Here is a 71,927-nt window from a genome sequence, read left to right on the forward strand (position 1 = left end):
GCAAATCATAGCCACAATGAGATACCATCTCACACCAGTCAGCATGACTATTATTAACAAGTCAAAAAATAACAGGTGTTAGCAAGGTTACAGAGAAAAAGCAATGCTTATACACTGTTGATGAGAGTGTAAATTAGTTCAACCATTGTGGAAAACAGTGTGGCGATTCCTCAAAGACCTAAAATCGGAACTACCATTCAACCCAGCAATTCCATTATTGGGTTTACAGCCAAACGAATATAAATCTTTCTATCCTAGAGAGACATGCATGTGTATGTTCATTGCAGCACTATTCACAACAGCAAAGACAGGAGATGCCAAAACCAACTGCAGCAAAAGCAAAAATTAACAGATGGGCTCTAATTAAGCGGAAGAGCTTCTGCACAGCAAAAGAAACTATCAACAGCGTAAACAGACAACCTACAGAATGGGAGAAATTTTTATAAACTATGCATCTGACAAAAGTCTAATATCTAGCATCTATAAGGAACTTAAACAAAACTACAAGAAAATAAACAACCCCATTCAAAAGTGGGCAAAGGACATGAACAGATACCTTTCAAAAGAAGAAATACATGTGCCCAACAAGCATGTGAAAAAATATATATATATGGGTATTCTAATCTGAGCATCCAGACTCCTCCAGGGAGCTAGGAAGACAGCTGAGAGATGCTCCTCTCCATTGAGTATCTAGATTATGACCCTGGAAGAACTGCGGCTCAAGGAAGAAGACCAGAGTCAGCCCACTGGACACTCAACTTTCAGAGAGTAGAGGACAAGTGAGAAATGTAACAGTAACTGCCTGTGCAATTGTACATCCTACTGAACTGGAAGCATGGTGCATTGTAAGGGCTCCCCTAATTCCTGTATTATTCATTTCCTGAGTCAGAGATTCCCAAATCCGGTGCCACAAACAAATGAACGTCAGGTATCCATGAACTCCTAAAATTCAGGGAGTGTGTCTACACTTCCTAGGTACAGAGTACATGGCTTTTATCCAATACTGGAAGTCTGAGCTTTAGAGGTTATGTTCTCATCTACCCAGCCATTATGAGCAGAGGCCCAGGTGCAGGATACGGAGCAGTGAATCCACATTCTGCAGTCATGGTCATCCACAGGAGAGCCGAGCATTTGACTGATTGAGGAGAAACAGACAACAATGATAGCAATAAGCTTTCTTAGGCTCCACACATTGTGCAGAATGTCTTAGCTGCTGTATTTCATGCATCCTCCCCATGGCTTCTAAGGCAAGTCCTAATGTCATTACATCGACTTTCCAGATGAGGAAACTGAGGCTTGGGAAGGTTAAGCAACTAGCCTATTATCAGAACGAATGACAGCTCAGATTCAATCCCAGATCTAAATGATTGCAGGGCCGCTTGCTTAACCACTACCCTAGGCTTTCCCCATGGCCAGAAGCACTTGACATCTCTTATGGGAAGCAAAAAGCACTATTATTACAAAGAGCGTCTAGTTACCCCCTTTGCTATCAAAATCAAGTCCAAAGACTGGTACCAGAAGGTCCCAACAGTGTCTCTGGCAAAATCTGATTTTTTTTTAAAAAAAGTAAAGGGAATCCAGACAAGTTCCCAAGATTACAGCTGCTAGCAGCTCTGACGCCTGGTATGTGTATACTTCAAAGAGCCATTGTGCATCTTAATTACAGATAAATAGATAGGTATAATAGTCTCTGTTGACTCTTTTGAAGTCTAACTACCTAATTGTGATCTACTCAAAGGTGAAAATCCCAAGTTCCCCATGCCCTGTCAAGATTACTTTGCCGAAGTTTATAATTCAACTCAATTCAACCCAAACCTACATGGTACCTACTACCTACAAGACAATAGGCCCCAGGCAACTGTGGGAGGGAGGGTGAATCACAAAGATGAATGAAACATTTCATATATCCTTCCTCGCAAGAAATAAGGATGCAGGATGCATTTGGTGTAATTGATACAGTCCTGTTCACTAGGTGCAAATCATTGCTTTAAATGTTTCTAAGGGATCGGATTGAAGAATAAGAACAAGGACCAAGAACAACATTGGGCCTGGCATATTATATGCAGTGTCTCAAAACCCTACAACACCTCTATGAAGGAGGTTTTATTGGCCCATTCTGCAGATGATGTACGGTTGAGAAACTCCCTGGTGGCACACAGCTAGTAAGTGAGAAGTCGAACAAGAGCCTGAGCCCAATTCTCATGGCCTGGAGAGCCCTCATCCTCCCCATGGCCTCCTGCTGAGAACCCTTTGCTGTAAGGAGAATACAGTGCCTAGTTCATCTCTTTTATTTACTTCATCTTCCAAGAAGCAAATTCAAAATAATGATATAAGAAATACATTTTAGGCTGGGCACAGTGGCTCATGCCTATAATCCCAGCATTATGGGAGGCCAAGTTGGGTGGATCGTTTGAGCCCAAGGGTTCCAGAGCAGCCTTGGCAACATGGCAAGACCCCATCTCTACAAAAATATACAAAAAATTAGCTGGGCAAAGGGGTCCGCTCCTGTGGTCCCAGCTACTGGGGAGGCTGAGGTGGGAGGATCACCTGAGCCAGGGAGGTCAAGGCTGCAGTGAGCCATGATTGTGCCACTGCACTCCAGACCAGGTGACAGGAAAAAAACCAAAAAGAAATACATTTGAATTCTAGATTGGAGCACTATGCGATATGGAACCATGATCTCGGGAGGGTTAGGGTTTGCATGCCGCACTTCCTTTTCAATGTCATTTTTAAGGAGTCTTCCATCCACCACTTGCGTTCACTTTTTCATGTGCAACTGACATAGTCAGCAACAAGCAACGGCCTCATGTTCCAGAAGCCCCTCCTCAGGAGCTGTGCGACAATAGCTGATCAAGCTGGCTTCCTCTGTATGAAAATGAGCATGAGAAATCGTAGCTGCCTCCTGTCACCCATGCAGGAATATTATCTAGCGAGCCCATTTTTACACTGCAGTTAATCATTGACAGTATTTCTCACAACTTAGACAATGCCACTAATGTATAGCATAAAAATAATCTACAGAAAGATTAGTTTCCATGACCCTATTATGTTATAAAACATCCAAATTACTGGCATTTAGATTATCAAGCACTTGGTTTGTGGGGAAATGCCTTATCCCAAGAGTTGCTTTATTATTATGGATAACTCTGATTACCGAAAGTTTTCCAGGCAAAGTCCACCATCTTCTGTTATTCAAACATCAAGCTCATTAGAGCCACACACTCTGAACTTACGGTATACCAAGTATTGTGTAAGATCTGAAATGAAGTGTTGAACAGGTGTGATAATACATTTTAATTTACTGCAATTGATATATGCTAGAGATGCCATAAAATGCCCACCATTATTATGCCTGATAATTGTTAATAGAGGACAATCATGAAATACTTTAATTGGACTTTTCTGTACTATATAGAAATTTACAAGGAAAATTAATCACAAGAATCAGGTGGTACAATGTGGGTATACTATGCCCCTCCAAACTTCATGTGAATTAAGTTCCTAAGCTTGCTAAGATTATTAATATTTTGAAAACCTTTTGTCCAATAAAGGGAAAAGTTACCCTGTTCTCAAATCTTAGGTGACATCAGAACCAAGGGGTCTGGAATAGGCATAAGGATCCTAATGTATGCTCAGGTCATTCTAATTCAGGTGATTTGGGGGAATTGCACATTAAAGGGATGTAACCAACCTATCTGAGTACAGGGCAATCTCTCCCCTGGCAAGATGCCCATCAGCAATGCCCTGGGGCTCACCCACACCCTGGTGCTGGGAAGTGATTTAAATCGTTCCAGCCCTTGCTCTCCACTATCCTTTTCAGACGTTGAGAGCTAAGGCGTAATGATAAATGCCACCTTAACCTTGGAGAATATGGCTAATTTGTTTGCTTAGCAGTTCGAAGGCAGGGATAAGAGGTTATAACTCACAGAAGTAGGCATGATTAGAGTTCACCAAGCCCCTCCTCATCCCAGAAACTCCCAGCCCCTTGGCACCTGCAGCGTTCATCTTATCCCTTCCTCCCACGTCTTGCCAACCTCCCCTTTCTTCATCTCTCCTGGGCTCTGGCTGCCTCCCCTTTTCCTTGTTGTTCATCATTTGTTTGTCATCATAGTTATGCATTTAAAAAATCAAGAGTCCCCTACTTCTAGTTCATTTATAAAAGCTTACTAAATGTATTTGTGGTTTTTTTTATATTACCATATGTTTTGTTTTCTTTGTAGTCACTAGCTAATTCCTACTTATCTTTTTTATGCAAGGTTTTGAGCTGGGACCTCTAGCCATGCAAAATCTGAGACACTTGTTTTCTGGAGGGCAGAGGTATGCTTTACTCATGCCTGCATTGCCTCCCACACAGGCAGCATGCTCAGAAATACAGCAAGTGTCCAAAATATTTCTACTGAACTGAATTAAGTGCGTCTGTGCTGCCAGAACTCACCTCCTGGCTGGGAGATGGATACAGATGCAGAGAAAAGAGATCACAACACAGACTGTGTGAGTTTCCTGCAGCTGCTATAACAAATGTCCCCAAACGAAGCAGCTGAAAGCAACACAAATGTACCATCTTACAGCTCTGGAGGGCAGAAGTCCTAAACGAGTCTTACGGGCTAAAGTCAAGGTGTCACAGGACTGACATCTCCTTGCCTTTTCCAGTTTCTAGAGGTCACCCACATTCCTAGGCTCGTGGCTCCTTCCTCCACCTTCAAAGCCCATCATTCCAACCTCTGCTTTGGTCATCCCATCTCCTCTTCTTCCTTCTGATCCTCCTGACATCTTCTTATAAGGACCCCTGTGATTTACACTGTGCCCACCAGAAAATCCAGAATGATCTCCCTGTCTCAAGATTCCTAATTCAATGATGCCTGCAAAGTCCTTTTGCCGTATAAGGTCACATATTCACAGGTTCCAGGAATTAGGAGACAGACATCTGTGGGGAGGGGCATTATTCAGCCAAACTTGCAGGCAAGCATAAATCTAGGAATTCAGAAAACAGGGTTGGGGCAGGGAAAGCCCCCAGGCGGGATGGCAGGGGTTGGCTTTCTGGAGGGAAAGGTCTCCAGCTGAGCCATGAAGGATAGATCAAACTGGGGGATAAGAGCGTAAGTTTTGGAGTCAGGCAAACCTGAAGACTTGATTTCCTTATTTATAGGTTAGTATAATGTCCATTTCATAAGGCAATTTTGAGGATTCAATAAGATAATGTATGTAAAGGGCCTGGCATGTGGTGAGCATGCCATGTGACTAAAATCTAGGACATGAAACAGCAGACAGAGGATTTCGGAAACATCAGAGATGACAACCAGCTTAACTGCTCATTTCAGACTATTGCCCTCAAGGCTAAAAGGACATAGCAAAAGAGAAATTGTTGGGGGGAGAAACGTAGTGTCCTAAGAGTGACCACGAAAACCAACTTCATGCCATTCTCCTTCCCAGAAGTTGTGAACTCCACATCCAGAGGTCCCGGTCTCCTGCCAACCGTACGTGGCTATTTCCGTTTAGAATCAAAGATGCTTGGGGTGTAGTCCAGCCAAAGGAAATGCCCATGACCACAATCAGGAAACCATTTCCACAAAAACCCAGTGCCAAGCAGCAGCCCAGCAGCGGTCATCTTGGGCCACGCCTGGGGAGCTGGCTATTGTCCTCACCTACTGGAGGGAGCGCCCTCCTCAGGTTTCCTCAGATACGGTTTTCTTTTAGAACGTTGGGTTGGGTTCCTGAGAAAAAGAAGCCTGGCAGGGACTGTTGCTTATGATCCCAGTGGTGGCTGGCCGACTGGACCATGACTTCTGGTGACCACCTCCTACATGTGCAAAGCCAATGAGTTTGGGATTTGACGCTGCTGAATGTCTGTTACCCCCAAAGTTCACGTGTTGAAACCTAGTCCCCAAGGTGATGGTTTGGAGGTGAGGCTTTGGGAAAGTGATTAGGTCATGAGGGCAGAGCCTCATAAAAAGGGTTAACTGCCTAACAAAAGGGACCCCAAAAAGAGCCCTCGCCCACATGAGGACATAGCAACAAGACAACAATCTATGAACGTGGAAGAGGACCCCCACCAGACACTGCATCTCCCAGTACCTTGTTTTCGGTCACACTGGACTGCTGGAGGTGGGGCAGGAAGGGGAGTAGACCACCTCCTTAGGTGACATGATTTTTCCAGCAATTAGATGAAACCAATGGAAGCAGGCCCAGACATCAGCATATTTCCTGAAGTCTTGAGTTGGAGAGTTTTCTGGTTGCATAAACTTCAAGATAAGTTACAAGCACAGGTGTTTCCCACTGCGAGCTGATTTCCTTCTCTCTGGACCAGATGAAGTGGTGGAATGGGGTCCTTAACAAAATCCAGATTCACCCTTTTGTGCAGGGCAATGACTTGGCCCTACTTGAACTTCTGGTTCAGTTTCCCCTGTGGCTCCTATGCTGTATTTATGTCAGCACTGAGTCCTGCTGCCTTCCAAGTCAACAGAGATGGCTTAGGATAAAAACACATTACAAAAATGGACATTTAAAGGCAGAAGAATAGAAGCTATGCCTAAGGGTGGGGGGTGGAAGGGGTACGAGGGAGCAGACTTGGCTCTGGAGGGGATCAGAAGATCGTTTTAGCAATAGAGTTTGTGGGACTCCATGTTTGCATGAACCAAGACTCTTGTGGTTGCAAGAAACAGAAACTTAACTGGAACTCCCCAAGCAGAAAGGGTGTTTTTAATGCATATCTAGGGTGTCTCACAGTCCCCAAGGGCTAGGGTGCAGTCAGCCCTCGGGAGTGGATGGGAACTAGGGGCTTGGGCTCCTTCATCATCTCCCAGTCCCTTGTCTCTGCTCCCTCAGCACTCTGAAACTCCCATCTTGCTCACACTGCTTCCTTCCCCCTCTCTCTTACTAGTTTCCTCAGCAAGGAAACCTCAGGCTACCAGCAGCTCTCCAATTTGGATCTGCTCCTTTTAGGAAACCAACAACTGTGAACCGAGAATCTCTTAGTTGCAACCTAAGAAAATCGGTGCTCGACACTGTATTTAAATGACAATTTATGTAAGTTGAGAGTCACTAATTGTCTACATCAAGGAATGGGGCCTCAGAGGGAGATTAGGGGCTTTGGGAAGGAGAAGTGGAGGTTTTAACCCCTTCTCAGAGCGGCCATTATCCTGGTCCAATTAACTGTGCCAGGAGGCAGAGCCACTTTGCCGAAATGGCTGCCTGGGTGTTCACTGTATTTTCCATGCGAACTGAGTAACGGAGAGCTCCAAGGACGATTGTGGATGAGGGAAAGAGAACTAGGCAGAAAAACTAACAGGTACTCAGTACCAAGCTGTCTGTACTTAGGCAAAAAGCTTCCACCAAGGAGGGTACCTCAGACTTATTTCTGACATAATACTGCAGGCCCTAACATTTCATCAGGAATTCAACCCAAGCAGGAATTTATCATCTAGTGCTGGAAACAGGAACACATTCAGAGGATGAACACAACGGGAGGGCATGGGATGCCCACACTCTAGGAAGGCTGCTTTCCTTTTTTATTTTATGTTTTGTTTGCTTTTGTTTCTTGTGGCTGTTGGTTTTCTACAGTTTCAATGGCTAGAAATCATTTTTAAATGGTGGATGTTTCACCTAGAAAATTAACGACAGGAGTCGGGATGGGCATAACTGTGGCCTTTCAGTATGCAACAGGCTTGCTGCCAAAGTGGGATTCGGTGGTTCTGGGTGGCCCCATAGAGACAGCTGGGCCACAGAAACGGAACTTACCAGGACACAGATTTTTCAACCCAATGTAAGACTGAGTTGCCTTTGGGTACAGGAAGTCTCCTTTCTTAGGTGTGTGCGTTCAGAGGCAGACGCCTACAGTAGCACTTTGAGGGATGCCAGGTCCCATTCCTGGAGGTGTTACTCAGGATGCGCAGCTCACAGTGGTAACTTTTTGGCGGAACTGGGTCAGAGGACTCCCCAAATTCCCTCCAGTCTTGGCATGGAGCCCCCAGTGCCAGCCCTATTGGCTGGGTCACAGCCCTCCTTGACGGGTGCAGCCTGAGAGACTGCCATTGCCGGACACGGGGGAAGACATGGGCACACAGGTGTTCTGCAACAGCACTAGTCCTGGAGGCCAAAATCCCCTCTCTGTGGGAAGACCTGAGAAGGTTCTGGGGCCAATCACCTTGGCCAATCCCCTGTGCCCCTCATATAGCCCCAACATATGGGAAAGGTGTAAGGATCCCCAATACAGATAAACACAGTGAACCCCAGGACCATAAAGGCTTATCATCCAGGAAATAGAAAAATGGGTTGTGGCATATGCACGTGATAGAATACTATGCAGAAGTCAAATAGAGCGAACTATAAATATGTATGTATGTATACACATGCACATATACGTACCTATACATATATCTCTCAACAGGATAGATCTCACACAATAAAGCTGAGTGAGAAACAAAGTTGCAGAATAACACACACTACAATATCATTTATGAAATTCTTAAAACCTGCGTAAGACAATGTGTACTGCCCACAGATGCATATGTCATATATAAACGTATGAAAAAAACAACACACTAAAGTAATAGCAATGGTTGCCACTAGGGTGAGGAGGCGGGAAGAATGGGATTGGGTGGGAGTGATCAAAGAGCGTTTCTTTTTCACTTATAAAAAAGCAAATATAACGAAGTGCAAATTGTTAAATCTGGTTAGATGGAGCATGGGTGTTTGCTATGTCAAGAGGCAGAAACAAACTGAAGCCCCAAGAGATTAAATCATTTTCCCAACATTGGCTGGGATGCTGCTTAACACACACTTTCCAGGCTGTGCACAAAGCAGCAGTGGATATTGATCCCAGGCTGCCCAGAGGCCACCTTCACTCCACTCTGGACTAGGACCATCATGCTTGACCACCTCTCCTCCACACATGCCTGCCATCTCTCCCCCATTCATCACCTGGAACCCTAGCACCTTCAACTTTTAATAACAAGGAAGGCTCAAGATGTTGAGGGAAGGTGAACCGCTTGCTCCACGTCCCTGTAAGAAGTGACTCACATCAGAGCCCAGCTGGTAAGAGGGAGGCCTGGGGGCTGGGTGGCGGATAGGAACAGAGGAAGGCAGAGGTGGCTGTAAATTAACACTCTTGCCACCCTGGAGAAGACTAACTTATCACCACCAGTTCCCAGCATTTCTTCCTGGGAGGAAGAGGGCCTAGCATGAGATGGAAACAGATTTGATCTTTGGCATCAGGGGTTCTCGTGTCGAGTACCTCAAGTCACCCCGGGCCATTGAGGCAGGAACCCCTCTGTGCCCTGAGTGGGTCTGGGTAGGTCAGGAATCCATGGTGGAAGGGACCCCAAACCAGGTGTGTCCCTATGAACAGACAAGGAGTGGTTTAAACCAGATCACAGCCCAGTGCCAATAGGGGAGATTAAGCTCTGGTCATCAAAACGAGAAGAAATGCTTAGCAAGCAAAGAAACCATGAGTAGAGAAGATGAATACAGTGGCAGAGAAGCCACCCAAATTAGGGAACATAAAGGTGCTCCTAGCCCTAAGTGATGCTCCCCAGCCCCTTAGGGCCTAAAGTAGCCTCATGTTTCAAATCTCATGAAGCCAGAGGCAGCAGATGCTTCCCATGAAGCAAACAGGAGGCTGTAAATGTCTGTAGGTCCCTGTGGACGTCTCCCCACAGCCCCTCCACTCATTTTTCCTTCATTCCTCAACTGTTCATGTACAGGACTCTGGAGAGTCTGTGCTCAAGGTCCCTGCTCTCATAGGGTTTATATTTTAGTGGGAGAAAAAGCAATGAATAAGCAAGGCAATGAGGCTGGGGTGTACAGAAGGGGCCAGACATGGCTGGGGTATAGAAGGGAACAGACAGGGGCAGGTGGGCTTGGAGCCACCTCCCCTGAGCCTGACAGTGCTGCCCACAGTCCGGCTGGGGGAAGCTGCCCACTCCTGCTAGCAAAGTTGTGTGCCCATCCTCTCTTGATTACTTCCTCCAGATATCCGTCCCTTTCACACCCAGGTCATCTGACACCTCCCTGGAGTTTCACGAGGCCAGCTCACCCCCTGGTGGATACACCTCCACCATCATCACAAAATTTTTAAAAAGTGTTTGCTTTTCATTTAATTTTTATTTTAAATTCATGGGTACATGTGTCTGAACAAGTTTACCTATACAGCCACAAATTTTAGTAGGGCCTTGCCTTCTCTCCTAGCCCAGTAATAAATATTTGAAGTGTTCTGGGTCTCCAATGCAATATACCTACCTCATTGTACTAGTCAGGATTCTCCAGAGAAATAGCACCAATAGGACATATAGAAATCTACAGAAAGAGATTGACTATGGGAATTGGCTCACGTGATTATGGAAGCTGAGGAATCCCACAGTCTGCTGTCTGCAAGCCAGAGTCCCGGGAAGCCGCTCAAACCTAGAGCGCCCGAGGTGCTAACGTCAGAGGGCAGAAGACAGATATCCCAGCTTAAGCAAAGAGAGAAACTTCTGCCCTTACTCGGCCTTTTTGCTCTATCAGCGCTCTCCACGGGTTGGCTGATTGACGTCCACCTGCAGTGGAGAGGGCGAATCTTCTTTACTTGGTCTGCTTAATCAAATGCTAATCTCTTCCAAAAACACCCTCAGAGATACATCCAGAAATAATGTTTTACCAGCCCTCTGGGCATCCCTTAGCCCAGTCAAGTTGACACATAAAATTAACCCTCACATTCATGAATAAAGAGGAGGTAATGTGGTTATAAAATGAACCAGTGGGAGGAGGGGGCCCTGTGCGAGCAAGGACCAGGTTGTACCAGATATAGCAGCCCTGGGCACTGCAGAAAGGGCTTGGCAGATGAACGAAGGAAGCGGGGAGAGCACATTAGCCAGGCAGGCGCACCTGTGGTGGTGGGCAGGGCACGGGGGCAAGAGGCACCCCCAAAGAGCCCAGGAGGGAAGTGATGGTAGCTGCATGGAAGAGAGGCAGCTCAGGTCTTTGTCACAAGGACAGGTCACTGTCCCTCACCCCGCCACAGGAGAGAGGTTTGTGTGCCCAGGGTGTAGGACTGCATGGAGAAGGCGGCCTACCTGGAGCACCTCCCAGAGCCACGCTGACGCAACGCACGGTGCGTGTATCCATCTTGTCACAGCCTCCCAGTCCTCATCAGTCAAGAACAGATTTTCTTCCATGGGAATGTATGTTTCTGTCATGGGGAAAGAGTGGGGTTAGGAAGCACTGGCAGGGCAGGTCGGGAGGAATGCACCTTAGTGCCACGTGGGAGCCACATGACAGCCACCTGCCACACTCTAGCTATTGCAGTGATTTCAGGCTTACATTCCACAACTTGAACCTGCTTGGGGAGTCTCTTCCTTTGGGAAGTTCCAAAACTGTGAGAAAAGTATGACAGTGAAAGAGATCTGACTGAACCAACCCCCATGTTGCCTTTAACCTCAAACTGCCTTTAGTCATTCCTGGACTTGGGCCAGATTAACTTTGGGAGAAATTTAGTTTATAGTTTAAGTGATAATAGCCCTTCCCCAAAACTAAACCACCTTTGTAAAGCTAATAAAATTCCCCCAGGTTAGGAGGATGACAGGCACCTGAATTCTGCTAAGGTGTAGACAGGTGTCCTGAGCAAATGTGAGCAGAGAGTGCTCTTCAGAGAAGAACCGTAACCACCCAATGGGCTTTTCTTGCCCACTGCCCAGATAGAGCCAATTTATAATGATTAAATCGATAATTACCAGCTGTTATTCTGGCGGTCACAAGATTTGCATCTTCCCCAATTACTCCTGCAGACATCAGCACTTTTGTAGAACCTAAGGTTGGCCTTTTGCGATGTCTTTTCAGGTTTTTTGCATTTCTCATGACCAATGGCTCCACCCAGACCCACCAGCCTGTCCTGTGGCCACACCCAGAAGCAAACTCAGCACACATGAGGACCATTTCCCACACGCCTAAGATTGCACCCCCTAACCAATCAGCAGCACCCATTCCCTAGCCATCCCCCTATCCCCAAACTATCTTTGAAAATCCCTAGCCTCCAAATGTTCAGGGAGGCTGATTTGAGTAATAATAAAACTCTGGTCTCCCATTTAAGCCAGCTCTATGTGTGTAAAACTCTTTCTCTATTGTAATTCCCCTGTCTTGATAAATTAGCTCTATCTGAGCAGCAGGCAAGAAAAGCCCACTGAGTGGTTACAGTTCTTCTCTGAAGAGCACTCTCTGCTCACCTTTGCCCAGGACACCTGCCTTGGATCTGCAATGTGGGCCAATGCAGATGCTGCTGGAGGGCCATCACAGGGTCTTTTTCTGGGTCAGACAGGTGCTTCTTCTGGCTCTAGAGCTTGATAATGAGCCTCATATTATTTCATTTTTAAATTTTAATTAATAGACTTTTTTAGAGCAGTTTTAGTTTCACAGCTAAATTGAGTAAGAAGTATAGATAGTACCCCTATGCCCCCTGCCTGCCCCAATCCCCAGCTACCCCCTTTATCAACATCCGTCACCAGAGTGGTACATTAGTTACCTAATGATGAACCTACATGGACATGTCATCATCACAAAATCCATAGATTACATTCGGGTTTATTTTGGAGGTTGTATATTCTGTGGATATTGACAAATGTGTGTGCCTATCATTAGAATATCATACAAAATAGTTGCACTGCCCTAAAAATCCTGTGTTTCACTTCTTTATCTCTCCCTCTACCCAACTCATAGCAACTACTGATCTTTTTACTGTCTCTGTAATTTTCTAGAATGTTACTGTTTCCATAAGTTTCCAGAATATTATATAATTGGAATCATATACGATGTAGCTTTGTCAGACTGGCTTCTTTCACTTAGCAATATCCATTCAAGTTTCCTACGTGCCTTTTCATGGCTTAATAGCTCATTTCTTTTTAGCACTGAATAATATTCTATTGTCTGGGTGTATTGCAGTTTCCTTTCCCATTACCTGCTGAAGGACATTTAGCTGCTTCCCATTTTTTGGTAATTATGAATAAAACTGCTATAAACGCCCATGCTTGGTTTTTTGTGTGCACGTAAGTTTTCTATCTAGATGCTTGTAAGCATTTTTATACTTCATGGATTTTCAGTTTAACGTACTTTAAGTAATTTCTACTGATGAGAACACTGTGACTGACAAATGTTTACCCTTTAGCTCATCCAGGACAAGACTATGCTCAGGCAATCTGACCAATGCCCAGTGGTCCCTGCAGTGAGAACCAGCGTACAAGCACTAGAGGCAGACAGCCTGGTTTCCACCCTCTGCTCTGACTTCAGTAGTTCTGTGTCATTTGACAAGGAAAGCTGCCTCTCTGAGTTTGTTTCCTTCTCTTAAAAGATGGGTAGCAACGTTGACTAAGGTGTGGTGAGAGTTTAATGGGCTGGGAACTGTATAGACTTAGCACAGTACCAGGCACAAAACCAGGGCTTGATGAAAGTTAGCAAAAATGGGTGCATGGCCAAGGTTGAAAGTAGACACTGATGTGACAAGCCCCTAACTCGGTATCCCAGGAGAACATTCTCCTGAAACCTCCCTTCCCCTGGATGTGCCTTTGTGCCTGTGAGAAAGCTGCTCATATTCTTCCGTCTCGACTCCACCTTTCTCAACAGCAGTCCTTACACTGAAGTCAGTGCAACTCATTTATGAAGGAAAGGACAAGAGTGATAAACGGGAAAATAGCTTCAAAGTTGAGGAGTCTTGGTTGTTGGAATTTCTGATGCAGTTTGAATCCCACACAAATGACTTCCTTGGGCTTCTCTTTGTTGAGGTTCCTAGAGCCTGTTTATGCTCAGCATCCATGCAAGGCCTTTGGTGATGGTGCCCATTTTCTACACTGGGTATCATCTCAGACTTTGTGTCCGAATGTAATGACTCATCAGAAGAGAACACAATGGAAAATGCACAAAGACAGACCCAATACTCAAGAATTAACAGAGCCAGGCATCTGAGATGGGGAGACAGGTGTCCCCACGGGCTCTCCCTCTTATTGCCTACAGCATTGATGACCTTTCACAGGAGGTGATGCCCATGGAACGTGGTGTGAACTTTTCAGTCTTACAAAATCATCCTCACAAATCAACCACTAAGCTTGTGTCAGGCCGACTTCACCACTTCAGAGTTAGACCAGTAGAAAATTACACCACGGTGCAAAGTGGGTCTTCAGTCACAAACATCAATGAGCATCAGACAAAGGGGAAAATGGCATGGGGGTTAAGAGAGAGGGCTCCAGAGCCAGACATCCTGGGTTCCAATGTGTCAGCCACCCCTCCTCCCTGCTGTGTGACTTCAGGCTGGTTACTTAACAGCTCTGTGCCTCAACATCCTCATCTGTAAAATGGCGATTCTAACACGATCTCATGGGGCAGCTGTGAAATGCTGTGTGTACATCACATGTCATGGTGGTTGGAGGTGCTGACAATGGTGGTGGGTGAGGGGAGGAGGTGGGCTGAAGGAGGACCAGCTGGTGTACACAAACGCTTACCTGACCGGGTGAGACACAGTTAACTGAACGCTGTTTCCAGACAGAGTCTGTGACACTTTTTATCCTTTTTTAAAACTAAAACCGCATTTGTTAGTGTTTATTTCATTTGATCCTTGCTGATTCTTGGCAGAGCCCTACACTGAGGCAATGTCTTTTAAAAGTTCTAAATGAAACAACTGCCCACTGGCAGGAAGGCCCCTCCTCTGTGTGTGCCCCACCCACATTCTGACGGAAGCAGCAGAGCCTCGGCCTCCAAGTTGGGAGCTGGCACTGGCAGCAGTGAGTCAGCGCAGCTGGATCCCCCGACACAGGATGCTGAGGGGGTGGGCAGCCCAGGTAGGCTCTCCCAGAACCAGGCCCAGTGCCCTGAAAAGACTGGGGCCCTTACTGACGGGTTTCCAACCTGCAGACATGATTTGATTCCAAAACTGGCATCCCCTTGGCAGTCAGACTCCTTTCTGGGGGCCGTGGCTGAGCGATGTCACCCCTCGGGTATTTCCCAAGATCTCCAAACAACAGAGGAGCCTGGGACCCTTGTGCGTGGTGGAGAAAGGTGGGGCCCAGGGAGAACAGTCCACACCCAGACACACCACGGGGTGACTTCAGAACTTTTTCATGGACATCTCTAAAGGAAGCTCATCCAATCAGATCAGATAATGACTGAGGTGGTGGGAAAAAGAGAGAGGCAGGCAACATAGTGTTGGAACTTTGAAGAGTCTTTGGGGTATTGGCAAATCAGCAGTTTTTAAACTCAAATGACCATGACTTTTATTGCCTTGTCAAGTACAGGAGCTAGATAATAATTATAGGGACAGTAAAATAGACAGAGGTGAGTGTGGGATGGAACCTGGCCTGTCCTCCTACTAGCTCCAGGCACTTCTGTTTCCCTATGTGCTAAAATAAATACTTGATCTCACAGCACAGACAGCCCCCAACTTCCAACGGTTGTGGCGTGGAAGTAATATGCTTTCAGCAGAAGCCACACTTTGAGTCCCAACACAACCATTCTGTTTCTCATGTCCGGAACAGTACTCAATAATTGATTACACGATTTATTCCACAATTTATTATAAACAGGCTTTGTGTGAGGTGATTTTGCCCAGTGGAAGGCCAACGTCAGTGTTCTGAGCACGTTTAAGGTGGGCTATGCTGAGCAATGATGTTCGGTAGGTGAGGTGTATTAAATGCATTTTCAACATACAGTATTTTCCTTTTACAATGAATTTATCAGGACGGAACCCCATCCTGAGTCAAGGAGCATCTGATCTGCTCACAAGGTGCCTAGAAGAAGTGATGTAAGACAGCCATGGTGGTACCACTTATGACCAAGATGAGCACATGGCCGGCGCCCACACACCGTTTCCCGGCGCCTCAGACCCGAGGAGGGGCGGACACCAGTTATGACCAATCATGGGCACGTGGCTGGCACCCACACACCACTCCCCAGCGCCTCAGACCCAAGGAGGGGCTGACACCGGCCACTGGCCACTTTTTACAGATAAGGACAAGGAATCTCAGAGAAATTAAGGGACTTGCCCCAAGTGTCATGGTCAGTAAAGCCCAGAGCTGGGACCGAACCCACGATGGGGAGTATTCCCTGCGCTGGGCCTTGCCCGCAGTGGTTTTGAGAGCAGCTGTTGAAAGCAGGGATGGGATCAATGGTAGACCCAGAGATCTCTTCTCACCTCCACCCGAGGTCCCCCTCCCTTCCAAGGTCAACGTGTGAGGCCCCCACAGGTCCTGTTGTTTATCCCTCACAAACCGCCCAGTAGCACTACTCTGAGAGTGAGGCCCCCTCGCTTGTGCCCCTGGGCACCCCACTGGCCTCTCTGTTCTGGGCCCCACTCCCTCCCTCTCCGGCCTCACCGCCTCCTCACACCCCCACTCTCAATGTGCCCAGCACAGTCCTGGGTGCACTGTGGTTACACAAAAAGATGGATTCCATGAAAGAGTGTGTGCTAACAGGATTCATTCCTCTAATGGCAGATGTGACCGTCCAGGGAGGTGTGGGCCCACCTCAGCTGTCGGCTAATCTGTATTGATTGACTCCTGCTTTCCAGGCTGGGCTCGGCCCTATGGCCTCAACAGTGGAAAGGCAAATGGACTTGGCCCTGTGGAGCTGCAGCCCCAGAGTGAGTCCCGACAAGGGAACGGGCAGTTAGGACAGCACATGGCCAGCGTGTGAGCTCCTGGCAGGGGAGCCCTGTGGGGCAGGTGGTGAAGAGATGAGGAGGAGCTTCCATGCACAGGGCAGGGAGGGTACTAGGATTTAGGTGTAGAGACAAGAGAAAGAACAGCCTGTTCAAGGAATGGAAGTGAATTCCACACTACAGAGCATTGAGAGCAGGAGAGGAATGGAGAGGTGAGAGGGGAAGGAAAGTGGGAACCAAGTCGGGAAGGGGCTCAGATGTCCCAGAAAGGTGTTTAGACTTGTTCCAGGGAGCTGGGGGCGAGGCAGGGCTCAGTTGTGTGCTCCTGACCTGTCGCAGACATGGGAGCATTTGCCTCCTCTGGTCAGACACACCAGGCCAGGGGCTTGGGGCCTCCACTCTCCCCATTCTTCCCCACTTCCCCACAAAGGCGTGTCCTACCCCTGCCAGAGATGAGCTGGGTGGCCTTGGGCAAGTTATTTAATCTCTCTGAGCCTTCATTCCTTCATCTATAAAATGCTATAAAAATAGTTTCTGGCCGGGTGCAGTGGCTCAAGCCTGTAATCCCAGCACTTTGGGAGGCTGAGGGGGGCGGATCACGAGGTCAGGAGATCGAGACCATCCTGGCTAACACAGTGAAACCCCGTCTCTACTAAAAAAAAAAAAAAAAAAAAAAAAAAAAAAAAAAAAAAAAAAAAAAAAATATATAAAAAACTAGCCAGGCGAGGTGGCAGGCACCTGTAGTAACCTGGGAGGCGGAGCTTGCAGTGAGCTGAGATCCGGCCACTGCACTCCAGCCTGGGCAACAGAGCAAGATTCTGTCTCAAAAAAAAAAAAAAAAAAAATAGTTTCTATTCCCTGGCATTAGAGGGGACTAAGTGAGATATGTGTGTAAAATGCTTGTACTGTGCTTGGCACAGAAAGCCTTAGCGACAGCACCTGCTGCCACCTTCCACACCCTGCACACCACATCCACACTCATTCTACGGTAGCATTTACTACATGACACTGCCATTCTATTGTTAACATCACTCCTCTCCCCTGGATGCAGCTCAGATATGACGCCCTCTCTCACCAGCCCTCCCTTTACCATGGCAAGGAAGCCTCCAGCGCCCAGCTGTTGGGCTCCAGAATGCTAACCAGTGTGCGCACCTGTCCCAGCTGGTCCAGGGCAGCAGTGAGTGGGTCTCCAAGGCTGGAATGCTCACAAGGGTCATGAAAAACACATGTCTCTAAATGGGAATGGCTCTCCAAGAGAGATCTGATTGTTCTCATGCCTCAAGAATAGAAAAGAGTCCATCTCCTGAGCAAGTCACCCTTACCCTGGAGGTGGGGGCAGTGCAGCAAACAGCAGCCCCCAGGGCAGCCTGCCTGCTCCCACGAGCATGTTCCAGACTGTCCTCAGCCTTGGCTGCTCCCTGGACTCAACCAGGGTGCTGATGGTGGACACACACCCAGAGCAGGGACCTCATCAGAAGGTCAGGGAGCTGAGAGGGAGACCCAGAGAGCAGGTCTCCTTTTTTTTTTTTTCTTTTTTTCACAGGGTCTTCCTCTGTCGCCCAGGCTAGAGTGCAATGGTGAGATCACAGCTCACAGCAGCCTTGACTTCCCAGGCTCAAATGATCCTCCCAGCGAAGCCTCCCAAGTAGCTAGGACCACAGGCACACACCAACATGCCTGGCTAATTTTTGTATTTCTTGTAGAGACAGGGTTTCACCGTGATGCCCGGGCTGGTCTTGAACTCCTTGATCCACCAGCCTAAGCCTCTCAAAGTGCTATTTCAGGCATGAGCCACCACGCCTGGCCACAGGTCTCTTTTAAGCTACTTCACACTGAGCCTCAAAATCCGCCTCAACCCAGTGCTCTAAATGGTTCCCACCAATGGATCAGCATTGGCAGGATGGACGACAGAAACCTATCTGCCCTCGTGGCACTGAGCCACTCTGATGCTGTCATACCTCTGACCTTACCTATAACCACCTTCAGAGGTGCAACCTTGAACTGGACTGGCCCGTTCACCCAGACATATGTCCACACAACCTCAGCGAGGCCTGGCCCTGACTCCAGTGGTATTTGCTGAAATGGGCCAAGCATCCTTGCCAGCCCATGGAAATGCTACCACCCAAGTTTCAGACCTGTCTAAAATATTAACCAGGTGGAGACAATAACCGTGTAAGTTCTGATAACAACGCGTGCCGCTCCTCACCACGCCCACCAGACAGGAGCATTCTTCCAAATTTTCAGATGGAGAAATGGAGTCAGAAAAGACAAGACCCCCCAGGCGTGGTGGCTCCTGCCTTTGGGAGGCCAAGGCAGGTAGATCGCTTGAACTCTGGAGTTTGAGACCAACATGGGCAACATGACAAGACCTTACCTCTACAAAAAATACAAAAATGAGCAGGGCATGACAGTGCAAGCTGTAGTCTTAGCTACCCAGGAGGCCGAGGTGGGAGGATCACATGAGTCCAGGAGGTCGAGACTGCAGTGAGCCATGATCAAACCACTGCACTCTAGCCTGAGGAACAGAATGAGACCCTGTCTAAAAAAAAGAAGAAGAAGAAAAAGAAAGATAGAGGACCCTGTAGACCCTGTATAGAGCTGCCCAGCTCAGATTCACTCAGCCGAGCCTGAAAGACACAGCAAGGAGACCCCTGCACACCAGGACCTCTCTCCTGGCCAGTGCATCAAGAGAAGCATCTGGCAGGGTGGGCTGGGGACAGTCACGTGATGCAGCATGCTGGGGAAGCCCAGTCACGTGGTTGGCTCACAGTTTTGCAGAAGCTGGAAGCAGAGGACTAGAGCCAAGGGAGCCAAGATTGGAAGAGGCACTGCTGAGCCCACATTTGGTGAGCAGGAGTTCTCCAGGAGCCAGAACAGGGGGCAGGTGCTGGCCCACCAGCCAGAGGGCTGTTCGAGTGACCTTGAAGGGACCAGAAATGGCCAAGAGGAACTAGAAACTGAGCTCCATGGAAGCAGAGATGACAACTGAGGACATTTTATAGATGAAAAACAGGCAGAGAGGTTAGGAACTTGCTCAAGGTCACACAGCTGGTAAGATATATAGACACTGGATTTAAGCCCAAATCCATCTATAACTCCAAAAGCCATGCTCTTTCAACTCAGTGCTCTACCTCCAGGCTTTAGGACTAATTCATGTTGCAAAATCCCGCATCACAGCCTAAAGCAAGCAGAAGAAACAACGATTCTGAAGGTCTTCAAACGTGAGGTGGGGGTTCCAGGACAAGCAGCCCCCATGGGACACAGGGTCTCATGGGTAAGTGCAACCATGTAACCAAACATGTAATATGCAGCAAAGTGGCAAGCTGCCGCTTCTGTCCTGTATGGGACCACACATGCAGGCAAAACTCCAGCCCCGCCCAGTGTCCTGCAGAGATGTTGCAGAGGTTCAGAGAGGCCTCAGGCCAGTCCGTCACCAGGCTAGTTTCTTCCAGCAGAACCATCTGTGATCTCCCAGATGCCTGACAGGCTGAACACCGATAGGCTCAGGCCAGGACTGGGTCTGACCTCAGTGCCACCCAGGGCATCCTCCCCACCTGTGGCAGTGCCTCAGCTCCGGGGACCACCCAGGAAAGCAGGCCCACATATAAAACATCTGAGAATGAACCTCTGAAGCCACAAGCCATTCTGAGTCATTACCTTTCATGGAGAAGGGAGGGAATGCAAAACACACTTCCAGAGCCGAAGGACTCGCTGGCTCCTTCCTGACTCTACTAGGTCATCCAACCAGAGAGCAGAGACATGCCAGTGTCGCAACGGGCCACAAGCTGCTCAGATGCCGAGCACCAACACTGATGAGAACTGTGCTCAGCTGGACTGCCCCTGCACTTAAGTTGGCCCTTTGGCCTTCTGCAGCCTCCCCAGTTATGAGCTGGACCTTATACCTCTGTTGATGGAGGAAGGATTCAGCCCTCAATGGGGGAAACTGAACCTCCATCCGGTCCAAGGCCCTCGTTTTGACTGCTGACAGTTGGAAAGCTTTGACCCGCTACTCTTGGCGTAAACAGCATCCTCTCTGGTGTGTGCTCCCCACAGGGACATAGGTCTGTGCAAACTTCCAAGCTAAAGTTGTGCAAGTCCTCTTGGGTCAGCTTTCCACACTTTTGGAAAGCTTTCATGGAGATAAAGGTGCCTACAGCTGCTTTTGGTTGCACCTGTTTGAGGGCATGTCAAGGGGAGTCCTCCTCTAAACTCACCAAGGCTCAAGGCCTAGTTCTTATTTCACAACCCAGGACGAATGAGGTCAGCTGCAGCCTTGTGCATTCTGGGCCCATTCTGGGGTTGCATCCTGGTCTCCTGAGCTGTCTCCCTTTCAGGAAGAGACTTGGCTTCTGAACTGAAGCTCTAGGGAGGGAGAGCCTGTGTCTTTCCTGCTCTCACTGACCACACACTTAAAATGCCTGGCACAGAGCAGAGGCCCAGAAAATCTTTGTTGACTAATTGCATGCTGTATGATGTCAACAGACTGTCTTTCATTTGACAAGCTCCGGATGTGAGTGCAACTGTCCTCAAGTCCTGCTTCATAAAGCCAGGGGGTCCGAGCAGAGTTGTTCATAACCCCGGTAAATCCCATGGGATGATTTTGAAATAACTCATAAGACTAAGAGCTCAAACCTGCATGGACAATGCAGTTAATGAGGAGCCCACTAACATTAGAATCATGAATCATTCCAAAAAGACTGCAACAAGCTGCTCTTGGGAAAGGAAAATAAGCACTGCAGAAAGCAATGTGTAAGAAGTACTTTAATAGCTCAAACTCAGAGTCATCGTGCTCCCAGTTCCAAAGAGATTCCTAAAAGAGTCAACTCTGGCCATTTCAGAAGCCAGTATTCACCCACCCGGGGTCTCTGTGCATTGACCTTTGGGTGCTGACTTGGAGAAAAGCACAAACGCGCCCCGTCCCATCCTGGCTCCCGTGGGGCTTCTTCTATCTACGCATTGTATCGACTGCATTAGTTGGTCTAAGGTGATGACTCAGTTAAAGGAGGAGACAAATGCTGGCTGTCTAAGCAAGAATGGCCCAAGCTGGCAAGAAAAAGCACACTGCATACATAGGATACAGAAGGGCAGAGCTTCTGCCTGCGGATCTGCAACATTACATTTGTTTTGCCTGCAAACTATCAAGAAGGATTCTGTTGGCCAGGGAGTCTCCACTGAACAAACAAAATGGCGGTCAAAAGTCTTGAGTGTCCTATTTCAGCAGCCCAGAGTCCTCATCCGTCATCCACGGGAGAGTCTTTGAGGGAAACATGAAGTCCAGCTCATGCCTCTGCCTATGGGTCAATTTCTTCGGGAATCACTGTGATCATGATGTCTTCGTTACCCCTACGGACCACCATGTTCAGGGTGCTTTCCCTTTTAATGACATCACTGACGTCATTGGCGGAGACCACCGACTGTCCATTGATACTGATTATGACGTCGTTTTCCTTGAGACCACCACTGCAACACAAAGGGAAACACAATAGCAATGTTTCATGTTTCCATTCCTCCTGATCTGACTTTACATGGACAGAGGCACAGTTTAGAACCTAAAAGCCCAGAGCAAACAGGATTGGATGGTGGTGAACTTAGAATAATTCAAACCATCAGTGGGCCAGGCACAGTGGCTCATGCCTGTAATCCTAGCACTTTGGGAGGCTGAGGCAGGTGGATGACCTGAGGTCAGGAGTTCAAGACCAGCCTGGCCAACATGGCAAAGCCCTGGTTCTACTAAAATTATAAAAAAAAGAGCCAGGTTTGGTGGTGGGCACCTGTAATCCCAGCTACTCAGAGGCTGAGGCAAGAGATTCACTTGAACCCAGGAGGTAGAGGTTGCAGTGAACCAAGATTTTGCCACTGCACTCCAGCCTGGGCAACAGAGTGAGATTCCGTCTCAAAAAAAAAAATAAAATAAAATAAAAAATAAACCATCGGTAGACTGGATACTTATCAAGGTTTTATTATTATTATTATTATAATGTTCTTCCCCCACCTTTTTTTTTTCTTTGAGATGGGGTCTCATTTGTTGCCCAAGCTAGTCTTGAACTCCTGGGCTCAAGGGATCCTTCTGCTTCAGCCTCCTGAATAGCTGGGATTACAAGCAGGTGCCATGATGCTGGGCTCCTTTTGAGATTTTTAGGCTAACTCATCCATTATGTCCACTCTAGAAATGCCTACTAACACTTGTATGGCCTTATGACCCCAAGGAGATCAAAGGTCAAGATTGACCCCAAAGTGGGGAAGGATGTACCAGGTACTATCTGCCATGTAGCGTGACCATGACCAACTTGCTTATAAAGGGTATTGCAACTCAGAATGCAGTTCCTACAAGGGTGGGCAGAATGCTTCTGTTAAGAGGCACTTCCTTTGTGTGGTTGCCACTATAACTGTAGCTCTTATATAGGTCAGCGTCAAAACGCTGTCATGGTCCTTCATATGGGCCAGCATAAGGGTCTGCAAACTTTTTCTGTAAAGAGGTCCATAGGAAATATTTTAGGCTTTGCCGTATATATAGTCTCTGTTGAAGCTACTCAACTCGGCTGCTCCAGCACAAAAGCCACCAAAGATGTCATAAACCAAATTTCAGTGGACACTGAAATTTGAATTGCATACAAATATAACAAGTCACAAAATGCCATTCTTATTTCAGGATTTTTTCAACTATTTAAATGTTCTCACTCCTAAGTGGGAGCTAAACTATGAGGATACAAAGGCATAAGAATTATACAATGGACTCTGGGGACTCAATGGGAAAGGCTGGGACAGGGGTGAGGGATAAAAGACTACAAATTGGGTTCAGTGTATACTGCTTGGGTGATGGGTGCACCAAAATCTCACAAATCACCACCAAAGAACTTACTCATGTAACCAAATACAACCTGTTCCCCAAAAACCTATGAAAATAAAAAATTTAAAAAATAAGTAAAAATAGAAATAAAACGCAAAAATTATTCTTAGTCCACAGCTCCATATAAAAGCAGGCAGTGGGCCAGATCCAGCCCCAGGGCACAATTGCTGGCCCCTGGTCTAGCACTTTTTTCTGGATATTCCAAGACAGGTAACAAACCCTGATGGATGGTTGAGCTACTTCTTGTCATGTTACTTTGATATCAGTTGGGTTATTTTTCTGGAGGTGTTGACAGGTATGGGCCTAACTGTCAGAGACAATCTGGAAGACTCCAGGAGGAGAAGGGTCCCGAAGCCTAGAACAGGACCACCACATGAGGGCTTGGGGACACTGTTCCTGAAACCCTCTCTCTGGCCAGCCAGAGACTCATTATGAGTCTGCTATTGCTCTGTCCATCTGGAGGGTCCTAGTGGAGCAAGGACTTTTGAAGACAGAAGGCACCCTCCTATGGATGAGTCCCAAGCCGAGCCAGGTCAGAAGGCCTGGCCAGCAGGAATGACCAGCAACGTCCGACCACATCTGTCAAGGATCAACACCATCATCTGAGCCAGTAGAAAAGGAACAGCGCTCCCTCTTCCTGCTACCCCCACAGGAACAACAAGAATATTAGGAAAAGGGAAAATAAGGGAAAATGACTCTAACTCACGCTTCTGCTGGGGTATCAGGAATTACTTCAATGATATACGCTCCTGAGATCACGTCTGGGAAGTCCCGGTGCCGGTCCTTCAGCTCTTTGGCTTTGCTGCTCCAGAGAAAAAGCACCCATGTTAGTGTGAAGAGACACCAGTCCTTCCCCAGGCAAAACTCAAGCTCTCACCAGTTCCCTTCTTCTCCCTGGGTCTAATGTAAAATTCCTCCAGGAGTTCTGATCCTATTTTAAAATTGCCTCTCTACCAGAGTCAAAGATTTACTTGGTAACAGCAAGGAAAGTGCTTTCATCATTATTATTATTTCTTTTCTTTTCTTTTCTTTTTTTTTTTTTTTTTTTTGAGACAGAGTCTTGTTCTATCACCCAGGCTGGAGTGCAATGGCGTGATCTCAGTTCACTGCAACCTCTATTTCCTGGGTTCAAGCAATTCTCCTGCCTCAGCCACCCAAGTAGCTGAGATTACAGGTGCCTGCCACCAAGCCCAGCTAAATTTTTCATATTTTTAGTAGAGACAGGGTTTCACAAATTGGCCAGGCTGATCTCCAACTCCTGGCCTCAACTGATCTGCCCGCCTCAGCCTCCCAAAGTGCTAGAATTACAGGTGTGAGCCAGCAATGCGCAGCCATCATCATTGTTATTATTTCTTAATTAATAGTAACTATTACTAAGGAGTCCGTAAAGTATAGTGGTTGGCCTGGTTTGTAGCCCTAGCTCTGCTATTTGCTAGCTATGTGACCTCAGACAGTTGCTTAACCTCTCTGTGCCTTCATTTCCTCACCTGTGAAACGGGGATAATAATAGTACTCTACAACATGAGTTGTGAGGATCAGATGAGGTCACCCCAGTAAAGCACCCAGCCTAGTACATGTGATACATAGTGGCTGGCATCACTGTGGCTGGTAATCACCGCTACCACTCCCTGATCTGAGCCTGGCCACACACCAGAAGCACTTGCGCTGTCATCCCCATCCTGAAGAAGAGGAAACTGAGGCACTCAGGGGTCATATCGTTCCCAAGGTCACAAGGCAGGAAGTATCAGAGCTGGAAAAGGAACCCAGGAAGCTGGGCGCCAAGGGCCTACCATCTTTCCCTCCACCTTCTAGTTCCAAAGGCAAACAACTGAGGAGACACTTTAACCTTGACAAGTGGCTCCATCTTCTGGAGTGCTAAGAAAGGGACAATCATTCATAATGTGTATCAAAATATATTAATACTTTCACAGTGAGTGAATCATTAATTCATCATAGTAATGAACACATTAATCTACCTGGTAGTATATTTTAGTCTTTTCCTACTTTACCTCTGACAGTTTTAGCCATGCCAGTTGAGTCTATACTACCAGGACTCACGAGATTACACCAGAATTTTTCATCCAGGTTAAAATACCAGGATGCCGTGAGCCTGCCAACCACAGGCCGCAGTTCCACCAGCTCGGGGAAAACAAGCACATCAGTCATTCACTTCCCTGCACTGGGCCTGCCCTGGCATTCCTGCAGCCACGGCCCACGAGCTGCCACAGAGCGACGAAAGCAGAGTGCCTAGAGCTGTGGGAGGGGCTTGGGGCCCTCCTGGAATGTGGGTTTCAACAGAATGTGGGGTAAGGAAGACATGAGCCAGAGTGAATCAACAGCCCCACCACACACGCATTGCTCAGGCCTGCCTTCAAAGAGGAGGGCAGAACCTTCTACACTGGAGGGCCAGCCGCCAATGAAGAAAACCAGCTCAGAATGCAGAAACACAGGATAAAACCAAACAAAGGGGCCAAGGCTGATGACCTGTGCTCTTTCCTCATGCTACTTCATTATAAGCAGAAACTGAGATGTCTTAAGGCTGCATAAGCTTTCTCTTTCAGGGGTGCCTGTGAGCAACTCCTGAAGTTCAGGTTTATTAACATTTAAGACACAGACACGCATCCTGTTTGCCCACCTGGACGTGAGTGACATCATTCGGATACCAATATACTTCTTCTTGGTGATGGCTTTTCCTGGTGAGACAACAAAGGGACGGCAGAAGGTCAGCCCAGTTGGTGGGTATGCTGGGGACACCAGGGGCTGGGGGCCCAATCCCCCAGGTTGCAGGAAGGGCCACAGAAGGGCACACTGAGGTTGCGGCTCGAATCCTGGTTTGGACCCCTCCCCTCTGGGGGACCTCGGGAAAGTCTCATCGTTCAGTTAATGGTCAGATACCTGGGCATGATCCTCAATTCCTCATGGCCTCATCCTGACAGCTGGCCCTTCCCCAGGCTTGCGCTACCCCCATGTATACCTGGAATGTGACCCTTCTGTCCCACCTCCACTGCCATCACCCTTGTCTGAGCCCCCAGCATGTCTCATCCAGATGACTGGGAGAGCTCCTTCTCCGGTCCCCAACTTCCAGCAACTCCTCCAGCAGACTCCCCCCAGCCATCAGAGTGTCCTTTCAGTGACATCAATCAGATCATGAACTTCCCTGTTCTTAAATGCGGTTAGGATGCAACCCAGGCCCCTCACCATGGCCCACTGTGAGCCTGCTTGCTTGGCCTTGGCCAGCTTTCCACCCCAGAGACCTCCATGCTGTCACTGTGCTCCGGCCCCCAGGCCACTCCAGGGGCCTTGTGCTCACTCAGCTATGCTGAGTCCTCTGTCTTTCCTTCTGGAGTGTTCCCCCCACATCCCTACCTGCTGGCTCCTCCTCACTCAGACCTCAGTTTAGGAGGCATTTCCTGGCCACATCATCTCCACCAACTGCCTCTCCAGTCACTCCCTTGCCGGCCACCCTGATCTGTTTTCTTGGGAGCACTAATAGTATCTAATGTGTCTGATTATTTACTGTCAGCCTTCCCATCCCCCGACAGAACATAAACATCACACCGGCAAAGGCCTCACCGGAGCCCCAGGCTCCAGTTGGGCAGTCTACTGCCAAGCTCCCTGCTTGACTTAGGCAATAAATGTTTGTAGAATGATCTCCCTGAACCCGTTTTCTCATCAGCAAAATGGGACTAGTAATTCCTAACTGACAGGGCAAAAGAATTAAGTGACATACATAAATAAAGTGAAATAATGGACAGAAGTCACCTAGGATCATGTCTGGTACATATTAGACTGACTCAAGTGACACTGTCATGATCAGAGGACAAAAATGGCGCAATGTCTGTGACCTTCTACCAGGGATTTAGTAATGTTCATTCCTGTTCACTTCTGGATCGGAGATGGCTTGGCTAGTCTTAGGGGCTGCCACTTTTCCCTCCCCCAGTTCCCAAAGGGCAGCTGAGCTTCAGGCCGAATTTCCGGAGTCCCCGGGGCTATGTGGGCCTTGCCTACCTTTGGCCTGTCGGTCATGGGACTCGGTGAGGAACTTTTTAATCTTATCAGATGGGATTGCAAAAGAGATTCCAGCTGTCACTTTCAAAGTGTTAATTCCAATCACTTCACCGTCCTGAAAAGCAAGAAGGACACGGCTTGCTGAATCGTGAAGGCTTACCGGCAGGTACACCCCCAAGGAGAATGTGCATGAAAGAAGTCACTGAGCTATTTCAGAGATTGAAGCGGGGAGCTGCACGGAGGGGATCCCCAGGGGAGCAGGGAGAGAGGCATCAGGACACCCAGGCAGCGTAGGCCACGCGCAGCTGTGGAAGAATCGCACACACTCCAGGTCGCCACTGGGTGCTCACCTCGCGGTAAGCACAGATAGTTTCAAAATGCACGATATTATTTGCTCCTGTTTCACAAGGAATACGTTTCCAAAGGCTCAGAGTCCTCTAGGTGGCTGCCTACACCTTCCTGCTTCTCTCATTTCTAATGATCTTAAGATGACTCTGCTGACTTGAGGGGGAACAACCCTAGAGCTTAGGGCTGTCATGTTTCATTACCCGCAAAGCCATCTCCACTCCATCCCCAGGGTGCTGCGGGGGAGGCGGAGGGCAGAGCTGGGAGCACAGCTGCCCCTCTGCTGGGAAGGGAAAGCTGCCAAGTGGGGATACATCACCCCGTGCGCACTTCCCACGAGTGCTGAGATGTCAGTACCTGATGCCAAGGCCTTACTAAAGACGGCCCCTACAAATGGCCCCGGAGCTGCCCTCTATGAATGGCCCCGGAGCTGCCCTCTATAAATGGCCCCGGAGCTGCCCTCTAGCGCTGATGGTCTATGTTCTAAGGCTTCACTTTTTCTGCTCAAGTATTTAAGGGTAGACTTAAATGATATCTTTGTGGGTGGGTAACTCCTCCTCATTCCAGCCAGGCCTTAAGGGAGGATTCCTGGCCAAGAGAAAGTGTGTATGAGCCCAGCCAGCTCCTTCAGCAGCCCAGGAGATTTAATTTGGAGGAGGCGCTTTCAGTGACCGGCCAGCACTTTTGGTGACCTTCACCTTACTCCTGCATTGGCCCTGAGTTTCACGGTGTTTACCTGTAACTCTGAGACATAAGTGTGCTCTCTGGCATAACATTTCCAACCCTCACCTCCAGCCTGCCTTACTCTTTCCAGAAAAGATTCATAGGGTCATTTGCAAGCATGCAGTACATTCACAGAGCTCATTTTAAAGAAACTTGATAACACGCTTTGGCAAGCTTATGTTTGAAAAGACCCCCTGCATCAAAAAACAAAACAAAAACAGTGTGTACATAAATAAAAACAAACGACATAACGTTTAAAATACGTTACCAGGTTTACTAACGGGCCTCCCGAGTTTCCATACTGCAATTAAACAGAAATGGAAAGGTTACAAATTGTGTCATAACGTGGTCCAATCTATGTCCCTGCCTGGCCATCTCCTGAGCACAGTGTCTACAGTGTGGGCCATGATTCTTCTCTGAGATTCATTCCCATTAACCTAATATTTTGCTGGAAAAAAATGACCTTAACAATTTTCAGAAAGTTTTAGAGGTGCCGTAAATGGGGAGATTTTCTCTCTGAAGCCCAGAAGCCAACTGCAATCACCCTAAAGCACCCAACACAACTTCTTCCTCCTGGGAGGAGGCTGGCTGTCCACCTGCTCCAGTGTCACTGTCCCCGCCGTGTGACCCCTGTCGTGCTGCTGGCACTAGAATGCACATAGCTTGGTCTAGTTCCATCCTTTCACCCAGACTACAAGGAAGTCAGAGACCGATGCTGACTCCTCTCCTCTGGCAAAACCCTGCCCCAAGCCCCACCCGCAGAGGGACAGAGGCTCACGTTGATGATGGCGTCGGTCTGGATGTAGTCCATGTCTGAGTTCCGGAGCCCCAGCTCTTTGCCGCCTCGCTGGGTGGTGCTCACGATCCCGGTGGTGACTGTGTTTTGAAGGGAAAACGGGCTTCCGATGGCAACCACGAACTCTCCCGGCCGCAGCTCTGAGGAGCGGCCAAGCAGCAGGACAGGCAGTTTACCCTGAAACCACAATGGCTGGCATTGCTGAGTTTGTTCAATTTAACCAAATGGGTAAAAGCACAGATATCATGGAAAACCAAGCAGGGACAGTGCCGCGCCATTTGGAAACACCAGGCCTGGTGAGGAACTGAGCTCACGACTAACATCCCTTTGCTGCAGGCAGGACCGGACTTCCCTCCCACCCGTAATCCACACATTACAAGCTGTGTGGGAGCCAGTGACCACTGAAGCCGCACACACGCCAAGGAAACCGTGGGGAGGGAACTGGAGGCCAAGTCGGGGTCTCATCACATCTTGAAGCTATCAGCACAGACTCACTCTGAAACCTTGAGGCCAAGAGACAGAGGAAGACAACATGAATTTAGGGTTTGGGGTGAGACTGCTTGGGGCAGCCTTCAAGAACCAAGCCCCGGGAAGGATCCCAAGCCACAGGCAGTGAAACCTGCCCGGCTCATCATGTGCACACCCATCCTGAGGCCTGGAATATTTGGGGTGCTCTGTGGACAGGGAATTGCACTGACTCAGGTGCACGCCTATGCTGAGTACAGGGCCACATTGGTCAGGGGCCCGGATGGAGCATGGGGACAGCAAGGCTTCCAGGACCCAAGACAGCAAGACCCAACAGGCGGGCCGTCTCTCTTCTCCTGAAAAGGCCCTCCATCAGACACCTGTGCTCCCCGGTCTGGGCGGGCTAATTGGCCAACTCCAGAAGCCCTGATCTCCAGTGGCCCACAAAGGCCAGGCAGAGCCAGGAGCCCCAAACAACTCTGCACAACAAAATGGAACAGAAGCCAGCTCCAGGGTCACCCAAGCCAAGGAGCTGGGGGGAACCACAGAATGGCCTCCCCAGCTCTATCAGGGAAGGCATCGGCACCCCTTCCCTCTCTGCCATCCTTGGAGCCGAACAAACCTCCTGAGTTCTTTTAGCCTTTGTTCACTTAGAACGAGCAGCTGCCCTGGAAAACAGGGACCAGACCCAGAAAGCAGAGAGCCACCCCAGCCCTCGTGGGAACTGCAAATCCAGAGCCTCACGTTTGTCTATCTCAAAAAAGAAAGAGCCAGGGGACCGGTGGGGTGGGGCAGGTGGAACCAAGGGGTTACTTGAGCCATCTCCTCCACCAGGGATGGAGCAGACACCAGCTGATGAGGTGGGGTGACCACCATGCCCATTTAACAGATGAGGAAACTGAGCCTCCAAGAGTCTGGGTGACTTGAGACAGAGCAGGGATTGAAACCCGGGACTGAAACCGAAAAAACAGACTCTCTCATCCGCTACACAGCGCCACATCATGTCACAAATATCCCCCAACACATACTAGATAAGGAAGGCGCTGGGTGAGAGAGCTCCCGAAAGGAGATGTGAAGAAAGAGTCTAAGACCTAAAACTGACTATACAAGACTGAGGAGGAGGAAGGTCCCTCAGATCACAGATACCAAGAGGACCAGGAGAGCACTGTCCATGGGCAAGAGCATAGACCTGGGGCCAGGCTGTGTGATTTAGATAGGGGCCTGAGCTTACAACCACTCAGGTCCTCAGTTTTCCCATCTGGAAAATGGGACTAACATACAGCTACCTCAATGGTCCACTGTGAGAAGGAAGCAAATGAAGATCTGAACAGCTCTTTGAATACCCGCTGGCTCCTATAAGCATCATCTAGGTGTTAGTTTCGCTGTGAGCATCTGGGCCTGTGCAAATCCAACAGGGGGAACCACCAACTCCCTTCCCACAGCCAGCCCATGTCACCCAGCCATGGTAAAGGTCTGCCCTGACAGTGGGTGACCCTTTCCCTGTGGGGTTGCCTGAGGCTGGAGCGTGCAGGGCAGCTGGGGGGAGATGCAGGCCTGCAGCATCCCTACTCGGCCCCACACTCACTTCCCACACTCCTCAAGCTCATCAGCATCCAGCAGCACACCAGCGAGCTCAGCGCAGCCTGTTTACTCTGGGCCCGGGCCAGCAGCCCCTGCCAGGCATGACTTCAGCATTCATGGCGTGCAGGCAGGGCAGGAGGCAGGGCTGGGATGTGCGCTACGCCATGCTGGGGGAGGTCCACCAGGGACACTGCCATCCCTTCAGGCCCTGGACTGGCTGGAAGGCCAGGCCTTTGAGGCCTTCGGGGCTGGGCTTGGGACAGGTAAAGGGACGGAGTGGCACAGGTTGCTGGAGCAGGGTGGCCTGGCTGCCTAAGGAGACAGACAGGAGGCAGGAGATCAAGCTCAACTCAGGAAGGGGGCCCAGCAGGCGTCTGCTTCACCACACATTGAAAACCCATCAAAAAGTTATGAGGCAGGGCTTGCTGTGGTGATGCTCATTCACATCTCACTTATCCCCTATCCTTACCACCCATCGGCGCCTCCTAGAAAGGGAGGCAGGCCCAGCCTGTATGTCTCAGGAGACCTCAGAAGGCAGACAGACCGAAAGGCAACTCTCCTTCCAGCTCTTCTTTTCCACCATCTGAGCTCAGGCCCAGAGGATGCGGCAAGGAGACAAACACTTTTGGAGAAGCTGCGAGGCTGGGGCAGGGGAGTCCCCGGGCAGGGAGGAGGAGATGGAGGCTGCAGGCTGCTTGTCCATGGGCGCTGCTCTCCATGCTCCTGGGGAGGGCCAGGCCTCCAGGGGATGCTGCCTGCTGCCAAAAATGGGGCCCAGAGCACCCCGTGGTTCAGTCACACTTGGGTGACCATATGGGCTTTGACAAGATAGACACCCATAATGTGAACCCAGGGAGTCTCCCCAGGAACCAGTCCTCACCTGAACACAGACGAGAAAATGTGGCTACGTAGTGGCCATTTAGGCAAAGGCTGCACCAATGGGCACCACCAGTGATCATCTCGTTTACGTTTTTATTCACTCAGACATTTCCTAGCTCATGTAGGGCAACCCTAAGACAGAAGAAAGCAAGCAGACACATGCGGCGAAGTAGGGAGGGGTCTCACATTGTAAACCTTGCATTTCTGTGAAAGGAATGAGCCTTTGCCTGGCAGGTGACAAAGTACTTTCACGGCACCCTTAGGAGTTGAGCTGTATTTTCCCCCCATTTTAAAGATGTGGAAACTGCGGCTCAGAGATGGGGGCATTCCTCACAGCCCATGGGCAGCCTGGCTAAACAAGAGAACAGGCTTCCCAGCTCTCAGACCCACATGCCCAGTACACGTTCACCCAGAATTCCAATCACAGGCAGAAATCTTTGCAATGGAATGATGTGTTGCAGAGATGTTGACCAGGTCAGATTTATGGCTCTCCATGAGGTCAAACTGCCTTTTGGGGGTCACTGCCCCAACTCCCCACAGGAGCCACTGGCTGCAGGAGCATGGGGCCCCTCAGCTCATTCCAGAGCCAGGTGGGGCCCGTTCTCAGCCGTGAGCCTCACCTCGAGTCTGTCTGCTCCGCAGCTATACCTCTGCTGGCCAAATTCCTACTCGGTAATTGAGCATTTAATTCCATAGCTGTCTAGACATCAGCTCCACAGGGGAATGTGGAGGAGATGCAGCACAGATAAGGCTGGAAGTGCACAGCCACAGGCGCCGTGAAGCCCCGTGGGGCCCACGCACTCTGAGTCCAAGGCCTCTGCACTGCTGTCCCCACGCTGGTTCCTGCGCCACCCACAGCAAAGCATCTCTGAGTCTCCCTTTAAAGCAGCACTGGCCACAGGCCGTCTTGAAGATGGCAGCTCCTCTCCTTGGCCACTTCACCATCTCCCTGGAGCCCCACAGTGAGCCTAGAAGTAAACGGGGCAAACATCTGTCCTCCACTGACAGATGAAAAGGCCAGGGGGAAGAGGAGAAGGAAGAGGGCACGTGAGTCCCACTCCTCATACCAGATTCTCACACTGCTGGGGAGCGAAGAAAATGCAAGTGAAGTGTGGGCATGACAGCAGTGAGGGGGCAGAAACAGCCACGGCTGCTCTCACAGAGCCCAGGCGGAGACCTCAGGCCCCGCTAAAGAGCTTGTAGCTCAAGTTTGGCACAAGACCTTTGGAGATGACGGTCTTTCTGCAGTGAGCCCAGCACAGGCCAGTTCTCACAGTCTCAGGAGCAGGAAGCCTGGGAGGCCAGAAGAAGAGAGGGGGCATCTAGAAGGAAAACGCCCACTGGCCCCCAGCCTGCAGGGACTCACAGTGCTAAATAGTGTCCTCTCAACAGAGCCAGAAGTCTCTCAACAGAGGGACTTTAGGAAGACACGAATCGCCTAATGTCCTAGACAGCCACCCAGGGTAGATGTAGAAACAGCTCCAGTGAGGGTGTCAGAGTCCTGGCCATGGGCTCCCTGTCTCCCCAGCGTATCTATGTAAATTACAAAGTCCTAGCCATGGGCTCCCTGTCTCCCCAGCGTATCTATGTAAATTACAAAGTCCTAGCCATAGGCAGGATGCTGAGCAGGTAGTGGGAGTCATGCTAATACCTTGGAAGAGGCTGGTCCACAGCATGATTAAAGATGGCTCTTTGCATTCATGCAGATTACAACCAACAGACAAACAACAAGCAGGCCTGGCAGCATCGTTTCACAAAACACCACCTCCGTGAAAGAGAACTCTCTCAACAACCATTCGTCGAGCGTCTCCTATGTGCTTGGTGCAAGGAACATCCGATTAAGAAAATCCGCCCTTGCCCTCTAGGCTTTTGCCTCATGGGCAGAGACACATACAAGCCACCAGGACACAGAGCGGTAAGAAGACACGAAGTCCGTCTCCCTCACCATGGGCAGCTCAGCCCAGAGTCTTCCATAAGGGCCAAACACAGACCCGCACTAAAAATAGTTTGTGTATATCAGTTAGGGTGCTTTCAACTGCAAGTGACCAAAAAACCCAACTCCAAATGGAGTATGTAGAGTAGACAGGTGTCTACTCCAAGGGCTGGGTGGTGCCAGGGCGATAACCTGAAGGCTCACAGTGTCAAGAACAAGGATCCTTCCTTCCTTCCATCCAATCAACCTCAGCCTGTTCTCACAGCCACAAGACAGCCACCACCATTCCAGACATCACATCAAGACGTGACTGCGACCGTGCTGTGGAAGCATCTCTTCAGAAGAGCAAAGTCCCAAAAGCGCCCTGGCGCCCTCCTCCTCGCAGGTCATCAGCAGCATCCAATCAAGCAGCGACCTCAGCACCCGTTGGAGGAGGGAACGTGGCCCCCTGACTGCACTGGACCCTGCGGATTTGCCTGAGTCAGGAATGCAGTGGGGTTGGGGGTGGAACGAAAACAAACCCAGGGTTCTGCCAGCAGGGAAGGAAGTTGGAGGGTGGGCAACCACGAGTGTCATCCAAAGCCTGGGGAATATGGTTCATTTTAAAAGAAGATCCCAATACCAGCACTTAACAGTGTTTAGAAAAGACTGTATAAGTTCATACTCCTTCAAGCACGTTTTTTGTTTGTTCATTTGTTTGTTTGGCGGGGTGGGGCAGGAGATGTCTGTTAATCTGCTTAAGAAGAAAGCAATGGTCACAACAGTTCCGTGGTGGTGACAGGGAGGTTCAGGTGATGGGAGCAGAGTCTGGGCAAGGCAGGGAAACCACTCCTAGTACGCATGTCCAGCATCTTCCCAGAGCTTCTCCAGCTCTGCCAGGTATGCAGCCTTCACAACCCACCACCCTGTGGACGGGCAGGATGGCTTCACAGCTGTTCTGCTGATGAGGAGACTGCAGGTCCCACAGCAGGTGGTGGTGGTACCGGGACTGGGGCCCTCCCTGATCCCAACCTCCGCTCCAGGCGTTCTTCTCCCCAGCCCGCTCCCCACCTCCCAGATGCTCGGGGCACACAGCGGCCAGCAGTGAAACAGCTGCCCTTGTGCCCTGGATCACTCCACAGGGACAGGGGACCAGAGTGGGTATAACACAGAGCAGGGCAAAGGAGAAGTTTAAGAAGAATCCAAGCAGGGGCCCACCACGAGAAGGGAGGGGAGGTCTGTGCATGCAGCCTCGGCTTTGGGGGCGCTACGTGTGGTGTGGGTTCCATAACTGAACCACAGATGAACCATAACTGCTGGAACTCCCCTAGAGCAGAAAAGTTGGGCCTGTGCTGAGTGAAGCCCCCAGGCTGACAGCGCACCTGCGCCTCGGGCTCATTCTCCAAGATCAACCAAGGTGGGGCAGAAGTGAAAACTTAGGCAAAACACCTATGTGTATATGAGTACATGTACACACACACACACACACACACACACACACACACACACACACACACACATATTACCCCCTCAGGCTCCACGTGTGCTGGGAGAACACTGTCCCAGATAGCAGGACATCAGGGCTGGGTCTTGGTCCTGTATGAACTCAGTCTACGACCTTGGCCCACTTGATCAGCTTCTCTGGGTGGTGGTTTTACCACCTCTAAAATTAGGAGTTGAGCCCAGTGATCTCCCGTGGTCATCTCAGCTCTGACAATTAGCTGTTCTTTACAGAAAACCTGGTTGCTTTCCAAAACATCCATTAGCAGACAATAGTTCAATTGGTAAGATCCAAACAGGCAACAGGGTCCCTAATAAATCCCTTTTTTCATACAACTCCCCAGTGGGGTGAGATGATTCCCGCAAACTTATACCGCTGCAAGAGGAGGGGGGATTCCTAGAATTCTCCAGATGCTGGCTTGGCCAGTAATCTTTCATAGAGGACTGTGAAAAGCAATGACCCATCGGTATTTCAGCTTCCTTCCATTCAGGCTTCTGCCTAGTAGCACTTGAGTGCTCATTTAATCTCATTCCCTGAAGCTTGGAGAAAAGAAAAAAAAAAAAAAAACAATAAACAATAACAACAAAACCAAAGAAAAAATTGGCAACTCTTTTTCAAACTAATAAGCCAAGTCAATTACTTCTTTCTCGCCTTTGAAAATTACGAAGTGTTCCTGAGTTACAAAAATATTTTTGTTGCTGAATCTGCAGAATCCACTGCATCGTTTCCGGAGGCTGGGACTTCCAGGCTGGTGCTGTGTTGGTTCAAGTTTGCTTCAAAGGCTAACGCTGCAGCAACTGGCTGGGACTCAACTGAGTGATTCAATGTGCCTTCTGGAAACAGTTATGCTAACCTTTCATTTTCTTTAAAAAATATGCAATGGACAAAATAGCACATCCTCCATACCCAGCAAGAAGCAGTGCCATAGAACTTGCACGCCTCCTAAGAACAATCAAACCAGGCCGCAGAAGGGTTGTTTAGGGGGGAATGTCAGCATCCAAAGACTTGCTTGAGAGAGTGAGCCAAGCTGGGTAAGGAGGGAAGTGAGCACATGGGCAGGGGAGGAACTGTGAAAAAGGGCGGGTCAGTGCACTGTGGACTCAGATGAACCAAAGATTTGCTGACTCGGGCTACTAGGGAGCAGGACCAGCAACAAAATTAGCAGAGCCCAGTGCAAAATGCAAATGCAGGCTCCTTGTTCATAAAGCATACAGAAAGCACTGTTAAAGGTTCTAAAATATTAAGCTTTTCCCCTTCTTCCACATTCTATCTCTCTCAACCTATCACACTGGTTTTGGTTTGCTAGTTATTGCTGTGGTTATTTACGGGACAGTGAGTGCAGACACTGGAGGCCTCACGACTTGACCTCGTGCCCACCAACCACTGGACCTCGGATCGTGCCCTGGCTAGGGGTGGGGAAGTTGAGCCAAGCATCTTCCCTAAGGGCCCACTCCTCCAACACATGGATAATGGATGACACCAAGGACACTGCCACTTCTGTGTCAGGGTGCATTAGGTACCTGGATCAGGGTGAGAGCGGCTTGACCCTGCCCAGTAGCCCACAGAACAACCATGGCATCATCAGCCTGAGCCCTGCACCACTAAGATGTTATGCGGTGCCCAAGTTGGAACCTAGAACTGCCCTGTGCCTACACCCCTTCCAGGGATGGAGGGTAGCAATAATCGCTGCATAGAAACAGGGAAGGGAAGGTCAGGTGGGGCTGGAGGTCTCAGGGGACCAGGGATTGGGGAGGCAGTAGGAGGAATCCAGCCTGAACTAAATCCCCAAGTTCTCTGAGCATGCTCCATTAGCTCATAGGACTTTATTCACAAAAATACAAATTCAAAGATAAAATTAAAACAGCGAGCTCAGGGCACAGGGCCTGTGAGTACATGGGTCACATGCCCTATGCAACTGACTCTTCCAGCTTCTCCAGACAGGGAGGCGGTAGACCAGGAATTCTCCAGATGCTGGCTTGGCCAGTAATCTTTCCCAGAGGACTGTGAAAAGCAATGACCCATTAATATTTCAGCTTCCGTTCAGGGTTCTCAACAGCTTCAGAACCCTTCCGTTCAGGGTTCCATTCAACTTCCGTTCAGGGTTCGGAGCGGATGAGGAGGGGAGGTGGTGGGCCAGGACTGAGAAGCTTGGGATTCAGATTAGAGAAGGTGAAGGTTATCAGCGATCACAAAGTCAAGGACGGTTGTGGTGAGCAGAAGAGCCAGGGAAGGAGGGATCTGCCAGATGGGCACAGAGATCACCAACATATACAGACTGAGAAGAACGGTGTGACCAAGTCGCCATCATGTTTCTCCAACTGACATGTGATTACTACTGTCTAGGGAGGGAAGTAGAGGAGGTAGGATGGATGGGAGGGCAGCAGGGTAGAAGCGGTTCAGGTGGGAGAGATCAGAGAAGTGGGGAGATGAAGGGAGAAAAAAGGAAAAAGAAAATGAGAAGGAGAACAGAGGATAATGTGCCATAACAGAGAGAGAGAGCACACAAATGAACAAAATGAAACGACTTTCCTCCTCAGTGTTTATGAACACCACCAAAATATTTAGTCTTCTTTACACTATATCAGATGTTTGCCATTTCCAACATTCCCTTACTCTTCAGTGTTTAAACCACAAAAGGTCAACAGTCTTCATGGGGGCCCAACAGCTAATGACTGTATATATTCGTGGCATCCAGAGGAGGAATAAGATTGTCTTGGTCAAGTCTAACTTGTGTCTCCTCCATACATCAGCCCCTTTGATCTGTCCCCTTTCATCCACCAACTTCAGGGTGGCTGATGCTGCTACAACAGCATGTAGCACGGCAGATGCTCCATAAATATTTACAAAATCAATGAATAAGTAAATAAATGAAAGAATGAACAAGCCAGGTCTTAAAAGATACATTAGGATCTTGAAATTAGGTAATAACTGGGGTTAGCCAAGGCCTGGCATTTGGGTCTGGGTAACTGACGGGGTAACCGATGCAGCCTGCTTTTCAGCTGTCTGTAGGCTATAAAGCTCAGGGCTCAGGGAGGCAAAGGGAACAGCTTGTATCTCCAGGCTGTCATGGTGGGCAGGGGCTCAGCCCTACTCTATTTAGTGGGATCAGAGTCCAGCACACAGTAGCCTCTCAGCATCTGCTGAACTACACTGAAGGCACTCTGACTCCGCCTTACCCATAACCACATAGAGCTTCTTTGAGCCCCATATGCGGGGAAGTTGCCCAGGATGTAGTATTCTTTTCAGATTTATTTTAAAATGTTTAAAACATGTATGACCTCTTCTATATAAGAATAATTTGATATGGTCCATGACAAAGGGCCTTTTATAATAAGTTAATTAAACATATATTTATGACATAAAATGGGAACACAGGGAAGACCAGTGGTTTCGTGAGCTGCCTGGTAGATAAAGCAAAGAGGGAAATACCGTGAGTCACATGTTCCCATTATCAGATTCTGGTGCTTTGTTTAACCAAAGGAACTGTTAATTCACATGTTTATTAGGATAATTAGTCCTCAGTTCACCAGAAGGTCTTATTTCTCTCTTGCCACAGAAAGAGGTCTGGATGGCTTTAGGAAACCAGCTACGGAACTGCATCGATGCTGCTATGACTGAGAGGTGATCGTATCATTGTGAATCTTTGTGCTTTCAGACTCTTGGGAGACTGACTACTTAAGACATTGGAGCTTTCCGGAGTATGAGTAGGAACCCCAAAGAACCAGAACCAACAAGAAATGAGCAACACACAGAGAAACTAGCTAACCAGAAACTTGTTCTGGAGGGTTCTAATAAACTCACAAGGAAATGACAGTTTGCAATTAGTCCAAGATCCAGGTTCTGCAGGCTGAGCAGAAATGGGAAATTAAGCAACTCTACCTGCAACTCTTGTCACCCAGCTTGTTTCCTTGGCTGGCCCACACTGTCCTTTCCATCTCAGCTTAAATGTCACCCCCTCACATAAGATTCCCTGCTTACACTATCTACTATCTTTGCAGCCCGAGGCCTTCTACCCCTTCACCTGTTTGCTTCATGCACTGTACTTATTGCCATATTTACTTTACTTCACCCATTTCCCACACTAGATCTTAAGCCTCATGGCTTTGCCCACTGTGGCTGCATCCTCAGCACTTAACAAGTATTTGGCCAAGACAGATGTTCAACACATATGTATAAAATCAGGGAATTAACAAGGAATCACTAAAAGAATGAACAAACTAGACCTTGAAAGATCCATTAGGATCTCAAAATTGGATAATTGCCAAATAGCTTGGAATTCTGACAAACTCCTTTCTACCAATGTCATAGAGAAATGGACAAAAATAAGGCCTCCCTCTGCTATTGTGGCAAGACCAAAGCTTCATCTCTGCAAAAAAAAAAAAAAAAACCCACAATCTCTGGAAAAGAAAGGGCAAACAAAATCAGCTAATCAGCTTCTCTTCCGCTCCCTGCAGCTACCTAGTGCTTCACCTCGCTTGGTTCTTATGAGCATTCCTGCCTCCAGCCACTTTCAGCTCCTCTAGGACAAGGTGTAAATTGCCTACCACTGGGGCTGGCAATTTTTTCCTATAAAGGGCCAGGAAGCAAATATTTTTGACTTCATGGGCCATGTGGTCTTCATCCCAACTATTTAACTCTGCTGGTGCAGAATGAAAGCAGCCATAGACTCTACCTAAATAAGTGAACATGACCAGGTCCCAATAAAACTTTATTTACAACAACAGATAGAGGGCCAGCTTTGGACTACTGGCTGTAGTTGGCCAACCCTGGACTCTAATACTCTGTCACACACTTGATAAACTGTCAAATGGAACCAATTTGTATTCCCCCCTCAATGAAGAGGACAGGAGACATTCCTAAACAAATCCAGTCCCACCAACTTGGGAACTGCTTTTTCAGAACCATAAATAATAGTCTTAATCCGATTCCCTGAAAAGAGAGTGCCAGAGTGAAAAAAGCCATTACCATATTAAGAGAAAAATATAGCCAAAGAATTTCCTTGACAATCAACTAAGTTCTTGAATCCGGGCCAGAGAACACACAGGGGCTCCAGCTCTGAGAGTTTGGGGAACTGAAGCGTTTCCCATGCCAGAAGGAGCTGCAGTCAAGAGCTGAGGAGCCACGTCCCCACCCGCCTCTGGACAAAGCCTGGCACAAAATAAAAGCCAGCTTCTACTTCACTGTCTGGCTTCACATTCCCTCATGAAATATTGATTCCTGTCCCCCTAAAAATGGTAACAATCAATACAGTAATAGAAGCCTCATAACATCAACACCGTCTGTGGCATCATTAGCAAATGCAATGGTAGCCCTCAGAGTTCTCGGAGAAAAAGAAGAGACCACAAAATGCCCAGTACAGAAGGAGTGGGGAGAAAGAATCCAAAATGGAAAAACACAGAAACAAGAGGGGAGCTGGGGCAGTGCGAAGTGCATTCCAGGCTCCCAGGCGCTTCCTTCATGAGGATGAGTGACAGATGACTCCAGGAGAGGGCAGTGGGTGAGCCCAGGCCCTGCGTTCTCTGATTCGCTTTTGGACGAGCTCAGGCCACTGAGTCAGCACGTCTGACCATCAGCTTGCCTGAGGAGAACCGGCGTGAGTCATGGCACGCACCAGCCCACTCCCATCCCCAGCCACTGCCACGTCCCGAGGGGCTGCCTGAACCCCCCTCACTCAGCTGACTCAGGAAAGATTCGCCACATGCAGGGCCAAGTTCCGGTGGCCTGGAGAAGAGCGGCCTGCCCAGCAACTCCCAGGACATGTAAAAGGCCCCAGGCCCCTCACCTGCGGTGACTCCCCTCTGAACTTGATGAGGATCAGGGGTGTCGGCCTCCCCGCTGCACCAGCCAGCTCAGCAGTAAGAGGACCCTCTGCAAACACAGCGGCCCCAGCGCCCAGAGGGCTCCCTCTCCGGCCACTTCAAACAGGTCTGTGGGCGCCATCTGGCCTGAAGGTGGCCGGGGGGTTGGAGGGGTGGCGCAGGCCTACAGCGGAGGGAGGGAAACCACCTCACAAGCCTCAACAAGGCCGTTTCCAAATATTTACCTGGTTGTTGGCGTCAGAGAAAAGCACCCACAGGAAAGCTCACTGTTTCTCCAGCGCTTTGCATTACCAAAGACCACAGACCTGCTGCAGCCCTGACAGGACCACATGTCCATCAAACTCCAGGCAGGCAAAGCGGGATGGCAGGGGCATCTGCAGCCAGCCTGCTGCAGGGTCATTTCCTCATTGAATATAGGACGGAAGCTCGATGCAGGAGCCGCGGGTGCCTTCCCCTCAATTCCATCCACGTGGTGGGTGCCCTTGCTTCCTCCAGGGCAGACAGCTGTGAACGTCCTACTCGGGACAAAGTTGCCAAGCACCTCCTACCTGAGGACCGATCAGCCGGATGTGTCCCCAACCCCGCAGTCTAGCTGCAGAAATGGACTTCATTTGACAAATGACTGAGAAATGAGTGAGGCGACTCTAAATTGTGATCAATAGACAAGGAGGGAAAAAGCAAGAGTGGAATGCAGTTGTCCCTGGGGTGATGTGTCCCCAGAGTGACACGGTGGGATTGAGGAGACTGGGGCATGGGGCGTCACCTCACACAGTGGGGTGGGGAGAGATGTCTAAGGCAGAATTTAATCAGAGGCCTGAAGGATGGGAAGGTTGGCTCTATGAGGAGCTGGAGAGGGGCGCTCCTAGGAAGGGAACAGCCAAGGCCCCAGGGGACAGCCCTGGCCTGTGGGAAGTAACCGAGCAGGGGGTGTCTGAGCAGAGCAGGTGGGGGCAGAGAAAGGAGGGGAGGAGGGGAAGAGGAGGAGGGCCAGAGGGAGGGAGGGTGCCCAATCAGATGGGGCCCTCAAGGCCCTGGTAAGCAGTTCAGATCTCTCTCAGAACCGCAGGAGATCTGCAAAGGCTATATACAAGATGGGAAGGACATGATTCCAGAGACGCTTTTCTCCTAGTTTCTTAATCAGCACAGCTGGACAAACAGCTGTAACTAAAGTAACTTTCCCTCCTACTTTCTTCACCACATCCCATTATCTCTACCTTGTACTCCAGCCCGAAGAAACCAAACTGCTCTCTTTTTACTTCTCTCTCTCCCTCTCCCCACCCCTGCCCCAAACTGCTCAGGGAAAAAAAACCCGTTGGGACAAAGTGCCACCATTGGATGCAAGCTTGACATATGCTGCACACTGGCAGTGGCTCATGTCAAACACATTTGGAAAGAGTTTGTAACTAAAGCTGAACTAGTTTGCCCTCAAAGCTGCTTTCTATTAACATGTTTACACGCACACTGTCCCGACTTTCTGCAGCTGGGATTCCCTCCCCAGGCAGGCTGGCCACGGTCGTGGGTCCCAAGGAAAGAGGAGTTTCAGATTTGGGCAGAAGCACATTAAGGGATGCCCAGCCAGGGCTTCTCCCCTCCTGCTTGGAGGGAGTCAGCAGGGCCGGCAAGAGGGGGCTGCTCCGTGAGCGTCTCCCAAGAGCTCTTCCGGGTCCCAAGACTCAGCAGGCAAAGTGAGCGCACATGTGTCTGCTCAGCAGTGAGAAGCAGAAAAGGAGTCATTTGGTCACAAGCCCAGAAACATCTCTGGCAACTTCAAGCCACTGGAGATGTGAGGGGAGCTCCAAGAACGGGAGGAAAAGCAGATATGAAACTAGACTCAGAAAGTGCAAGAACTCAGACAGTGCTGGGGTCTCAAGAGCAGGGCCTACAGCAGCTTCACCATGTTAGTCTCTGTGGGTGACATCCGGCTTCACTTTGCAGTTCCAGGGGGAGCCTCTGCTTGCCCTAACTTGGTCATGTGTCCGCTCCTTGGCACCAGAGGGTAGGACACCATGACTGATGGGCCCACCTACGCTGTCCGATGACGGAGATGTGAAATGCTGGCTGCTGCTGCCAGTAAGGGGGGTAGGTGGGTGGCAAGTGGACAATGACCACAGATGTCCATGGTAATTTTTATTTCACTGAAAGTCTCAAGAATATCACATTTATAGCCACGCACAGTGGCTCACGCCTGTAATCCCAGCACCTTGGGAAGCTGAGGCAGGTGGATCACCTGAGGTCAGGAGTTTGAGACCAGCCTGGCCAACATGGCAAAACCCTGTCTCTACTAAAAATACAAAAATCAGCCAGGCATGGTGGTGCGTGCCTGTGGTCCCAGCCACTCAGGAGGCTGAGGCAGGAAAATCACTTGAGCCCTGGAGGTGGATGTTGCAGTGAGCGGAGATTGCGCCACTGCACTCCAGCCTAGGCAACAGTAAAACTCTGTCTCAAAAAATAAAAAAAAATAAAATAAACACGTTTATGAAGGACAATGGAGGACCCTCCAAGTGAAATCAGGATGCCAGGGGAGGAGCTGGGCCCAGATGATAAGCCACCAAGCTAGTCACTGGGCCCTTGGACGCGGCAGGCAGTCTCACCAGCTTCACTGGGTTACTCTTCAGTGGCTTTGGGGGAGGCTGGGCCACAGTCTCATACGACAAGGAGCCATGTAGGTGATTTTCATTCCTCAAGCACAGTTTCTGCTGGTTCTGTTCTGCCTTCTCTGTTTTCCTGATCTCTTTCATCCTCTTTGTTATCCCTAAGGTGACACAAAGCAAGGCCAGCCAGAGCCTCCCCCGAAATAACCCATCATCAAAACAAGGGAACAAAAGAGAAAGAGCTGGAAGAGATGCTGTTACTCTCCCTACTTCCAACTACTATCAGCAAAAAAAAGCAGTTTAGTCAGTGGAAACCAGTCTTTTGTGTGGTTGTCTGCAATTTAATATCCTTTCATTTCCAATTCCATTTAGAAAAGCCACATCAGTTCAATTTTAAATTTCAAGCACCCTTTCTTGGGGGACTTGAAACACATGTCAAACAGCATGCTGCTGGCTGAAGAGCTCAGCTCCCAGGACAGCAGGAGTCAGGTCAGACGCACTCTGCAAAGCTTGTCTATTGAGATCGTTCGTGTCTTGCCAGGACATGCCAGGGATGACACGAGGAGACAGTCTCCACCTTGGCTCAAAATTGGAAAAGAATATCCGCCGGCCAGAAGCAGCTGCACGGTATGTGCCCACGCATTCCAAACACGAAGTTACTCAGTGGGGGCGGCGTCCAGGCCAGCGCCTTGCCTGCACACAGCTCATGCCCTGCTGCTGGCTGCCTCCCAAAGGCTCTGTGAGGCTGAACAGGCCCCACGCGTGGCCACAGGCTGTGCTATTCTGACTGGCTCCTTCCGGTGAGACTACCACATCCTGGATACCTTTCTAGCAGCCTGTTCCTAAACCAGATGCACCCACCTTTCCATGGGCTGTTTAAGGTCAAGCTGTCCCATCATTCCATGGGGCCAGCCTGTATCCCTCCAACAATAGCCATGGGCTTGGACACTTTGGGAGCAGTAGCCTGGCTGCCTTAGGAGGGCAGGGTCATGACGTGTTTGCTGTGTGGTCTCAGACAGGTTACTAGACTTCTCTGAGTCCCTGTTTCTTCTTCTCTAAAATGGGGATAATACAGCTATTATGCAGATTAGGTGAAAAAGAACGAAGGCAGAGGCTGGCCCAATGATCCTGTGACCAATAAACACACTTTGAAAGATTAGTTGTTGCTAGAAATTCCACAGTGACCTAATAGAAATAACACACAACTGCAGCCTCACTCAAGGCCAGTTACACACACCGGACACAGACCCTATATCTACCCTGAGCCTCTTTGGCCGTGCCTGGCCACCCGGCCATAGAGAGGTTACAGGAACATCGGGGAAGGAGGGTTGTAAATGTGTTAGCTGGTGGTTTTCTGAAGACTGGCCGTAAAGGAGCCTGGGCTGGGCAGCAACTTGATGCCATAAAAAGACAGAGGAGACCCAGAATCCTAGACACGCAGAGCTGTTTCCAGAAGGAGATGTATCCAGCATGCCATCCAACAGCACAAATAGCCTGATTAATTCTACGCTTGTCTGGAATTACTCAGCCCACACCCAGGTAAAGGGAGGCAAGCAGAGGGCTGGACAAGAGACCCCAACTGGCTCAGTCTCTGGTCTTTTCCTTGGCCAGAGGCAGGATTCCAACCTCCTCTGATTGTTCCCTCCATCTGAAGTCCAGAAAATTACAAGGATGTGAAGAAACTAGAAACCACGCTTTCACTGAACATGCCACACAGCAAACAAAACCTCTCTCATCAAAGTGTCGAGTGGGGGTTTTTGATGAGTCAGTAAGAAATGGATATTGTCCCAGACATGAAGACTTTGCTAAGCAAATCAACAGCAAAAATGATTGCAAAGAGAATATTTAAATAGAAAGCATTTTCAAATACAGCATTTGCCAGATTGATCTTGGTATGGCTCAGTTCTGCCCCTCCCCCCTCCAAAAAAAAGCTGTATACTCAAATGATTATAATTTGGGCAAATAGTTCAGTCAACACCCTTTTGTAGGCAAGCCACGTGCACACTAGCATACTAAAAGCTCTGAGAAGGTCTGGGAAGAAGAAATCCATTAGCTCTGTTTTAACTCAAGGTTTCCAAGACGTATAAAGTATGGAATATTGTTCTGAAACACACCTCATTACCCTGCAAAACCCCAATTTGGGAGAGCTGGTTTGTTTTCAAAGTAACTGTTGACAAGTTAAGGATGGCTCAGTCTAAACCCCAGTAAATTCTATGTTCACTGTGAATGCATGACGTATCTGTGGAGGATAAATAAAATCTGTAACAAGGGTTGCCACAGGATCGGGAACGGGAAGGAGACTCAATTTTCACTACTTACCTACTAATTTCTTTACAAATCTATTGCTTTCTTTGACAAACATTTAAAACATTATTTTAAAAACTTTTATGTGGCTCCTTACAGAAGCTCTCCTGAGCCCCTGCCTCTCCCACACGCCCAGGCCATACTCAGCATCTCCTCAAGGCCCTCCTGTGACTGGTTTAGACTGGCTTCAGTGCCCCCTGAGAATCAGCTGCAATCAGAGAGCTCTGGTGCCTTTGCCAAGGGTGTTCCAGGGCATCTGAGAACTCGTCTCTGCAGGCGAAAATATACTCACCTGGTGGTCAATTTTGATCAGTGCAATGTCTGCTTTCTCATCCACATCCTTGATTTTGGCTTCATAGGTGGCACCATTCTTCAGCTCAACTTTGACCCGGTGCTTGTTGGTCACCACGTGGGCATTTGTCACGATCAGTCCATCTTCCGACACAATAAACCCAGACCCACTAGCCACCGGCACCTCTCGTTTAGAAAACGGAAGCCTAAAATCCAAAGGAGTACACACTTAAGCCTGCAACACCTTAAAATGAACGCTTCAACACATTGATTAATGAATGGGTTCTGCAACAGCAACACACACCTAGCAATCGCTCCTTTATATATCGGGCTTAACATTTAAAAACTCAACAACCTGCCAATTTTTTGCATGCATCAAACAATTCCACTTACAAAATATTCTTAGGGAATCTCTTCAGAGCCCGAGGTTCTTTAAACATTTAGAAGGGTTAAGACTGTAGATTCATAGAGTCGAATAGGGCAAATGTTCGAAGGGAGACACACTTATCTTAAAGTAGGAAGATATTCAGTGACACTTTGACACTTTAATGTATCTCGAAAATAGCTCTCATGTTTTGCTAGTGGTGGTGAAAGCTTCAGAGGTTATAGGAAAAAGGAAGGCTCTCTTTACTTGCGAAACAATTCAATATGAACCACGGCAGGGGCGATCTTCTCCACCACGTCCGCAATAAAGTTATATTTATGGCGCAAACTATTGGGATCTTCCTGCCCTGAGAACAAAAGCAAAGAATAGATACTTAATGATACTCTGCTGTGGTCACCTAGAGAAAGACATGGGTTAGAGGAAGCCAAAATGCATGCTCAGCCTTTGGAATTCTGAAGGCGGAGCGAGCACAACTCCCCCACCTGGGCTCAGCTGCAAATGTCCATCAAACTCCCAAGGGAATGCCCACCCAGGTAAGGCAGTAAAATCCACTCATGATAACCTCTTTGCTCAGGTTCTCTGCTCTCAACAGAGTCACCACAAAATCACCTCTGCTCTGGTGTCGAGCAGAGGCACCAGCAAATGCTTCTACCTCACACCAGCCTTTCCAAGAAGCTGATGGCCCAAGTTTTTTTGGTTGTTGTTTGTTTGTGTTTTTGTTTGTTTGTTTGTTTGTTTTCTTTTTGAGATGGAGTCACGCTGTGTTGCCCAGGCTGGAGTGCAATGGCGCAATCTTGCCTCACTGCAACCTCCACCTCCCGGGTTCAAGCGATTCTTCTGCCTCAGCCTACTGAGTAGCTGGGATTACAGGCACCCACCACCATGCCTGACTAATTTTTGTATTTTTAGTAGAGACAGGGTTTCACCATGTTGGCCAGGCTGGTCTCAAACTCCTGACCTCAGGTGATCCACCTGCCTCAGCCTCTCAAAGTGCTAGGATTATAGGCGTGAGCCACCGCACCCAGCCAAGGGTCCCTTTGTGATGTGGTATCACCCTCTGCCTGCGTCCCTTCCCTGAGTCCCCACCATTACAAAGAAGGAACCCTCCTGAGAAACACCGCAGGAGCGAAGGAGCACCGGGGCTTTTCTCTAGGAGAGGCTCACCAGATGGGTAGATCTGAGATTATTACGAAGAAACATGAAGGCAAAGGGGCAGCTCCTATCTTTCCCACTGACACCCCAAGGCAAGCTAAGGCCATCGTCCGTCCCCAAAGCAGTTTCCACCATGCCTTAACCACACGTTCCAACCCTTCCCGGGACATCCCAGACAAAAGGCATAAGAGGTGCCTTAAGATTGTGGGTGAGAAAAAGAGGAAAATCAAACGACCATAATGCTTTATACCTACAGTCATGCACCACATAACATTTCAGCCAACCGCGGACCATAACGCCATTGCTTTTACTGTACCTTTTCTATGTTTGGATACACAAATACTCACCACTGTTACAACTGCCTACAGTATTCAGTACAGTAACCTACTGTACAGGCATGCAGCCTAGAAACAACAGGCTCTACCATCTGGCCTAGGTGTGTAGTGGGCTATGCCATCTAGGTTTGATAGGCGCACTCTGTAACATTCCCACAGTGATGAAATCGCCTAACGATGCATTTCTCAGAACGTATCCCTGTCACTCAGTGGTGCATGACCGTTTATACTACAGTGAGTGGCCCCACGTGGTGGGCGTTTCCAAAGCTACTTTCAACAAAGCTGTCACATGTCCCGATGTGAGGCTCTCACCCAGCAGGGCTAAAAGTTAGTTTCCGTCGACCAGAGGCACACACCCAAGGTAACTGATTCAGAAACAGGCTGCTAGAGATTCAGGGTTCTGGGCTCCCATTTTGGTGGCACGGGTGGTGGCAGAGGCAGTGTGTCCCTGGAAGTGCACCCTTAGCCTACTACTCCAGCTCCTAATCTCTGCCACCTGCTGCTACCTCTTAACAAGTCTGCTCAAGCAGGCTGGAGGGCTTCCAGGCTGGTCTGCAGCTAAGAGCCACGCACCCCATTCTTCCCCCTTGGAGTAGCTCAGCGCTGCACAAGCAGGCTCCAGGGACCCGCACTCCTTTGTTAGCTGCTCGCTACGAACTGACAGGAAGCTTTTGGAAACTTTCACAGCAATTTCACATGGTAATCTTATGTCTGTTGCATTGAAAAATGAATAACTGTGGCTTGTATTTCCTGTCTCATATTTTGCATTTTGTAGTTATTTTGTGTCTCATTTACCAACAGGCCTGTGTGCCTGCCCCTAACACACATGCATATACACACAGAGATGCACAGGCACACACACACAAACTCACACATACACACTATGCATATACACCCACACACGTACACATAAACACACCCACACATACACCCACACTCATACACAGACTGTCACATAAACACCTATACACACTTCCACACAATTAATATACTCACAGATGTGCACATACAGAGTCACACATATATACATACAAATGCACGCACACACACACACACACACACTCACATACGTGCCTCTCTCACCACTAGGGTGGCAGCCCTTCCCCAGGCTCTAGGCTGTAAGTAGAAGCTATGAGACGTCCCAGCCCTCTTGTGACCCATCACAGTTTCATACCACTGGCTCCCACATCCCTACCACGCTGGGTCACAAGGGGCCATAGTAACCCAACTTGACACCATGGGGCACAGGGACATCCGGAGGACCACCTGCCTCTCCCACGCTTGCTTTCTCGGAAGTGAGAGTGCATCTGTGAACAAAGGGCCCCCTTCTGTCCTGGCCCCTGACCTCTGAGCTACTTTATTTAAAGATTGGAATCATCTCTTTTTACCTAGCATGGTTTTCTAAGGTACAGAAAAAGATCCGCAACTACTAGGAGGAATAATTTAACAAATTCAGGACAGTATCATATTATTATTTTTGCTTTCAAAACCCTTTCCTCAGCTGCCTTAATTTAATTTTTTCTACCTTCCTGTGGAACAGGAAAATCAGGTATCCTTCCCATATTATATATGGGGAAACTGAGGCTCGCAGACTTTAAATAACTTCTCCATGGACACTAAAATTTCTTAATAGAGAGTATAAGTAACAGGTAGATCCGGGCAAGCCCTCCCAAGCCCACAGTGTCACCAGATTTACAGCTTCTCGCTTCAACACTGGCCCCCTACAGATCTGCTACCCTCCCAGGTTTCTAGGTAGTTGGAAATAATTGGTGTGTCTCCTCGAGCACTCCAGTGGGAGGTGTAAATAAGGGAATGGAAATGTTCCTTCTGAACACAGAGCCTGGCGAACGTCACCAGAGACAGCTGTAAACAAACGCATCTGGGCTTCCTCAGACCGGCTTCCTGGGGAAAGGCCAAGAAGAGGTTTAACTCCGGCCGGGCCAGCAACACAGAGACAGCGTGGTGTTTCAGAAACTCACGAGAAGGACCATTACTAGCGCCTTCCCACCAAGGATCATTAACTGACTTCCTCTTTCTGGCTTCCCGAATTAGGTATGGGAGAAGCTGCCCACGCCAGAGGCAAAAATGAAGATGGATTGAAGATGGATTTTGCTGGGCAGTTGCCTTCTCACACAGTCACAGAAAGTGGCTCCAGGGTCTGCCCACCGGGAAAGCAACAAGGGAGACCAAGGAGGATCTGGCCTGGCCACTGGAAGGCCCAGTTCCAGCCTCAGTCCCCTGGGCAGCCTCCATTTCCTCATCTGTAAGATGGACCAAATGCCTCTAGAATGAGCTGTGAAGATGGACCAAATGCCTCTAGAATGAGCTGTGAAGTCTGCTCCAGCTCCAACCTTCTGTGATGGAATCCCTGTCTCTCCCTCTCCCCAGCGTGCTACAGGAAGATAAAGAACATGTGAAATTTGAGATCAGGTCCAGGACTCTCCAAATTCTGTAGATGAGGAAACAGAAAGAAGGAGCAGTGGGAGCACAAACCATATGACAAGCCTGACTGAGCCTTCGTGACGCATCTCAGATGAAAAAGCAACCATTGACTTCCATTCTTACCATCCCTGGGTGGACCAGTGGCAACAGGAAAATAGAACAGAAATAACTAAACAGAAGAAACATCAACTAACTGTTCAAAGATGGACAAAATGTCAACTGAAAGAAGAAGAAATATTTGGCTTGTCCAAATGCCATTTCAGAGTGAGGAATAAAAGTGTGTCTAAAAGCAGCTTGGTTCAGTGTTAGATTCCTGTTCCATTAAAAAGGCTCATCCATGAAACTAGATGGAGTGGCCACTGCCTGATGTTCTACAGAAACCCTGGCTGGCCCATCTGCTGTGATCTTAACTGTGGGTCACCTGTCTTCCTTCCAGACGGGTCAATCCCAATGGAGAATCCCCATAGATGGGCCCAGGTTGGTTCTGCCACTGCCCACTCTCCAAGGGGTTCAGGGGACAGAGGGTGGGGGCGTCCAGGCCACTCAGCATGAGGAGAAGGCTGTGCACAGTCTCTGGCCTCAGATGGACCAGAGTGTGACCCTCAGCATGGTGCTCACTAGCTGTGTGGCCTTGGACGTGTTACCTCACTTCTCCAAGTGTTAGCCCCTCATCCATAAAATGTGGTAACACCATCTACCTCAATGTGTTTTCTATGCTGATTTCATGATCTACTGTATATGAAATGTTTGATCAAGCCATGGCATACAATTTAGAAAGAAGAAAATCCACAGGACTGGCCACGGTGCTGCTCAGTGGCAGCTCTGTATAGGTGCAAGCACGTCACACATCAGTGGCACAGCAGAGAGGTAAAGGGAGGTGTCTGGAGACCCACTCAGCCACCTCCGCTCCTCCTAACAGTGTCGTCATATCACTGCGAAGGTATGATCCAGGGAAGCTGTGTGGCAGGCTGGTTTTTCCAGCCTTCACCTGTATCTCTTCTCCCTAGCTTACAAGGGTACCCCACTACAGAAAGGAGACAGGGCAAGGTCAGCAGATAATCTAGCCTGACTGCAGCCCAGGTGAGCGCTTAAACCTGATGAATCAACCAACCTGAAGAAGGCCATTGTAACGCCCTAGTAGGTAAGGATCATGTCTCCTCCCCACACTGTTCTGTTAAGCCAGAACTGAGGAAGCAGAAGGCAATGAGGATGGGAAGCCTCCAGCAAGGTCAAGGCCTGGCCCTTTTAACTGCTCCTTTATTGAACAGAAAGCTGGAACTGGCTGCCGTTCAGTAATGGACCACACAATGAGGCATGAGAAAGAAAGAAAAAGCATCGAGATTGGAAAGGAAAATGTAAAACTGTCTTTATTTGCAGATGATATATATGATAGTCTATGTAGAAAAATTCTAGAAATCTATGAATATATGACTGTGTTTGTCAATGTCACAGGATAACAGGTCAATAAATAATTGCATTTCTATGTATTAGCAATAATTGGAATCAAAATTTTTAAAATATAACTATAACAGCATCAAAAATAAATATCGAATAATTAGGGAAATATTTAACAAGATGTTTGCAAGATCTGTACACTGAAAGCTACAAAATGCTATCAAAATAAAGAAGACCTAAATAAATGGAGAGAAATACCACACTTGTGGATCAGAAGATTCGCTATTATTAAGCTATCAATTTCTCACAAATTGACCCATAGATTAAGCATACTCCCAGTGAATTTTCCGAGCAGGATTTTTTGTAGAAATTCACAAACTATTTCTAAAATATATGTGGAGAACACAGAGCCTAGACAATCCAGAGTAATTCTCCAAAAGAAAAAACTGAATGACTTATACAGTGCTACATGATTTCATTTTTAAACAGAAAAACTGAGTAACTAAGATTCGTAAAATGGTAAGTTACAACAATTTATAGAGATGGATCTTTCCACTTACCTAGTAAATATTTATCATTACTGATATTTAACACAATAAATGGCCCATTAAGAGTAGCCAACATTTCCTGTAACTTTATAGTTTAAAAATTGCCAGGATTCAATCCCAATATAATAAATGATTCGTCTTCCCTCTTTATAAACTACTAGTCAAGCGCACAACTTCATAGATGTTGCTTGCTTGAAGCACATCATCCCTGGAGTTTTACACATAATACTTCTTAACAACTTTCAACAACTTCCTTCAAGGAGGAAGAAAAGAGACATACGCACTGCAGGTACGCTTCAGTCATTATTCTCCAATATTTCGTGTTACTGAAAAGAGCAAGGCATTAAGTGTTTGACATTCATTATCACACTTAACACAATTTGTTGCAGTAAAAATGAAAATCACAGTATAGGGAGTATGAATTAAAGTATAGACTTTTATCTGTGTTTCTCTCAAAAGAATAAGCACAAAGTGGAATATGTGCTTTTTTTTTTTTTGAGGCAGAATCTGGCTGTGTCCCCCAGGCTGGAGTGCAGTGGTGCAATCTCGGCTCACTGCAACCTCTGCCTCCTGGGTTCAAGTGATTCTCCTGCCTCAGCCTCCTCAGCAGCTGGGATTACAGACACCCACCACCACACCCAGCTATTTTCTGTATTTTCAGTAGAGACGGGGTTTCACCATGTTGGTCAGGCTGGTCTCGAACTTCTGACCTTGTGATCTGCCCGCCTCACCCAAAGTGCTGGGACTACAGGTGTCAGCCACCATGCCTGGCCGAATATGTGCTTTAGATACATCAAAATGTATGCTGCTTTCATCTTTAAGGCAAAAATGCCAGGTAAAGACTAGATCTGAGGCAGGAAGAAGCCAGAATCGTGTCCTTATGGTTCTAATGCCATGGTTCCCATAGTCTGCCCCAAGGGACCCCAGAGTACCACAGAAAATTCATCGATATTTCAGGTTTTCTGGGGAAATACAGTGATACGGGATCACTGTTAGACACCTTGTAAACTAACTCTAGATCAATCATAATTTCGAAATCAGATCATGCTACATCTCTTTTCATGAGTCCATATGAAGTTGGATTTCTGGCAGTCACTGTGACAAAAAGAATGTACCACACAAAAATCAGTGTTGAACTGGAAATGGGGATGGTGGTGTCCAAACTGATTCCAAGATTTGAAAGGTCATGTGACACCCAACAGGTGCACACATCCCATTCATAAGTAATGCTTATTGAATAATGAAATTAAAATGTCTCTTTTTAATGACCACTGTGTTGTAGGGACACAAATACTTATCAAATTGTTTGGACCTCACTGATTGATCAACGGAACTATTGGGTATTTTTTGGCCTTACGGAGGACCATGAAGAAATGACTGCACTACTGTATTCGTCCATTTTCACACTGCTGATAAAGACATACCTGAGACTGGGTGATTTACAAAAGAAAGAGGTTTAATTGGACTTACAGTTCCACGTGGCTGGGGAAGCCTCACAATCATGACAGAAGGCAAGGAGGAGCAAGTCACATCTTACATGGATGGCAGAAGGCAGAGAGAGCTTGTGCAGGGAAACTCTCCTTTACAAAGCCATCAGATCTTGGGAGACTTATTCACTATCCTGAGAACAGTGCAGGAAAGACCTGCCCCCATGATTCAATTACCTCCCACCAGGTCCCTCCCACAACATGTAGGAATTCAAGATGAGATTTGGGTGAGGACACAACCAAACCGTATCAACTACTAAAGGTGCCACCAACCATGACAGTTTGGGAGCCTGATGCTCTTGGGCTCTCTGCAGTGGTTGGGCCTGAATCCCTGCATAGACACAAGGAGCAGAAGTGGATAGACAGCAAACATCCACAAAGCTTCAGCATGGAGCCCTCCATCTGCCCTGTGAGGGGCCCTAGCAAAGTGCTATCATCACGGCTTCTAGAGAGTATGTAGAATTGAAAGAGTGAAGCTGCAACTGGTTGAGGCCACGGTCTCCTGCCCTCTGTCACACATCTATCCCATCAGGGTGGCTGCCCGCATTTGGGGGAAGAGGCTAAGGGAAAAGTAAAACTGGATAATCATTTTGTTTGGGTTAAATGAGATACATTTGTGTGCTTTGAAGTCCCTTCTGTGTCTAGTTAAATTGCTGTGTCTATCCTGCTATATGTGTGGTCTCCAGGGACACCCTACTGCTCACCCTGCTGGTTCCCCTGGTGCAGGCCAGAGGTTGTACAGAAGACAGTGAGTGTGTGGGTAGCAGAAAAATACTGACTTGATCATAACAATAATCCAAAAAATAATAAAAGTAATAATAAATTATTCTATTTTCTCTTTAGGAAATATTACAAAAGCATTGTCATGTGAAAAGGTGAGCAGAGTTCACAGCCAAAAAATAGAGGAGGAAACAGGGACATTTTCAAGATGAAGGAGTGTTCAGCAGTTAGCTCTTTTTAATCTTGTTTTTCTGGATTTTGTGATGTTTGCAGTATTGGTATATTTTCTGAAGTTTGTCATTTTGGGCATTTTCTCTTTTCAATCTATATAAATAACAGTTTCATCCCTAATGTTATATTCATAATTTTAAGGGTTTTTTTTTTTTTTTCTTGAAGAGAGTATCCTGAATGGTACAAGTTTCAGATTCCATAAAACCTGGACCTGCCAGTGGGAAAAGGTGCCAATTCCTGCTCAGGTGGCAATTTCCTACTGTCCCTCCTCCTCCCACCACCTCCCTCCAGAGCACAGGGCTGGCTCTCAGCATGAGGGGCACTCACGCCATGCCAGCAGGACACCAGAGCTACACCTATAGGACACACTGCCTTGGCCAGACAGCTAGCAGGGACCCTCAGTCACCAACACTCCGTGGCCAGCATGGGGGCTTCACTTTAGGGGACCAAGGCAGCTTTCCCTGGCATTCCCATTAGACTCCCAGGCCAGCTCTCTCCCCACACTGTCCAGCAGCTAACCCACGTGTGCCAACTCCCTTCATTGTCCCTGCACGGGACCCTGGGGCCCTGCCCCCATTCTTGGCTCTGTCCCTTGTCCCTTCTCCCTGTAGAGCTTCCTGCCCTCGCCTGCCCTGATGTGGCAACTTGGGTTCGTAAACACGGAGCATCTGGGATGGGTGGGAACACCAAATTGTACGCCAACCCACACACATTCCCCGTGGGGCCAGCCACCCTAAGGAAGGTCACACCTTTTGGCTCTAAGTTAATGCCTCCATGCCCACTTCTGCCCCTCACAGCTGTGTGACTTCAGACCGTGCCTGTCCCTGCTTGAGCCTCAGTCTCCCTTTCTGTAACACGGAGCTTATATCACCTACTCCACAGGGCTTGGGAGTCCTAGGTGAGACTGCACATAAAGCACTAAATATCATGCCCCATCTTCAAGGCCAAGGCCACCTGGGTTACCGTCTCTCAGCTCTCAGACCAGAGCCAGGTCCCCCACATCCCTCCCAGGTACATTTCAACACCTCCAAGTGGCTCTTCTCAAGCTTCTGAAGCTTCCAAGAATCCCACTCTGCGCTAATTCAGGCAGGCCTCACCTCTGTCTTCAGTGTCTCCCCTAACTGACAATGCCACTTTGGGGCACATAAACTTCCTGCAGGATCCCCACAGCCATCTCCATCTCCTCGGGCCCACGATTCCCTCTCATTTGCCATGTGGCACTGATGCCTCCACTCTCCCCAGAACTCCTTAATGCACACTCCCACCCTGCAGACCTCTCCCCACACCTCCAAAGTGCTTCACCCCATCCGCCTGCATTCATGCCTCTTTTCCTTCCAGCCTGGATGATCTCATTCTCCTCCCCCACCAGCTAGTCAAATCCCACCCAACCTTCAATGTTGACAATAAAATAATATTATCAATAAGAATAACAGGACCTATTTATTGTATAGCATCTACTATATGTCAAGCCCAATAATAGGCACAAATGTTATCTCTAATTTTTCCTGCAAGCCTGCAGGGTGCATCTTATCACCAGTCTACAGAAAGATGAAAAAAACAAGGATCAGAGAATTAAATCATGTTGCCCAAAGCCTCAGAGCTGGCGAGTGGCAAAAGCGAGAGCCTGACCCCATCTGTCTGGCTCCCAGGCTGGCCTCCCTCCTTGGTCCCCACCTTCTCAGCCAGCCTCCAGCCCCCTGCAGCCCACATCATTGTGGGAACATGCTTCACACTTTGTGAGATCAGGGCCAGGACGCAGGATTAACAATCTAACCTTCCCTTCCAGCCAGAACAATCCCGCCTTCCAATTTCTCAGCAGAGTTGATAAGTAGAGCTAATTTGGAAAACAGAACGCAGTGTATTCGAGGGAAAAGAAATGAATCCTCCTTTATTCACAGGGAACAGCATGTTCCCAAAATTCAAATCAGTTGTAAGAGCAGATTGATCCAATCAATGGCATTTTAATGCACTGTCCTAGATTCAAGACTAGCTACATAATATGCAGTGCCCAGTGCGAAATGAGAATGTGGAGCCCTTTGTTCAAAAATTATTAAGACTCCCAAGGGAGCAATAGCAGAGCATTAAAACAGGTGCGGCACCCTTCTGAACACAGGGCAATGTGTGACTGCATTACAAATTCATTTGATTTAATACCCAAAATCCAGATTTAGCACAGAAAAGCGTCTCAGGAGCTGCTCCGGTGCTACTGGAGATGCTGCCTTAATCTGGTCAAACCCAGGAGCCCAGGAGCAGTCTGCAGGGGCTGACATAGTCCCCCACCTGCAGGGAGGCAAGGTAGCCATCCTCCCTGCAATGCCAGAACAGTGCACGCTCCAGGCAAGGCAAGCTGTGCAGCCCAGGCAAGCCCCTCATGCTGACGCTTCCTCACATTTACATGCTAATGTCTCTCCCAGCTTGCAAATCACTTGCGACTCTTCACCTGATTTCCTCCACTTTCAATACCAGCAAAGGTACTCCTACTTTAAAGATTACAAATAAGAATACAACCCAGTACCAACAATTGCCAGGATCCCGGGGAAAGGATGAGATGTGAAGACAGAAACTCAGCCAAAAATATGGCTGGATTGGGCCAGTGTCTGCTCACCAGGATGGAGGCCGGGATGAGCTAAGAAACGGGGCAGGTCCGTCAGCGGCAGCTCATCGCCTCCCCTGTCCCAGCCTCCCTTCCTTCTGCCATGTGGGTTTGGGCATAAGTGACAAGAAAATAAAAAAGTTCTTTCAAAGGCAAGAGCACAAAATGCATCATGCAGAGGTTGGAAATTAAGGCCCATGGATAGCACGTTCCATCCTCTCTTGAAAAGCCAGGCAGCAACCTCCCGGCCATGTAAAGACAAGGAGAAGTAACTGTCCAGGAGACTGCCTGCTGGGCCCTCACCGCTATATGCTCAGTCCTGCCCTAAAGCCTGGGACATTTCTCCTGGTCGCCTGCAGACACACTGCCACTCTCTCTGGCAAGGCTGCTAGACACCAGTCAGAAACTGTAAATAAAGAAGGCCAGCACCGCAGGCCTCCAGTGCGGGGCCAGGAGAACTTGAAATAATCTTTGGGAATGGCTCAGTGAAGTCTGGGACACACTCCTCAGCTGCCATCAGTACTTTCCCAGCCCAGCAACCCAGCAGGAGTGAGGTCCAGCCTCGGGGCCCCATCCTCCAGGCACCAGCAGCTTTTGGTAGGTCCAAAATCCAGTCACACCCAGAATTTCCTGGGGTATATGTTGGGGGGTACATGCTGGAGGCCTCATCTTCACCTTTATGCTGTCTGGGGGGCTCATCGTATATTTCTTTGGCATCCCCTTCAGCCCCGAGCATGGCTAGATTAAAAGTAACTACAAAGAGGCTACTTGCTGAATAAATAAATCCAGAACCAAATCCAGATGGGACTCCCAGGAGAAAATGACACACCGGGAAACTTATCGGCAGGTGCCCGGGGCCACTCTCATCCACTTGGTTCCACTCACAGCTCAGCACCTTTACAGAGAGGTGGGGGAGAGCGAATGCAGTCAAGGCTGGATGCGAGCTCAACCATCCCTCTAGTGCTCCTCTTACTTCCCAGCCTCTCACTTCCCAGCGGAAGGTCCCCCAACCTGCATCTGTGATGGGGCAGGGGTGCAACAGCAGAGACAAAGCAGAGAGAATGCAAGGGCTGCAGGCCCAGGGCAACTGGGACCGAGTGCCTGCAAACGGCCAGTCTCTGGGTGGCAGGAAGAGAGGACCTGGAATATTGATCTTTACACTGAATGCAGGGTCCTCTCCGCTGAACTTTAGCTGTCAGGACTGGAATGTGGGCTCCACCCCTCTGAACCAGCCACAGGCACCTGAGGGCAAGTCGGACGCCTGCAGCAGGTGTGAGTAGGCCTGTCCAGACAGGACCCAGATGGAGGCAGGTGGTTAACTAACCTGATGCTGTGCAGCTGGGGAGAGGGGCTGGTCCACGTTCAGGAGGCCAAGGATGACTTTTCCCTAAGAAAAACTCCCTTTGTGAGGTTTCTCACTAAATTTGAGAATGATCATGAGAAGCACAAGGGGAGCAGGCAGAGGAGTGGGGAGAGACAGCACGTGGGCTGCATTTAAATGAGCCGTGAATTGCAGAGAAACAGAGCGCTTCCTCTTCCTCCAGGGAACTTGGACTATGTTCTCTCAGAGGGTCAGGAGAGAAATCAATTTTAAAAGGTTCCTAATGGCCAATGAGGCATGAAGCGAAAGGAGATGGGGCCTCCTGTCTGCAAGAGGGGTTGCCTGGGGAAAGGAAAAAGAAGCATGTACGGCCCAGAGAATGCAGCAAAGCTGCCCCAGAACACACATTTCTTTCCCAAGTTTTCAGTTTGAGTGGCTGCATGCTGTCTGCCCCGCTCCATTAAATTCCAAGGAAACTCGTCAGCCATGGCTGCAGCCCAGAGCCCGGCCCAGCACTGGTCTGGGGCATGGAGGCAGCAGAAACAGAAGTGAGACCTTGCACATTCCGGGAAACCAGACCCCCATTCTAATCGCTGCTGCTGGTACTGCACATTCCAGGGCGCCGGGGACATGGGGGCAGAGGGGCCTGCGCGACTGGATTTCCTCGAACTCTGCAGAGAAAATGCACAGGAAAGACAGTGGCATTGCTAAGTGGTGGCACAGGCAGCCAGCTGAGGTCTAAAGGAAACCTGAAACCCTATGCACCGTCAGGGCCACTGTCTGCAAATCTAAGGAAAGCCAGCCTTCGGTGTCTCCCATGGCCAATGGCCCTCAGACCTATTCTTGTTAAAATACACTGAATTCACAAGCAGGAATTATTATTTGTCTAAAAAGGTTAAAATTTGAATGATGAATGACCACGCTCTGTCTTTTGTATAGAAATAAATGAAATTCAGGAGAGTTTCGTGTGGCTTCTTTCTTTCCTTTTAATGAATCAAGGAGGAAGAGGTGGGGGAGCCGGGAGCCTGTCCTCAACTTTCAGTCCACATTGGCACTTCCAAGTGTTGGCAGCCCTTCTCTTTCCGGGACAGTCTCCCAGACGGCTCCAAGTGGGAAAAGCTTGCCGGACGCCAGACCTCAGGCTGCTCCCCCGTCTTGCATGTCCCGGGTGCCTTCAGCAGTAACTGTTGCAGGGACTGGGCCAAGACTACAGCAGATGGTGCCTGGAAAAGTCTGTGGCAGGTGAAGTGAAGGAGGAAGACTTTCCCAAACAAGGCTAAGACAGTCTCTCTCAAATAGAACAGATTCGAAATGTGCTTTCGGGGGGCACTTGGCCAGCTGGCTGTGAACCCCTCTCTGTGCTGTCAGTCACAAGCACAGCCTAGATCTGCATCTTTGGCTTTACTGGGAAAAGATGCCTTCTCCAGAACAACTATGTTGTTGTTTATGTTGTCTATGTTTAAAGGCGCCTGGCATTGAAAATCACTTTTCAGACTCACTGGCGGAAAAAATTTTAAAAAATTCGTGTTTTTCAGTCCTTGCTTGGATCTATGGTGAGTGCTTGGGTTTGATCGGTGCTGTTACATTTGATAGTCTTTTCTGGCCTATTTTATGTATTAGGGAAAAGCTTCCAATCAATTCCACTGCACAATTTTTTTTTAGATGCCTCCTGAATGCCCAACATGATGTGTCTATTATTATCTTCAGGGAAACAGCTGACTGCTCAGTTCACAAAAACACCATTAACTTTCCTCTTGATAAGCGTCTGGCTCCGGTCCTGACCTTCGCAGATTTCTCAGCTGGGTTCGCTTCCTGCACCGACTCCTCAACATAGGTTGTTATGTCTGGAGCTGCCGGGGCTGTTCAGTCTCCCCAGCCCCCCAGCCCCCCAGCCTCTGGCCGCAGACTAGGAGGCAGTGCCCACCCGGGTTGAGTCTGCCCCCCTGGTGCAGGAGGAGGGCCTGGGGCTGCAGAGGGGCAGAAGAGACGTGAGGGAGGGAGGTGACAGTGAACGAGCCCCTGTATCAAGGAAGAGGCCAGTTCTTCCAAGCAATACCCAGCACCCATGCAACGGGAACTTGTGAAACAGAGACAGACACCAGAAGGAAGCTTTGGCTCAAATAAGAAATGAAAAGTGGTCCCGGACCCAAAACAAGCCACTTCCCCTTCCTGGGCCTCAGTTACCTCAGTGGTAAGACGAGGGGGTAGGCTAGACGGTTTCCGAAATCCTTTCCAGCTCCAAAGTAGTTCTGTGATCTAATAAATCTGAAAAGTGCATTTCCTCATGTTTTCCTTTCAGTGCGTCATCCCCATCCGTATAGAATATTCTTGGTTTTAATGCTGGCTTCCTGAGTCAGGTGCTACAGTTTCTTCCAATGGAACCAGTCAGTATCATCTGTGCGTTTAGACTTTCACAGTGACCTTCCGGGCTGAAATTAGGATTCCCCACCAAGGAGGGGAGATAAAATAGAAGTCTGGTCTCCCTGTATCCATAAAAAGACATATTTCTAATCATAAAATGGAATGAAATAATGATCCCTGCTACAACGTGGACAACCTTGAAAACATTATGCTAAGACACAGAAGCCAGTTACGTATTGTTTGATTCCATTTATATGAAATGTCCAGAATAAGCCAATTCATAGAAACAGAAAATGAACCGGTGGTTGCCTAGGGCTGGACAGAGGAGAAGTAGGTGGTGGCTACTAATGGATACGGGGTTTCTTTTTAGGGTGATGAAAGTGTTCTGGAGTTGGTAGTGATAGGTGCATGATTGTGAATACATAAGAACAGCAAATTGTACACTTGGGGTAAATTTTATAGTATGTAAATTATCTCTCGATAAAGCTGTTTTAAAAAGAAAAATAATAATGTTCTTTGTTTCTTTTTACTTTTTTAATGTGACTACTAGAAAATGATTTTGTATATGCAGCTTCTGTTATACTTCTGCCTGTGTGTACAAAACATTTGAATAAATATTTTCATCACTTTTCAAAACAGACCAAATCAGTGTGGCCTCCTCCCGCATCCTGGACAGAGCTGGCATCCGAGAGGCTTACTGCAGCGAGCCCTGGGCTGGGCTTCCTGAGACCTGGGTTCTCTGTCACCTCCTAGTTTGTGACCTCCAGCCCTCAGGTCGCCTCACTGGTCCCAGGCTGCTCGCCTGAGACGCGAGTGTTGGAAGGACAAGCTGACAACCACCAAAGCCCCTCCCAGGTGAGACTGCCTGTGATCACAACTCAACCAGGTAGAACCAAATTGGAAAAGTGCTCATTATTCTACCCCAAACATTGCTCTGTTAAGAGCAATCAACCTGAGAATAAAAGTAACCTGTAAGACCAAAAAAGTAATCTAACAGTGAGCAGAATGGCTGGGTTCGGCACCATCTTCTTCCATTATTCCTGAAGGACTGCTTTTGGGATAATTTCTTTCAGTGACTTACGAGGTTGAAATTCTAGAGCTGATGGCAACAAATATGGCTACAACCTTTCTGGAAAATAATTTGGCAATTTATACCAGAACCATAAAAATTCCATATCCTTCTTTCCAGTTTCTGTACTTCTTAGTACCTCTCCTAAGAAAATGACCCTAGATACAGAAATAGCCATAAACATGAAAATGTCCATCTCAGGATTGTTTAACATCGCAACCTTGGCCTAAATGGATGTGGACAGGGGAACAGTTAACCAAATGGTGGCAACACTTGGGACAGAAATGATGGAATTAGGCCAGGCATAGTAGCTCATGCCTGTAATTCCCATACTTTGGGAGGCCGAAGCAGGCCAATCACTTGAGGCCAGGTGTTCGAGACCAGCCTGGCCAACATGGCAAAACTGTCTCTACTTAAAAATATAAAAGGTAGCTGGGTGTGGTGGTGCAGGCCTGTAATCCCAGCTACTGAGGAGGCTGAGGCATGAGAACTGCTTGAACCTGGGAGGTAGAGGTTTCAGTGAGCCAAGATCGTGCCCCTGACTCCAGCCTGGGCAATAGAGCAAGACTCTGTCTCAAAATAATAATAATAATAATAATAATAGTATTTCTGGAGAGATGGTAATGGTGAAATATGAATCTTCTTTTCTTAATTTTTCATAGGATTAAATTACATTTATAATATTAAAGAACTGAGATAGTACAATATGTCATCAAATGTATAAATGCATTTTCTGTCATGTCTAAACAGTAGAGAGAAAAGATACAAAAAAAAGTCTTTATGCTAGGAGAGGAAAAACTTGCATACTCTGCTCAAAGAAAATCTAACCACAGCTGAAAAGACATGAAAGCATTTCAGTCCTCATTCATCAGTGAGTCCACCATGATATTTATACTGATATTTTCCCTTCAGCAAAATTATTATAATTACCATTCAAAGGCATTTATATGTGCTTATAACTCTTGAAGGGAGACATCAGTCATCAGATGAATAGCTTTTTAGTCATCTTCTAACCCAAGGAAATTATTTTAGGGAGAAGTAGGGAGAAGGGTTTTCTGCAACCTCATTTTGATTAGAGAGACTAAGGGAGCAAGGCCTGTTTCTCCAGCTTTACAGGAATACCATGAGTATGGACCATGGCCTCTCCCAAACACCTAACTGCTCCAACAGGAGGATGTGGCTGAGATGGGGAGGGCTCAAAGACTCAGCCCTGGGTCTCAAGATAAACAGACTCCACACTGGCCCCTACAGATGAGCTGTGTGGCTTGTGAGAGTCATGTTCCCATTGGCTCCCTCAGTTTCCCCACCTGTGAAGTGAAGGGTTGGGCTCTAGGACCTGCCAGGATCCTTCACCCTCAGGTTTCATACTCTGGGATTCTGTCTTCTCTACAAGTCAGTTGGTGGCTTTGGGAAGCCACCAGTGTCCTTACAGGTAAGGTGGTGTCCTCATCCACAAGATGCATGAAAACAGGGAGTTGATGTGGTCAGAGATGGTTGCCAAAGGTAGGAGCAGAATGATACTTTTCAGAGGACAGAAGGACTATATGTTTGGCCAATGATGGGACTTCCAAGGGAACAGACTGTAAATGAGAAGTGTCACACAATCCCACAGACAGAACAATATCCACACACATGGTCCATCCCAGATGCTCTCAAATCCTCACCCTTCCTCCTACGCCTCCTCTGCTATTATCAGACTTTTCCTATTGGGTTTCATCCAGTGGGGCTAAACCACACTGGGCTATATTTTTCAGAGCCAAAAATGCTGGTGGAGAAAGGTCAGGCTGGGATCTGAGGAACCTCAGCTCAGGCCATTTCCTGACCAGCAAATATTAAACAGAAAGTCGGCCTGAGAAGAACACAGGATGCAGGATACAGGATGCAGGCCACCCTGGGAGGAGCGTGCGCTCTCCACGGTGCAGGCAGAGATTGCAGCTTGCTTGGTGTAATGACTGGGATGCTGATGTTCTGGACCAAAGCATCTGCCCTTGGACATGACGGTGGTGAACCCTGCATTTGGCCTTCCTGAAACAGAGGGTCAAGTTCAGTCACTTTGGCCAAGAGCTATCATGTCTCAGTAGAACAAGAGAACATGCCCAGAGGAGACCCACACTTTGACACCCAGGAGACATATTACTATTTGCATCCTTCCGGCTTCGCTATTCTTGGTGTTGGCTCTATCAGGAGTCCTGGAAGAGTCTGGAATTGTCAACTAGAGGTCCTAATCTCTTAAAGCTTCAATGCTTTAGGACTCCTGAAGCACTGAAGTTTTAGGCATTGACAAAGCTCCTTCATATTCCTTATATCATTGGACTTCAGTGCTTTAGGATTCCCAGTACTGAAGCTTTAGGAGTTGACAAAGCTCCTTCATATTCCTTATATCATTGGACTTCAATGCTTTAGGATTCCTAGCATTGAAACTTTAGGAGTTGACAAGGCTCCTTCATATCCCTTATGTCACAGTATCCTGTTGATGTCTCCTGGGAAGCATCATTGTCCTCCTGTTGTAGTTGAGGAAACTGAGGTGGAAGGGAGTCATCCCAAAGGCCCAAATGGGGCTAGGACTCAGGTTTTCTAACTCTAGTGGTTCATCATGGAGACCGCAATCCAGTGTTTCAGAATAGACTCAGGAGACGTCAGCACTTCTCTTTCAGGAACTGATAGATCAGTAGGCAGAAAATCAGGAAGGATACAGTTGACCTGAATGGCACTATCAATCCACTAGACCTAAGTGACATTTATAGAACACTCCATCCAACAACGACAGAACACACATTCTTCTCAAGCACACAGGGAACACTCACCAAGACAGATCACATTCTAGACCAGAAAATACCCCCTAACAAATGTAATAGAATAGAAATCATACAAAATATGTTCTCAGCCCACAATGGAATTAAACTAGAAATTAATAACTGAAAGATAGCTGGAAACATCCACCAAATATTTGACGAATAAACAAAACATTTCTAAATAACACTTGACTTAAAGAAATCTGAAGAATAGTTTGCGAGTGAGACACACATGGGCTCAAATCCTGGCTCTGCCTCCTTGCACTGGCTGGCCTTGGACAAATTACAGCTAACCTCTAGGAGCCTCTTCTGTAGTCTCAGCTAGGAAGCAAGGCTAATGCCCTACCTCTCTGGGTGGCTACAAGGTAAGAACAAAGCAAGGCCCATAACACAAAGAGCACAGTGCCCAGCTCCCACAGAGCACCCAGTGGCAGCAGCTCTTTGGGTCACTGTTCTGTTTGGTGACATTTCCCACTGCCCTAACTGTCCTGGAGAATACAATATTCCTGTATAGCTCACTCTGCCACAGAAAAGCAGATGTGACCGCTGAACATTGAGCCTTCCCTCCCCTATGTCTGCTTGGCAAGACTGCCCATCTGCCTGGGCAATCCCAACTGTGTCCATCCGTCTCCACCAAGTGGTGACTGTGCTTACAAAACTGGCACCAAAGAGACAGCTCTTCTTAGTCACAGGATATGATATGACTCATGTGTTGGAAGATCGGGTAAAATCTTGCCCAAGACTATGTGAGAAGGAATTCTACAGCGAATCTCATCAAACTTTGAGAAGAAAAACACAGCTCATCACAGAGCTAGGCCTACCATCTTCATTGCACAACTAATGAAAAAGATGTTCCTGGGTTTGAAAATATTGCACAAGCTTCTGACTCATTAGGACTGAGGTGGTTCAATTTGGAAATTATCAGAAACTCCAGCCACAACAATATGCCCTCGGAGACTTTTGTGTGCACAAGGAGACATAATTATCCTGTGGCGAGGGACCAGCTGCTGTCACGGGATTGTTTTTATGAAATGTGCTTATTCGACAATTTGTCCTGGAATCTAAAATAAGAGGGTATCCATGGACTCCCAAATTTGCCTTTTTTTCCTTGCTTAAGATGTGACAAATCTTTCCTTGTGAGGAATTCCCAGAGCATGGAAACCAAACCAAGCATCATTCAAGAAGGTCCCAGGGCTTCTATAAACTGCCATCTTCTGGGTGTCACAAGCTCCAGGAAGAGTTAACGAGAGGACATCTGTAAAATCCCAGGCAGTCCAGACATGCAGCTCTTAATTCAAGAGAAGCCACACACTGGTCACATGATATAGGCAACAGCTGGGACCTCAGAGGGTGATAATCAAGGCAACTTTGGATACCTCTGCCCAGAGAACCTTTTCCAACATAGTAGGTGGCAAATTCCGAGTCAGCTCCCAGACACAAGTCTCACATCACCCTCCTTCTCTGTGAAGGTTTCCTAACCCACCCACCCACCTCAACCCCAGGGAGACAAGAGCGTCTCAGCACTCTTCCCATACAGCTGACTCCTTTGTCAGTGTCTTGAAGATGATGATGATGATAATGATAATGACAACATGCTAATATTGCCTGAGTTCTAGCAATGCATCAGGCACGGTGCTTTGCGTTTCATATAAGGAGGTCCTTCCATTCTGCAATGCCCTAAGAGCTATGTATGTATCTGCTATTACTTCTATTATCTTACTGATGGGGAAACTGAGACTTAGAGATGAAGTCACTCAAGAAAAGCCACACATTCAGAAAGTGGTAATCCGACTTCAGAAGCCCAGCCCTTAAGCTGAGCATCACACTATCTACCACCAGTACCTTGAGATCAGAGGCCACTAGTCCTTACCTCTGAGTCCCCGTACCTGGTACACTTCGAAGCACACAGTAGGTGTTAAATAAATGCTCTGAATGAATTTAGAAGTGGAACTCTTAGCATTGACTCCAAAAGCTGAACTCTGCGCCTTTTCAGCAGTGACGGACATGCCTCTTCACAGCCACTTACTTCTGTCCTGAGGCGTGTTGTCCTGGCTAATGTCCCCCAATGGTTCTAGGCACACGTCACCAAGTAGTGCTGAATCACTCCAACTTCCATGCCACTTCCAGGAGCCTTTTGGAAACACATTCAGAATGGCTACACTTCTCGGTTTCTCTATTAATAGGATTTTTCTTTCCTTTTTTTTTTTTCAATGGCAGAGAAGGTGGAGATGGAAAAGATGAAATGACACAAAGGTATCTCACTTCCGACTACCCAAAGGCCTTGAGGCTCCAGGGAAGGAGCAAGAGGTATGAGGCTCATGGAAGCTCATCTCTTGGGGATGAACATGTCACCCCTGTGGTCTCCTGGGGACTTTCAGCAGCCAGTACAAAGCTGAAACACAAAGCAACCAGGCTCAAGATGGATCACATCCGTTCGATGCCAGCCTTGGCTTTAACCGTCAATAATTTAGGAAAAAGAAGTAGCTCCTAAGGAAGCCTCCCCAGCCTTTAAATTAGGAATGAGGCGACCACAACCTCCTCAGAGACTTGTTTTCTTACAAGAATCACAGACCATTCCAGTTAAAAGGAGCCTCAGAGATCAACTGGCCCAATCCCCTTACTGCCGAGGCTCCAAGAGGTCGAGGGAGCCGTTACCTGATCAGGTAACAACCCAGGAAGGGCCAGAGCCACTTGTCCTCAGCCCCTCCACCCCAGCTGGCCTTCCGAGGAACCCTCACCCACTGCCAAGCTCACTTCTTCTTCAAATTAAGCCTGACCAGAGCTATTTATTCACTTGAAATATAAGCTCATGGAAAGTCTGATTTCTGAATCCAAGGCATGAAACTCGTCCAAGATCACACAGCTCCAAACGGAGAATCCAGCCCCAAAGCGGAGGCTGTCAGGCTTCTGACCACAGTTAGCTCATGGTGCCCGCCACCATCGCTTACTCAATGCAGTTATTTTAAGTTCCAATGCAACCCATTTACAGCTCTCTCAGTGGAATGAAGTAACTCAGACACTTGGTTTTTGAGCTTGTTAACGTCCTAATTTCACGAAACCTTAATATTTTAACTCTTTAGCAAAACCAACAGAGCAATAAAAGAAGGCAGCTGACCAGAGCAGGCAGAGCCTCATAAACTGCTCAAAAGACTTCCAAGTTTCCAAGTTTCGGGTGACTAAAAACTGGAGACTCACAACTGTTTCCACCCACCCTACCCTAAGATGAAGCTCAGGTCCCGGCACACTTGTTTTTTAAGTGACAAAAGGTGTATTTGAATTGCCAACAGTGGAAATGACTCTCTAGCAAACCGCCCACTCTAACAACGGAAAAATGCAACCTGGGGAAGCAGTGATTGTACTGAATGTATTGAATGTAAGTTCCCTGTGGGCAGTGACTTTGTTTTATTCAACCCTGTCTCCCCAGAGCTCAGCACAGGGTCAGCACTCAGCTAACAACGATTGCTTGTTTGAGGCTCCCATGAAAGAATCACCTAAATAAAGTACATTTTGGGCCGGCGCAGTGGCTCACACCTGTAATCCCAGCGCTTTGGGAGGCCGAGGCAGGCGGATCACGAGGTCAGGAGATCAAGACCATCCTGGCTAACACAGTGAAACCTCGTCTCTACTGAAAAATACAAAAAAAAATTAGCCGGGCATGGTGGCGGGTGCCTGCAGTCCCAGCTACTTGGGAGTCTGAGGCAGGAGAATGGCGTGAACTCGCGAGGTCTCAGAGCTTGCAGTGAGCCGAGATCGCGCCACTGCACTCCAGCCTGGGCGACAGAGCAAGACTCCGTCTCAAAAAAATAAATAAATAAATAAATAAATAAATAAATAAATTTTACAAACCATCCAGGCCTCCAAGAAGTAAAGCAACCATCTAAGCCCTTGGTTCTTCACCAGGTATGTAAGTACAGCCTCTGCCTTCAGAGGCTCTGGGGTGAGACCAGGAGCAGGCAATACTAAAAACCACCAGAGGCGGAGTTTCTGGGCACCCCTGCAGCTTGCAGACCTCCAAGCTTGTCTGGGCTCCTGTCAGGAGTCGGGTGGGCTTTCCTGGAGGATGTACTAGGAGGAGAAATGGATGAGGCTTCTGCTGTTTGGGAAGTCTGTTTCAGGTCTTGATCCTGGCTTCTTGTCCATGTTTTAGCAGAGGTCTGGAATCGTGGCTGGTCTTTTGGGACATGGGGGAATCCGGAAGGGCTTTCTCTCTTCAGGAGCAGTTTGCTGTCTGGATCTCTGGCGTGGAAACAGCTTTCCTACAGTCCCTCGGCATTTTTTGCTTTTCTTTAGTGAGGGCTGCACTGACGGCAACTGGAGGCAACCTTGTCAACCTGAGCCTGCTGAGTGAGGGCTGTGATCTGTCCTGTTTCATCTCAAGGCCACAGCCATCTGGAGCTCTGTTGATTTCAGCTATTAGCTGGGGCTTAGCTGGCGGTGGTTTATAATCTCTGTTGCTCTGTCAACGGCACGGCCTGCTGGTTATGAATGAGACTCTGGATCCAGTTGTGTGGGACCAGCAGTGCTGAGCAAGGTACTGCTCTGTGACTTAGTTGCCCAGCTGTAACCCAGGGAAGACTACAGCACTCACTCACAGGACTGTCAGGAGGATCAAATGAGTTAGTATGCACCCAGCACAGAATAAGCACAACATATATGTTAGCCCTCATTATTTGTATCCTATTAGTATTTCAATCCCTTTCTTTTTTGTAATCATCTGACCAGCAGAGCTGGAGATGACAGATCTTTGTTCTCTAGTTGAATTGTATACTTTGCCATCCAAACCCTGCCAGTGCATTGACTTCTGAAATAGATGATTTGCCTTCATTTCCAGAGCGGTGAGCAGAGATGTTCTCTGAGGTCTATTCATTAAACAGCTTACAAATGAAAGTACCTTCCTTTGAATGGTGACACGTTCCTCTATCCAAAGATCTACCGTGACCCAAAGTACTGGTCACCTGCCTGGAGACCCCTGATCTGATGACATTTCTACCTCTCATCCCCTTGCATGCTCTGCCCCAGACAAAACCTCCTTATAATATTTGAAATCACAGCACCCGCTCCTGCCTCGAGAGCTCTGTCTTCTGATCCGTGTGTGACTTGCTCCAACTTCAGGCCTCTAGTCAAGTGGCACCCCTTGAAAAGGCTCATGTCCATTGCAGCTAAAGTAGCTCTCCCGCCAAACTTCGAGCCAGAGCAGGCAGCCAATTCACCTCATTTAACAGTGACGTCAAGTGACCTGCCCGTAGGCACCAGCTGCTAAGTCCTGGAGCCTGGCTTGGACTGAATGAAGTCTGCTGGCTCCCAGGCGCCTGTCCTCGGAAACACCTCCGGAAAGTCAAGGGTGGAGAGTGAGATCCAGAGAGGGGGCGCAGCAAAGCAGTGCCTTCCACTAAGGAAAAACAGAATGGCTGTGTGTCGAAAGCGCCTCCCATTTGTCTTCATTCATTCATTTATTCATTCACTAATCCACTCGTACCAAGTGCCTCTGGTGTGCCAGACAAACATGCAAACGGTGTCAGACACCCTACGGAGCTCAACAAATATTTGCAAAAGAAGGAGGGAGGGATAAAAACAGCATTGTACCCACTCTGTCTCTCCCTCCCTTCAAAGCCACCATGCTTATCCCTCTGTGGCTGTCCCCTCACTGGTACACCGGGGCCCGCCGTGAGCCTGATGGCCAATGGGGGACCTGTTTTCCTCCACACAGGGACTCAGCCAACTCCAAAGCTTGTTAAGCAACTTGCCTCACCAGCAATAAATTAGGCGACTCGCATGGTGCCAGCAACTCAGGACCCCGTGCAATGAGACCACAAACAGCGAGACCAGTAACAGCTGGCTTGTTTTGGACAAAAACATGCTTTTTCAATGTTGTTGCCTCACACCCAGATTATTGCAGTAGTCTAAACTCTCCACCCTGGATGCATTCCGCACACCACTGCTAGGTCAGCCCTACACTACACTAGGCTTTGAGTTGCCCCAGTTCAAGAACATCTGCACACAGGGCCCGGGGCACAGCCAGCCTCTTCAGCCCTGGGACTCTGGGCCACCAGCCTGGCTCACTCCTGCTGCCCTCCCCAAACGTCCCCCAGCCACACTGATCTATTCACCTCCAAACAAGTCTTAGGCTTTGTGTATGCTGTTCCCGGCTCTGAGGGGGATGCACGTCCAACCCACCAGGAAATTTACAGCCCCTGACCCCTCTCCCACACCCTTGGAGTTAAGTGCTGGCCTGACTCCTCTGAATGAGGCTATCTGGCTTTAAATTCCAGCTGAGTGACCTTGGGCAAGTTTTTCAACCTTAGTTCCGCTATCTGTAAAACAGGAATGAGAAGCTGGGTGTGGTGGCATCTGCCTGTAGCCCCAGCCACTTGGGAGGCTGAAGCAGGAGAATCATTGAGTCCAGGGGTGGGAGGCTGCAGTGAGCCATGATC

At 48.4% G+C, this 71,927-nt stretch overlaps 1 protein-coding gene across 1 annotated transcript; it reads right to left on the minus strand.

Moving 5' to 3' along the window:
* Positions 1-21,346: 21,346 nt before the first annotated feature.
* Positions 21,347-58,689, minus strand: HTRA1 (HtrA serine peptidase 1). Its single transcript, XM_012001137.1, has 9 exons — positions 58,539-58,689; positions 47,297-47,396; positions 46,667-46,871; positions 29,305-29,499; positions 28,795-28,827; positions 27,459-27,573; positions 26,086-26,143; positions 24,157-24,252; positions 21,347-22,063 (listed from the first exon to the last, which is right to left on the minus strand). Exons 1-9 carry the CDS (start codon positions 58,687-58,689, stop codon positions 21,895-21,897), a joined length of 1,122 nt encoding a protein of 373 aa, XP_011856527.1. The 3' UTR covers positions 21,347-21,894.
* Between the last annotated feature and the right edge of the window lie 13,238 nt (positions 58,690-71,927).

The sequence above is a fragment of the Mandrillus leucophaeus genome, unplaced genomic scaffold (genome assembly GCF_000951045.1).
Source record: "Mandrillus leucophaeus isolate KB7577 unplaced genomic scaffold, Mleu.le_1.0 Scaffold65, whole genome shotgun sequence".
Classification (NCBI taxonomy): Eukaryota; Metazoa; Chordata; class Mammalia; order Primates; family Cercopithecidae; genus Mandrillus; species Mandrillus leucophaeus.

What these genes read in the sequence shown, in the direction of transcription:
- HTRA1 (XM_012001137.1), bottom strand. Translation starts at nt 58,689, where the DNA reads ATGCTCGGGGCTGAAGGGGATGCCAAAGAAATATACGATGAGCCCCCC. An exon ending in GAGGCCCGTTAGTAAACCTG is followed by an intron (nt 27,574 to 28,794) that starts GTAACGTATTTT and finishes CTTGCTTTTCAG; the next exon opens with GACGGTGAAGTGATTGGAAT. An exon ending in ATGATGTCACTCACGTCCAG is followed by an intron (nt 24,253 to 26,085) that starts GTGGGCAAACAG and finishes TCTCTGGAGCAG; the next exon opens with CAAAGCCAAAGAGCTGAAGG.